The sequence below is a fragment of the Cebidichthys violaceus genome, unplaced genomic scaffold, assembly GCF_023349555.1.
Source record: "Cebidichthys violaceus isolate CVI_PGR_0920_01 unplaced genomic scaffold, fCebVio1.0.p SCAF_37, whole genome shotgun sequence".
Classification (NCBI taxonomy): domain Eukaryota; kingdom Metazoa; phylum Chordata; class Actinopteri; order Perciformes; family Stichaeidae; genus Cebidichthys; species Cebidichthys violaceus.
The window spans coordinates 2024913-2087913 of NW_027176561.1; the positions used below are offsets into that span (position 1 = coordinate 2024913).

At 42.1% G+C, this 63001-nt stretch overlaps 5 protein-coding genes and 1 long non-coding RNA gene across 11 annotated transcripts in view; 3 read left to right on the forward strand and 3 right to left on the reverse strand.

The window, feature by feature from the left end:
* ssbp3b (single stranded DNA binding protein 3b) overlaps nucleotides 1-13066 on the reverse strand; it is a 15518-nt gene extending 2452 nt beyond the window's left edge. Inside the window, exons 1-14 of one of the 2 annotated variants that reach the window (XM_068725920.1) lie at nucleotides 12891-13066; nucleotides 12086-12158; nucleotides 11883-11944; nucleotides 11702-11786; nucleotides 4052-4141; nucleotides 2841-2915; nucleotides 2479-2541; nucleotides 2250-2313; nucleotides 1632-1705; nucleotides 1369-1433; nucleotides 1168-1216; nucleotides 823-858; nucleotides 648-702; nucleotides 491-555 (exon numbers count right to left, since the gene is read on the reverse strand). In XM_068725920.1, the coding sequence (XP_068582021.1) occupies nucleotides 491-555; nucleotides 648-702; nucleotides 823-858; nucleotides 1168-1216; nucleotides 1369-1433; nucleotides 1632-1705; nucleotides 2250-2313; nucleotides 2479-2541; nucleotides 2841-2915; nucleotides 4052-4141; nucleotides 11702-11786; nucleotides 11883-11944; nucleotides 12086-12158; nucleotides 12891-12946 (912 nt within the window). In that variant the 5' untranslated portion in view covers nucleotides 12947-13066. The remainder of the gene's footprint in view (nucleotides 1-490; nucleotides 556-647; nucleotides 703-822; nucleotides 859-1167; nucleotides 1217-1368; nucleotides 1434-1631; nucleotides 1706-2249; nucleotides 2314-2478; nucleotides 2542-2840; nucleotides 2916-4051; nucleotides 4142-11701; nucleotides 11787-11882; nucleotides 11945-12085; nucleotides 12159-12890) is intronic. The other variant, XM_068725921.1, reaches the window with a different exon arrangement.
* Nucleotides 13067-14053: 987 nt separating this feature from the next.
* On the forward strand, nucleotides 14054-22582 carry acot11b (acyl-CoA thioesterase 11b). Of its 5 annotated transcripts, none has more exons than XM_068725997.1 (16): nucleotides 14054-14470; nucleotides 14988-15189; nucleotides 16882-16951; nucleotides 17101-17161; nucleotides 17248-17349; nucleotides 17426-17561; nucleotides 17668-17821; nucleotides 19000-19119; nucleotides 19252-19390; nucleotides 19522-19577; nucleotides 20148-20214; nucleotides 20313-20396; nucleotides 20787-20920; nucleotides 21120-21251; nucleotides 21434-21560; nucleotides 21713-22582. In XM_068725997.1, exons 2-16 carry the CDS (start codon nucleotides 15000-15002, stop codon nucleotides 21869-21871), a joined length of 1731 nt encoding a protein of 576 aa, XP_068582098.1. In that variant the 5' UTR covers nucleotides 14054-14470; nucleotides 14988-14999; the 3' UTR covers nucleotides 21872-22582. The 5 variants fall into 5 exon arrangements, with proteins under 5 accessions (XP_068582098.1, XP_068582099.1, XP_068582095.1 ...); XM_068725998.1 differs by having other exon boundaries at nucleotides 14054-14399; XM_068725994.1 differs by having other exon boundaries at nucleotides 14054-14248; nucleotides 14323-15189.
* A 2088-nt stretch (nucleotides 22583-24670) lies between these two features.
* fpgt (fucose-1-phosphate guanylyltransferase) lies at nucleotides 24671-27728 on the forward strand. Its single transcript, XM_068725873.1, has 4 exons — nucleotides 24671-24827; nucleotides 24946-25113; nucleotides 25227-25319; nucleotides 26199-27728. The coding sequence occupies exons 1-4, from the start codon at nucleotides 24746-24748 to the stop codon at nucleotides 27605-27607; spliced, it is 1752 nt and encodes a 583-aa protein (XP_068581974.1). The 5' UTR covers nucleotides 24671-24745; the 3' UTR covers nucleotides 27608-27728.
* Nucleotides 27729-28318: 590 nt separating this feature from the next.
* On the forward strand, nucleotides 28319-42824 carry tnni3k (TNNI3 interacting kinase). Its single transcript, XM_068725872.1, has 25 exons — nucleotides 28319-28452; nucleotides 28764-28872; nucleotides 29047-29132; nucleotides 29373-29470; nucleotides 29835-29945; nucleotides 30052-30150; nucleotides 30250-30388; nucleotides 30471-30615; nucleotides 30707-30811; nucleotides 30996-31090; nucleotides 31187-31336; nucleotides 31451-31534; nucleotides 31627-31683; nucleotides 33013-33105; nucleotides 33191-33248; nucleotides 33338-33532; nucleotides 34424-34528; nucleotides 34600-34652; nucleotides 37078-37130; nucleotides 37704-37836; nucleotides 38494-38603; nucleotides 40062-40121; nucleotides 40195-40364; nucleotides 41887-41966; nucleotides 42232-42824. The coding sequence occupies exons 1-25, from the start codon at nucleotides 28413-28415 to the stop codon at nucleotides 42309-42311; spliced, it is 2508 nt and encodes an 835-aa protein (XP_068581973.1). The 5' UTR covers nucleotides 28319-28412; the 3' UTR covers nucleotides 42312-42824.
* On the reverse strand, nucleotides 30466-36291 carry LOC137884180 (uncharacterized). The gene is made up of 4 exons (XR_011104712.1): nucleotides 36208-36291; nucleotides 35623-35713; nucleotides 32328-32419; nucleotides 30466-30591 (listed from the first exon to the last, which is right to left on the reverse strand). It is a non-coding gene; the product is annotated as an uncharacterized lncRNA (long non-coding RNA).
* Nucleotides 42825-42839: 15 nt separating the features above from the next.
* On the reverse strand, nucleotides 42840-58635 carry erich3 (glutamate-rich 3). Its single transcript, XM_068725871.1, has 14 exons — nucleotides 58584-58635; nucleotides 56407-56500; nucleotides 55324-55449; nucleotides 55139-55210; nucleotides 54821-54949; nucleotides 51754-51912; nucleotides 51125-51334; nucleotides 50383-50563; nucleotides 49766-49952; nucleotides 48979-49208; nucleotides 48724-48870; nucleotides 48233-48586; nucleotides 47104-47238; nucleotides 42840-47011 (listed from the first exon to the last, which is right to left on the reverse strand). The coding sequence occupies exons 1-14, from the start codon at nucleotides 58601-58603 to the stop codon at nucleotides 43581-43583; spliced, it is 5475 nt and encodes a 1824-aa protein (XP_068581972.1). The 5' UTR covers nucleotides 58604-58635; the 3' UTR covers nucleotides 42840-43580.
* Nucleotides 58636-63001: the final 4366 nt, after the last annotated feature.

Genomic DNA, 63001 nt, shown 5'->3' on the forward strand with positions numbered 1-63001 from the left:
TTTTCATGCAGGCCAGCTCTGTTTATGTGTTATCAAGGAAGTGGAATTTGCTTAAGTAACCATAAAAATGAAATACTTTAAATAAGTAAAAAAAAAAAAGATTCCAGTATTTCCCAGTAGTAGTTTCTTTTCCTTCAACAGAGGTATGCAGGGGCTCAGGTTGATGCGTGTATTGATCCGTCTGAAAGCTGCTAGATCTAACATCCTTCATATAACTGTGACAAAGATACAAGATAAACTAAAATGAAATATGCTGATGTGGAACATTACCGAGTGATTCAAACCAGGTTCAGCAACTCATCATCTTTAGGAGAATGTTAGTAATTTAGCATGAAGACTGTCTGTAAGCCCTTTGCTACTTCAGTGATGACATGAATGTAGAATAGTTAGTGGGATACAACAATGATTGTCTAGAAAGTCTTTACATTTAAGCTAATTGTATAATCCTCACTTAGTGCAGAACGAAGACAAACGATGAAACAGAACTTACATTATTTCGGTTGCCGGGTCCAGTGTTGATCATGGTGTACAAATTGTCACCAGAGTTGTTTGAGTCTGTAAAAGGTGCATTGATACATATAAGTGGTACTGGACAGTTCATGGAAAAAAGGGGAATGAGTAATAGCTCAGGTCAACGAAGCACTAACCTGCAGGGCTGGGCATGATGGGAGTTCCTGGGGGCCCCCCACCTCCAGATGCACCCTACGGAGAAAAGGTCAAAAGATAGAAATGAAGAAAAGGAAGGACATTTACATGTAAAAACATTTTAAATGATATTTTCATATAGCATGTGTAAGTTAAGATGGCAGCATGTGTTCTCACCCCGTATGCACCAGGAGAGGGTGATGAGTAAGGCATCTGAAACCAAAAACACAAACATTACAGACCAGAAATGGGTGAGTGCAAACCCTTTCAATACCTCAAAATGTCATCATTCATCATTTGATCGTCCTAACACCATTACGGCGGTCTGTCCAACTGTCTGCTGAAACCGTGACACATAATACTACAATTACATCCCAGGCTGGAACCGTGGAGCGCATTAAACCTCTGCAGCCATGAGCGGAAATCTGACTGCAATCTGAACCAGCATTGTTCTCTCTCTCTCTCTGTGTGTGTGTGTGTGTGTGTGTGTGTGTGTGTGTGTGTGTGTGTGTGTGTACTCACAGAGTTGGCATTGTTGGGATTGGGCCATGGCCGACCAGTCCCTGGGCCCCTACATGGTAAATGAATAAATATATCTCAGTTAGATAATGTATTAAGGTTAAAATACATATATCTATATAGATATAGATAGATAGATAGATAGATAGATAGATAGATAGATAGATAGACATATAGATGTATACACATAAAAGAAAGGCTCACATGTTCACTCCTGGCATACCGGGACCCATGGTGTTGTGTGGAGGCCTCATCCCGCCACCAAAGTTCTGAGAGACAAACAAACAAAAAAAAGATTTTAAAACAGGATGAAGTATGAGAAGAAAATCCGTGCAAACCACCAATATCACCAAAATAACTTTGGTTTGGATTTACAAAATGAGTCTACAAACCAGTCTGGTAAAGACTACTGACTGGTGTGATCAAGGCAGTGGTGATATTATTCTATGTTTAGTACAACAGCTTACCTGAGGGCCGGGCCCCATAGGTCCCATGCCTCGAGGGCCGCTCATTCTCTGCATTGGCCCCAAGTTAGGATGGCCTGGAGGGAAATAGTACATTTATATAAGAAGCGATAAGCCAGGAGATAATGTCTCTACTGCAGGTGCAGTAAGTAGTTTAATGAATGATAATACCAATAATAACAACTATCTTTATAGCAATTTTCTACACAATATTAGACAAGTGCCTCATAATATACCTGAGAATAAAACAACAAAAACATAAAGAACCATACACAATATAGTTACAATGATAAAAACAAACAACAAAAAGGTTAAAAATCAGGCATCAAAAAGGCTTTCTTAGAAAAATAAGTTTTAAGCAATAATTTAAAAGCCGGTCATGTGTTGGCAGTCTAATCTCCTCAGGAAGATGATTCCAGAGCCGAGGGGTTCTGATGACAAAAGCCCGATCACCCTCAGGCACCAGCCTTCTGGGGCAACTAGCGACGGTAGGCTTGAGGATCTGAAGTTAGGACTTGGAGCCCAGTGGGTCAAGAGCTCGGTAATATAACTGGGGGCCAGACAAGCATTGGGGTGATATGGGATCTACGTTCGGTCTTAGTTGAAATGCTAACGCAGTACCTTGTGGCCGTGTTGGGTCCATGTTGGGCAGCATGGGATGAGGACCTGGTCCTCCGCCTGGTGGCTGCCGGGGATGAAGAAACACAAAGGGTCAATGAAACTTTTAAATATGTGCTATGTATTCTGCATCCATGGTGTGTGTGTGTGTGTGTGTGTGTGTGTGTGTGTGTGTGTGTGTGTGTGTGTGTGTGTGTGTGTGTGTGTGTGTGTGTGTGTGTGAAAGCTCTACCTGGTTGGACATCCTGATGGGGGGACCTCTTGGGCCTCCAGCGAAGCGAGGCGACATGAAGGACTACAACAGAAACAACAATGCTCCTTGAGATGTAAATAAAGAAATGACAAACATCTCTCAAAATGTACTGTAGGACTAAATCATTTATCTGTTTATCTGTGTGTGTGTGTGTGTGTGTGTGTGTGTGTGTGTGTGTGTGTGTGTGTGTGTGTGTGTGTGTGAATATTGAAAAGCAGCATAAAGCATTGAGCTGAGACGGATGCCAAAGCATGAAGCGTCAGCACTGAGAACCCGCGTTCCCAAATGACCGCAGACAGCAAAAAAACAGAAAAGAGAGAAAGAGGGCGAGGGAGTGTTACCTGACTGTGAGGTCCCATCATACTGTTAGGGGGAGGAGCCTGAGGGTGAGGAGAGCCCTGGGGACCAGCAGGACCCTGTGGCGTTGCACAAATTAAGAGAGGCAAGAAGGAAGACAAAAGGAGGGGAGAGAAGGGAGGATGAGACGAAGAGAGAAAGAAGGGAGCGAGAAACAGAAGTGACAGAAGAGGGGCAGAGAGAGGAGCAGGATTACCGTGGGGCAGTGGACAGTTGGAGCGCAAGAACCAAAGTGTGGCGCAAAAAAAAAAAAAAAAAGTACAGAAATAAGATGCCCATTTCCATGTACCACACACAGTAAAAGAGAGACTGAGCAGAGCAGAGCAAGCAAATGGTTTCGCCTTCAATGAGGGAAAAGAGACAGCGAGATGGAGTGGATGTGTGCTCTTTTGCCCGTCAGTCAAGTCATCAAGAAGCCTGCTGCATGCAGCATGTCATCAGTGCTAATTTCCCTGAATTAACAGTGTCAATTAAGCTCTGTGCAATTAGCTCTATAACAACACAAAACACCGGCACTGTGTCACTAATGTTGCTGATCTGACAGAGAGAGAGAGAGGTCTAATTGAGCCCCCTCCGATGGATTCTGATATGGAAAGTATGAGAGTGTGTGTGTGCGTGTGTGTGCGCGTTCATGCTTCAATGTCAAAAACGTCTTTCCTGATATTAACGTGATCACATCATTGAGTCACGCCTTTGCGGCTTCTAGTACATAATATGCTGGTGGATATCAGAGTTTTGAGGCAGAGCAACATTGCAATTTCATGTCACCTCTTAGAACCGGTTCCTTGCAGTTGCCTGCCAAATCCTCATAAAATATTGATTTTTCAGGGAGGTGCTGCACCTTTCGATTTCTCCATTAGGGAAAATGGCCAGGCCACGCCTGCCCGTTTACAGGCACTGGAGGAGCCCAGGCAGACAGGACGTCTATGATGTTTACTACGAGTTCACCGAGCACAGTGGAGCAAAACGAAAAGACTAAAAGCGGCACCGCTGTGGAGACCTACAGCTTCATGAGACGAACAAAAACCCTGACAGCATTCTACAATGCGGGAGCCTGCAGATGTGCAGCCAGGAAAACGATCAGTTCATTAAATGATTTGTCCGTCCACAGGATACCAATTTATGACAATTTTGCAGTCGATTTAGGAGAGTTCCTAACAGTGACAGACGGTATCAGTGTGGTAAATTCGCTGACCTGGAAAAAGCCGGGTGGCATGGGTCCTCCTGGCATGCCTTCACCAGGGGGCATCCCTCCCATCACAGGACTGGGGGCTGCTGCTGCACTCTAAGGAAAGGAAAGAAAAGAGGAAGATACAAAATATTGTCAGTACACGCATAGAACTCGAAATGTTATTGTTGGAAATCTATTTAATCCCTTCATGACCGAGGTTCTTGGCACAGCTGGCCACAGGAAGCGCACATCTGAGAAATCGACTATTCTAAAAAGGTCCCTTTCACACACGCAGTCCATCACTGAAATGTGCATTCCTACACGGGGTCATGTGCCGGTGGGAGCAGAGGATCGCCGTTCAGGGAAATCTGTAACGCCAATTTCATATCTCAAGACCTAGTAACACTTCTGTGGAAGTGCTGGTGCAGCTGTGTTGTGAATGAAAGTAGAAACATTGCAGCGACCAGCAATTAAACGGTCACGTCCGTCTGACTCACACGGGACGACAAAACCGATCACAAGACTCTGCTGACGATCTATTTACATCCACAACTGATTTTACAGTTCAGCATGGATGTCAGTGTTTTCCCGTAAAGTCCGTGAGGGTTTAGTTCTGTCCCACTGTCAAAACCGCAGAGTGTTTGAGGGCTCTCTGGCAGACATCTTGAGTCCTTTATGAACACTTTACAGAAGTCAGCATTAGATGCAGACTTTGCCCAAGGGAATTACCCACAATTCATTGCAATGGGGCGTTAAACACGGGGTAACCAGTGGACGCGTGGAGACGTAAAAAAAAAAAAAAAAAGTAAACAAAGAGGACGACACAGGTGTGATTTTTATCATTGAAGCGGAGTAAATCTATTATATGAAATGACCTCTCACCTTGTGAGGAAAGAGCATGGAAGACGCTCAAACCAGTGAGTACAAAGTATAAAATAACTAAAATAAAAATGATGTGACCCTTGTCCAGACTTGGGAATTAAACAAAGATTAAATGTTGTTTCTGTTGAAACATAATGTAAACGCACTGTCAACAAATCCAAAAAAGAGAAAGCGATGGATTCAACATCCTGTAGCCCAGCATCATTTGTGGGTCGACTGTATGGAAGCGGTGTTAATGGGTTAATGAGGCCTTTGTACTCGGTTGATCCAGGATATCAGTGGGATTCAATGAGTCAGTGGCTCCAAAGTGCTGCTACACAGCAGGAGCTCACTGGGCCGATATCCTGCTCAAACCGCAGCCTCTAATTCGCTAATGTGCCATTTGCTTCGGTCACACGCTGCTAATTGACTGAGTTGTTCTTCCCTCGTAGCCGAGGCAATCCGAGACGGGCTAATGTCTCCAGGCTGCAGAGGGTTTAGCTTCCAAAGAAGCGCTTAAGAACGAGAGAAGCTCCTTCAGTCCCATTTCTTAATGCGTAGCTCACTCTTGATATAGTGTAAGTGTACGCAAACAAGCAATGAACATTACAACGATGGATGTACCAGCACACACACACACACACACACAGTCCAGAGCCACAGACATCACTGGTCAATAGCCAACACACTCCCTGGTATTGACTGCTCCTTCCCTAATTATATCTGCTCAGGCTGCCACTGCAGGGTCACTGTGAAATACCTCAGCAGGGAGAGAAGTGAGGCCACAGAGAGAAGTCACATCTCATCAGGTCACCAGCACCAGTGGGACACAGACACACAGACACAGCCCGTCAATACCGGTTCTTTACTGAAACACACTCCATGTTCTGGAGATTTATTAGTTGATCCGCAGAACCAAATTTGCACTCTCATTTTGTCATTCCTTCAGTGTATGAAAACATTTGAATTAAGATTCAAAATGCACAACAAAAACGTAAAGACTCACTCAAATTCTGTTGAAAAAAAACCCTTTAAAAATAGCTTAAATACCTAGAAAACCACAACACTTCTCACTCAGGTGTGAGCAGCATGTGTATGTTTTTTTTTTTTACCAAAGACACAAGAAGTAGTGCTACCTCAGAGAGTTTGTACTTTTTACAGTTTTTCCTTTGTCACCTCAAAAGGCCCACAGTCCACACAAGACTTGTGTTTTTGGTGTATCTGCAGGTTTACACTTGTAACTGTAATTGATAACTGACAAAACAAACTGTATTTCAGATAAAAGATGCAAACACATGGATTAAAATAAATGTGCATACATACACATATATATATGTATATATAGTATCTCAATCATCCACTAAATCACCTGACCAAGACATTTAAAAGCATTTCCACCCTCTTAACCTCAAATTATCATTGAATATATACATTTTTGCATTCAATCTTATGTCAAAGTCAGCACCATATTCAAAGTATACTTAACAACTGTTAAGACCAGCAGTGCATGCAGTAAAATATTACCAAATCATCCGCTTACATAAAACATGACCTGTTTTGCAAGAATTGAACTGCCAAGACAAGTCATCCACATGTAAGACAAACAAGACTGAAGCTAAGCTCCCATCCTGCCCGACACTGTTACCGACTTGGAAGGGTTCACCCAGCAATTACTGCATCTAACCTGCATGGCCCGACAGGTTCACCAACACAAAGGGCTCTCTGTAAATAGAGGACGTTTCTTCACGATTCATTAAATCAAAACGGCAGCAAAAGCATCTTAGTAATAATTACACTCCATGCGCTTCTATGATAACTGGAAATTATATATTTAACAGCAGTGATGGGCATACTCGCACGCTTTGAAGTCAAAGGAAAGTAGCGTTTGTGAGGATAACCGATCAGAACTCTACGAAACACGTTGGGAGGGAGACCAGCTAGAGCTATAGGCTCATTGTTAGGATGTTATATTATATGTTATGATTCCATACTGCTTTATGGTTTCTGACACGAAAAGCACTGAGATCATATAGGGACAATGCAATAAGACCAGGGGTAAATATTATGAATCCAACAATGACCTGGTGATATTACAAAGAGAGGAGGAAAGACAAAGAGGTCGGACACATATTCTCCAAAACTTAAATATTAGGCAACTGGAGAAATTGAAGAGTCTTTCGCTGGTTATTACCAATTTACATTTACCGTTACTTGTGCAGACTGGCTATCAATAATATCAAATAGATGAAGTACTAAATAAACGTAAGCATATACATATAGGAAAACAACTATCAGCATGTGAAAAGGCTCCTCACAAGCACGCCAGCATAATCCTGAGAGGATTCAATTCATGTTTTAAGTAAAGTACCGTGTGTATCCTCGATATTTGAATGATTTAAAATAATGGGGCCTGTAACTAACTGTCACTATTCTATGTTCCAAATAAATTCCCCGTGACATTAAGGTTGAGTTATTATTCTCAATGAATGCATTAATTACAGCTCATCTCTAAAGATATTCATCCTCCTACTGATTGCATTTGAATAGCCTATAAATTGCCACTCCTACGGGAGATCAGTAGTAAATTCTTCTTCTGAAGGAAAAGTGCGTTGTGTTCAACCAAAGAAAACATTCTCGGTGCAACTGGAGGAAGGAGTTCATTATAGATAACGGTTGATCTACGGCGTCTATTGTTTCATAGTAGAGTGTTACATGGTCATAGAGCCAAATTGTCTGGTTCCTTTACGGTGAAACAGTGACTCGTTTCGTTCCGCTAGCCTTAAGTAGCCCATTCCTGGAATGAGGCCTTCAAAGAAACATAGTAAAACAAAGCTGTATTTAAGGTAATGAGTCATAAAATAATGTAAACATAGCTTTGTAGGAGTCAGAAACTGAAAAGCAACGTGCACTGTTATGTTAAACCTTCATCAAGTCTAACTAAAGCCCACAGCTGGGCCTGCTTGACTGTCCCAGATAGACCGATGCTGCTTTTCCCTTTTCGAAGCGAGCCCCGTCTGTCCGCAGACGATCTGCTACAGGAAAGGGGCAGATGTCTCAGCCCTGCCCCAGGCTATGAGGCTCTTGTCTGGGGGCCTTCCATATGACTTCCCAGGGGACCTCTTTTAAAAGGCAGACCCCCCCCCCCACACACACACACACACACACACACACACACACATACACACTAACATGATTCAGCGTGTACATGTGTGTGTAGTTCACAAGCAATCCCAGCCAAACAAATTTCCCCTTGAATTCTCGAATCACTTGAAGGAGGTTACAAAAGGCCAGAGCGACGGCGGATGTGCTTGTGCACTCTTTACAAAAACAAAAGAGAGAGAGGGGGGGGGGGGGAGAGAGAGAGAGAGAGAGTAATACAGAGGGGGAGAGAAAGAAAGGAAAGGCAGCGCAGGGTGAGGATGACCGAGAGGTTGACTGAGGCAACCATGAAAAAAAAACAAAAATACAATGGTACACTCAAAGAGACACAAGAAGAGGAGAAAACGTTAAAAAGGGACGAAGAAGAATTGATTTGGGTTCTGGCTGGTTGGGCTGCAGCACAGACCACCCAAATGTCGCCTCCTGGCCGTGCGAGCTCTTAACAGCCTCACTTCTTCCACTGGAACCGACGCTCAAAAGAAACCAGCCCCTATGTTTAGCTTGTAAATGTTTAACCATCAATCAACATCATAAAACCCTCTCTGAATCCTGACTGGATGCTCTCTCTCTCTCTCTCTCTCTCTCTCTCTCTCTCTCTCTCTCTCTCTCTCTCTCTCTCTCTCTCTCTCTCTCTCTCTCTCTGGTTACTTCTAGCAGGTTTCCTTCCACTTCTCATCTCTCCCTCCTCCTTTCATTCCATCAGCTCCTTGGTGGAGGTGGATGCAGGGCATATGCCCCCCCCCCAGCTCCGTGACAGCCATCAATCAGCCTGGGGGTCCTCGGGGAGCGTCCATCAGGCCCCTGTGTGAATACGCCGGGGGTTTTACGAGCCCCGCCGGCTAGAAAGAGCAGCCATCACCTCCCCCACACCTAGACAAAGGCACAGGGTCCAACAACTAGTACTGTCCACACACACACACACACACACACACACGCACACACGCGCACACACGCGCACACACACGCGCACACACACACACGCACACGCCTGACTCCTAACATCCACACATGAGCACGAGAAGAACGAACATCAGAGCGAAGGGCAACCACAAGATGTCGGGGAGAGCCGACCGCACACAAAACTCCCAGAGCGCACTGCTCCAGACTGACGATTCACCGCTCCCTCTCATTTGCTTAATGTTTTCCATGTTATGAAAATTGTCTCCGTGGAACCACAAGCTGCAATCTTGACATCCTATTATGAGCTGTTGAAAATCTTTTTTCGAAACCCGGTCTGAGGAGAAACTGCAAAAATAATACAGGAAGAATTAGTTTGGTTGTTAATTAATATTATTATACGTTTATCTTCCCCAAAAGAGATCTCCAAATTTAAGGTTGCTCACGCAATACAAGACCACGCAACCCAGGAAGATGATGCAATCGATGACTGTGAAGTAGGCTTTGTGAATTAAGGCTGGTTTCAAACAAAAGGTATCTGTACGTGTTAGAATAATAAGGAATGTGGTTATTATAAAGGAGCGACGCTGTAGCCTCTCTCTGCTCCCAGGTCACCTGCCAGATCAGGAGGCCTGTTACCCTGACAACCCTATCTACCAGCGCAGGACCAACGTCTCCACTTTAACCCCTTCCTGTCTTCATACATCACCAACCCCACCTACAAACTGAGCTCATCCGGAGAGGACTCCTTAACCCCCTGATGTCTTTCCTTGGCCGTGCTGATATAGCACTTTTTTTAAATCTAATTTACGTCAGCTACATGATGAAACACAAGGAACAGCAGCAGCAGCAGCAGCAGCCACTGACCAGCAGTTCCCACTGTCTCTGATTTTTTTTGAATGCTGACTCAAAGCTGGAAACAATGCAGCACTTTCTCTAAAACGGCATAATTATGAAGATGCAAAAAAACACCCATACCGTGCAAATGTGGAAGCGCTGTCATAAGCGGAGCAATGCGCTACCGAGTGATGTACTTGTCCTGAGCGATACTGAGACAGTCTTTACAGTTCTTCAGTTTTAAATTCAGTATGTTTTTTTTCTCTCCCTGCAGATAATATGTTGCATACGTACTTAAAGCTACCACGCATCGGGGCTCCTATTCATTTTTTAGGTCAGGAATCATGACAAATCCCTGTTTTCTTATGAATTATAACAACCAATGCTGCCTGAACACCAATAGTCAGAGCACCAAAAACACAAACAGTAGCCTAATATTTTGTCTACTGCCACTGACTCTTACCACAGCATACTTTACCCGCTTTACTATTAAAGTTAAATGGAGTCCTCACATCCACTGTGAGCTACCGCTACAAAGCCTAAACAGCAGTATTGCTTTTGAAGAGACAAAGCTAACAAAGTAAAAATAAAGTACCGTTAGCCAGTATTTGACTCGTTCCCACTCATTGTTGTGACCCCAGCTTCCCATTCAGTATCAACCAACTCTCTCCCAACGGCCAACACGCTGCTGAAACCATTGCTACATGCTAACTAATGTAACATTGTTTAAAAACAAGTTGGGAAGAAAGCGACGTTATGTAATGTCCTGGATGTGCTACCATGTGACGTGACTTCACAGCGTTTCTACAACATAACCGAGAGGAGCCCGTTCAAAACACTCTCCTCCATTAACTACCATTTGAACGTTAACATGATCCTGAACATAACTTAACCCGTTCAGTTGGCCATGTTTTCCGCTTTGTTTGAGCCCTGATTTATTCTCAGATAAAGATTTTCCAGGACATTTTACTTTTACTGTCGTTCGTGTTTTCAATGACTGGAAAATTTGTCAACTGTTTTTCTATTTTTTTACCCCAGGGTGCATGGGAACCCTGTGTGTGTGTGTGTGTGTGTGTGTGTGTGTGTGTGTGTGTGTGTGTGTGTGTGTGTGTGTGTGTGTGTGTGTGTGTGCAGAGCTCTCAGAAGTTGTGCAGAACACACAGAAATGTCTCTCTGGTCTTCACAGCTGAGACAGGGAGCTTGAACTCGGCGTGGATAAGAAGCTCGACAGGTCTGCCTCAGGACATGCTGACATAAGCATCATTTTCCCAGAAGCCTATAAAAGCTCACTGTTGGACGCATCGTTCGACCCACCGACAGGGCAAGATGACCGTGGCTAAGTGGAGAGCAGGGCCGCCTTTCAATCAGAGGGTCGACGGTTCTATCCCCGGCTCCTGCTCTACTACTCTCATGTCAATGTGTCCTTGAGCAAGACACTTAACCCCCCCAAAAAAATTGCTTCCGTATATACAGTATACGGTGTATAGATACTGAATTGTAAGTCGCTTTGGATAAAAGCGTCTGCTAAATGACTGTAATGTAATGACCGATCATAAATTCAGGAGCAGAAAAAAAGAAAAGAAGATACTTTCCCCAAATTGCATTAAGTAGCTAAATACAGCTAGAAAAAGGTGCAGTGGGCACACGACTTTTGGGTGAATCATAATCATTCTTCTAAAGCTAAAAAGGAATCACAATAACCTGAAGAAGTATCACTCTTGAAGGGGACTATGGGAGATTTAGTCAGTGTTGACAAACAGAGATTGTGAGCACTTTGCTCCGATAGCTCTGACTCATTGCAAAACCCAGATCAGAGGCACATTATTTACACCACTTCTCACCCTTGAGAGCAGACTTGCTGTCTTCTTATCAGAAGACAGAGGCAATGTGTGCAACAGTTCCCGTGTAAGAACTACTCACGTAATCATGGAAGGCTTTCGCTTCGCTGGAGTGGTCACATGTCTCCCTCCTCTCCGGTGCAGCACAATACAAGTCCCAGAATACACTGTGGACGAGACGGGTCATGAAGCAAACAAAAAAACAACAACACACAAACAACCTCTGGACGTGTTAACAGGGAGACGGGAATATTATCACTTACCACCACCAGGAATGTAGGAATCCTGGGGGTTCTCCAAGTGTTATGTTTTTCTCCCATCGGATCTAGCACAAGAGGGATTTCAATAATTATCCACGTGTCACTTCATTTTAATATATTGTGCAAAACATTTGCATAAAAGTGTTTAAATATATTTTAAAAAGTACATATAGTATAGTTGAACTTTCCCCCAAAATGTCACATACCTCTGATAAAAAGGTCTGTGCAGACTTCTGTGCTCCTATGTGCAACAAATACTCGTAGACGTACAAAGCCAACCTGTGTGGGGAAAAAAACAAAACAAAACTAATGTTAGGTTTCATTCAACAAAATATCACCAGCTGGCAAAAATAAAAAATAAACGTCAAAACAGGAGATTCAATCTTCTTCAACGGCCACAGTGAGTGACTAGAGTCGGGCACAGGCCCTCTGAACAATGGCTGCCAAATAGCCTATGCCCAAAAAATGAAATGGGGGACTGTGTAACCAAGCCGAAACCTGGGGACGATTCACTACAAAGAGAAGATTAAAAGAAAGTGATAAGGCAAGCAGTGTAATTTAACATCGTGTTAACGTTAAAAAACACACACACACACACACACACACACACACACACACCACCAGCCTGCAGTGTATTAGCTATGGTACAGTATCCTGGGGCTGATGGGAAATAAAACGGAGCCTATCCGAAGCGCAACAGAGAAAACAATGTACTGTGTAGCAAGACGATGTTATTGTTTTCTCGCGACTGAATAGCCGCAAAAAAAATTATGAGACAACCGACCGGTTAAAACACAACCAAACTGAACTCGGAATCGTTAAGTAGAGGTGCGAAAATTCAGAATAATATAAAAAAGAGAGCTCAGAGGAGGAATGGCGAGCAGACAAGGCGGTTCATTCAATTCATTTCTCGGTTAGGAGGAAATCGCCTCTTTGCTAGTCCGTCCAGCGAACAACAGAGAGCAACTTACGAGACACAAAACACACAATATTAAACGTTTCGGAGCTTACTTTTCTCGTGCTTGGCCGTCCGACGGCACCGGGGTGCCTTTGCCTTTAGGGAACATTGTTTTGTGTGGGAGGACGACCGCCTTCTCTGTCTTTTTTTGTCGCTATTTCATCTGTCAGATCATCGCGGCCGCGACCCTCTCACACTCCAACCGCACTCCTCCTCAACCCGACAATTCAACCGAGCCTGGTCCGTGTGGGGGAAGAGGCGGGGCCAGCGATGACTGACGCAGCCGACAACCAATGAGAGCTCGGTCTCCTCTTAAGGTCTGCCTCGACGTGCTTTCAATTTGCTGTTTCGACGTTGATGTCGAGCTTTTACAGTTTTATGATATCGAGGTAATTTAATGAAGATTATTTAATAGTTCCATTGTTGATTTCTTACCCATTCATTGTTAATTAACTATTATGATCATTTACCAAAATTACATTTTACAATAAAATAAATTGATGCATAGGAGAGTACATAATCTAATAAACATTTATAATTTAAAGTTATAATATATCATGTCCAAAATCTGGAACTCTGTAAAAGTTTTCAGTTTTTTTACCAGCTGATTTGAGGTGAAACACAGAGTTTATATTTATTTAGTAATTAGTAAACCAACAGTATTAATTGTTTTAGATAAATTCAGTCAATAGCTCCACATCAAAAAGGGGCTGTATGTTTCTTTATTTTATAGGCTTTTAAGTGTATTAACTAACAGCAACAAGTAGGAAAGACAATTTGGTTTGCGTCTTTATAACCAAAAAATGTGATGTATTGGAATAGAATAATTGTTTTTGTCTTACATAACAAAGTGCATTTAAGATATTCATTTTGCAAGATATCATTGTTGGTTCGCCTTATAAAGAAAATCTCAAGTGTTTCACTTTTGAAAAGGTCACTTGAGTATGAAAAACATTAAAACAATTCATACTTAAGCCCATTGAAGCCAGTTTTAAAAACAACAACGAGAAAACACGGTTTACAGTGTTTCTAGTATCCATAAAAGTTTGTATCGTTGTTTTATTAGAATAAGTTCTTGGACAATATGGCCCACACAAGTGTTTCCTAAGCGATCCCTAAATATGAGGTAACTACAGTTCCACCTTAAAAATATGGACATAACAGTTGCCACTGCAGGGGATGGTCCCTCTCTCTCTCTCCCTCTCTCTCCCTCCAGTGGTGACACCGTTGGGTAAAGCTGTGTCGTGTGCGTGCATGTGTTTATAAAGTTTTGGAGCAATTAGTGAAATGGAAAGAGGTCTGTGTTGCAGGCTGCTGCCTTCACCCAGCGTTAATGTGTAGTAGCCGACGGCCCATTGACACGTGAAGGTCTTTATCTCGACTTCACCACCAGCAGTAACTATAAAACTAGGTAAGCCATTTTATTTACTTTGTTTACTGTTTATTTACTGCCATGACTTGTATGTTTTTTGTTTTTTTTTCCAGAATGAAGAGCAGGCTTTTATAGGCCGCCACATACTTGCGTATTCTTTTTGTCACAGAAGTTCATGGTGAATGTTGCGGTATGTCTCATTTCTCTTGAAGTCAACGTAAAGGTCACTGCAGCTTCTGTCAGCGTGAACAGGAAAGACAGGTGACCGACCACTGCACGCGCCCCATTGGAGCAGCAGCAGCAGCAGCAGCAGCAGCAGTGTGTGGGCAAACACTTCAATCCCGGCAAATAGTTTCCATGAATACCTCATTTAGCTGCATGCCTTAAAATAGTTTGTATATGTGTCTTGAAATAGTATGAGACTCCAATTAAACATGCTCTAAAAAGACAAGTCCCAGCATGCAGTTGCAAAAAGGGACTGCGTGTAGAATGGCATTCATTCCTTGAGAGGCCTACCATTTAAATGCTGCAAGGTTGTAATCACACACATAGGCATTTCAGGTTGTTTCTGATCCTTGAGTTAGAGGGCAAATGTTGGGCAATTCCTCAGACGACAATATGATGCAGATTATCGAAAGCGTCTTATGTTGCAGCACTGGTTCCAAACTGACTGCAGGTTTTCACATTTTAGTAAATGTCTCGGTGTGGTAAACATGAACGTCTTGTCTTTTGGATGAAGTGGTTTCACTGCAATTTCCTGCGTTTTCTGTCTGTGTAGTTGTGAGTTATTATGACGTCAAACGGGAAACATGCAGACGCCGTGCAGGACCCTCTGTTCATCCAGGAGGGTGAGGAAGTGTACAGAAACCCCACCGAGTTGAAGATGAGTCAGATCGTGCTGCCGTGCCACGCCAATCACTGTGGAGAGCTGAGCGCTGGACAGCTGCTGAAGTGGATGGACTCCACCGCCTGCTTGTCCGGTAGGAAAACATGTCAGAAAACGTCTCGCTTGTCCTGTTTTAAACTCTCAGGAGTTCCTCTTGCATCTCCGCTTCACAGCATGTAAGTGACAATGTGTCTAAGATAAGATAAGAAAAGATAATCCTTTTATTAGCACAGGAGTAGATCAGTACTAGAGGGGCACTCGGAGACCACAGACCACCACCAAGACCAAGAGTCCACTCGTTTGTGATGTGCAAATCTTCAAGTGTGTGTGTGTGTGTGTGTGTGTGTGTGTGTGTGTGTGTGTGTGTGTGTGTGTGTGTGTGTGTGTGTGTGTGTGTGCGTGTGTGTGCGCGTGCGCGTAAACATACAACATTCCATCAAGTTTTGTTCCATGAAAATTGGGCTCATAGTTTCTCCTTAATCCTGCTGACAAACAAACTAGAGGAGCACACATCAGCAAAGGTCGTATATCTTTCTTGCAATGTTGACAAAAGTGAAAACTCAACTGTGTATTGAGTACACAAGTACACTTCCACCCATTCACTTGAAAATCGGGCCAGTAGTTTTTCCGTAATCCTGCTAACAACCGAACCGAATACATAATAATAACCGCTCTCATGGGGATCATAAAGCCTTAAACATGCTACTCTGATCCTGCACCATGGTTATCCAAGAATATCCCAAAATGGCCACTGAAGTAGTGGACACACACAGTGCCGATTTTTAAATCCTCATGACTCAAAAAGTATTTTTTTTGCCAGAGGTTCCAGAACCAAGATTTGAAACTCAGGTCGCCAAAAGCGGTGGGACATTTGTGTTCGAGGCTTTTAGAGAGGTACATGTCGGTACTTGGACAGGACCAAAGCATCTAATGTCATTTTGTCAAGTCATGATAGCTGCTTACCGGGTTCAGTGTTGCACAAGGCGATGATTTGCTCTGGTCTCAGTCTCGACCTCATTGAGAGGTCTTCTAAAAACAGACTTACGCTCAACTATGACAGTCTTCTCTACATACCTCAAAATGATGAAGTACTTTGTTACAGTTTGACAAATTGTTGGTAAGATTTTTTTTTTTTTTTTTTGGTTGAACTGCCGTTTCCCCCGGTGAAGAACATTTGTTACAGATTATGTTTCATACTAGGATGGGGGCGATACGGACGCCATCTTCCATCATGTGAAATGTTATATTTTGTTACATCACAATACAGCATCATTTTCAGGTTTAACAGTTTAAAGATAAAACAGCCAGTCAGGAAGGTCAGTTTCTGGTTACTTTACCAAAAAATAAAAAATAAAAGGCCTGAGAATTGAAGGCACTTCATCACATTAATTACCAATATTTCAATATATTTGTCCGCTATTACCTTTTTAAAACAGTCCTGCTTATTTATTTGCAACATTACCTAATTAATCCAGACATATTAAAGAGAGTGCTACCACAGCATAAATAACAGAAATATGTTTTAATTATGGGCCGCTGCCAAACATTTAAGTATATCTGAACAGACTCATAGATAACACTTGGGCATCAACATATTGTGGTGCTTTAAATGAAATGCATTTAAATTATAAACCGGGTTGAAGTCTGTCTGTGTGATGGATTATTTCTGTATGGCCTTTTATAGATGCACATATTTACAGCTCACAAGCTCATTTCACTTTGCCACGTTGCTTTGTGGCTTGATGCTGGATTACTTGACCTAACTATGATCTCTCTCTCCTCCCAGCTGAGAGACACGCAGGGTGTTCCTGTATCACTGCGTCTGTGGACGACATCCATTTTGAACACACCATAGGGTAATGTATTAACCTGACTGCTGCTCCGCCGAGGCGCAGCTCCAACTAAACATGCCGTTTCACAGTAGAGAGGTCCAGATTGTGTTGATACTTTAATCACGGCTCCGTGTTGATAGTAAAGAGAAGCGTCTCTGTCTTTTCTGCTCCAGGGTGGGAAAGGTCGTCAACATCATAGCAAAAGTCAACCGAGCCTTCACGTCCAGTATGGAGGTTAGTGGACGTTTGATTTCAGCGTGGTGAACGTTTTTACTTCAGAAAAACGACTAATGCATGTGGGGATTATTTTGTCATTTCAGGTGGGCATATTGGTGAATTGTGAAGATCTTTACACTGACAGGCAGTGGAAGGTTTGCCACGCTTTTGCTACCTTCGTCGCCCGACGAACTGAAGCGGGGAAGGTAAGGGACAAAAGACCGAAATATGCATTTTTCACTAAAGCTGGTTCGACATCCCCCATGTGCTCTGTGTACACAGGTACAGCTGAAGCAGGTGCTTCCTCGCACACAATTGGAGCAGATGGAGTACAGCCTGGCAGCAGAGCGGAGGAGGATGAGGCTCATCCATGCTGAGATCATTACAGACCTACTGAGCAGCAGCACGGCTCAGCTGGGTACAGACTGTAGACGCAGGGCTTTAAAACGCGGCACAGTTGCACACACACGCAGCATTTAAAAATCGGACTGATTGTAGCTCCTCGTTGTTCGCGCTCTCACCAGGAGAATGCCAGGAGTACCAGGACGCTGTGCCGGCCGAGCGGACGCGGGTGGAGAGCGTGGAGCTGGTGCTGCCGCCACATGCCAACCATCAAGTCAGCACCTTTGGGGGCCAGATTATGGCCTGGATGGAGAATGTGGCTACAATTGCAGCAAGGTGTGTCCCTAGTTTTATTTTAAACAAGACTTAAACCAGCTTTAAAGGAATAGTTTGACATTGTGAACAACTTTATTGCTGAGTTGGATGAGAAGATCAAAATCACTGTCATATCTGAATGTTGAATATGAAACTGCAGCCAGCAGTCGGTTGACTTAGCTTAGCTTAAAGACTGGAGACAGAATCCGACTCCTCTTCGGTGGCCAAGTGTGCGTGTGCACATGCAAAGAAATAGAGTAGGTTTTTGTGCATCTCTCTCGATGTAGAACTAACAGTTGGGAACATTTAAAGCTGGACAAATAAAGGTAAAGAATAGACAGGACTATTATGTACACAACAAAGAGAAATAGGTGTATATTAATATTATATAAAAAGCTACAACGACCCACATTAAAGTAAAATGTCTATAAACAAATGTTCTGTAAGTTGTAAAGTATACAAATGGTGCCAAAAAAAGTAAATACTGAATGGATAGATTTACATGGATTGGACTATTGTACAGTATTTAAATTGACAGTGACAGAGTATTTATACATATAAAAAATGTGGGCATTAAAAACTGTAAAATGATTATCTATAATGGCAGCAGTGGATATTTTGTGAGTGACGGCTTGAAGGGGAAAGGGCGAGCCGGGTTACAAAATCCTCCTACCATCACTTCTAAAGCGCTCTAATTAATAAATGATATCTCTATTGTTTGACAAAGACGAGTTGTGGTTTTACAGGGAGTTCTGGTCGGGACTATTTCTTAGCCGAGCGAAGTGATTTCTTGGAGTTTTGGGCTTCTCTATCAGACTCCAGGAAATCACTGCATCCAGACCAAGAAATAGTCCCACACAATCACCCCTATAAAACCATTAATAGTCTTTATTATACGTAAGTATTTGTTCAGATAATACCAACAATATAAAAGATGGTGGTTGGTGAGCTTTAGAGATGCAGGTAGGTGGGTTTTGTCGCCTTTGGACTGAGCCTGGATAGTTGTTTCTCCCCATTTCCAGTATTTATGCCGCGCTAAGATACCGGGCTGTAGCTTCATATTTAACGCGAAGATATGAAAATGGTATCGATCTTCTCATCAAACTCACGATAAGAAAACAAATGAGCATAATCCTAACAAACCCTAGTCAGCTGAGACTATTTGTAATGAGACAAACGTCTTTCTCTTTTTGATCTAGTCGCTTGTGTAATGCTCACCCAACCTTGAGGAGCATCGACATGTTCCATTTTCGGGGCCCGTCTCACATTGGTGACCGACTGGTACTGAAAGCCATTGTTAACAACACCTTCAAGCACAGGTGAGTCGTCACATAAAGAAGCGAATGAAAGCACAAAGCTATCAAACTATCAACTCCTCTAATAAAGTGTGTGTTTTACTGTGCGTCTGTGCGTATGCACTTCTCTTTCTGAACCTACACGGTGTGCTCCAGCATGGAGGTGGGAGTGTGTGCGGAGGCCTACCAGGGTGGAGAACCTCTGCGCCATATAAATAGTGCTTTCATGACCTTTGAGGTGCTGGACGGTGACGGGAAGCCGTGCACGCTGCCGCGGATACGACCTGAGCCGGTGGTGAGTTTTCTTTGTGTCCTGTTGCTGCCCGAGAGCCCATGATGTACAGTACAGTCATTTTCAGTACCATGGTATCACAAAATAAGCATCTTTATGTGAGGATTTCAACATTAGGTTTCCCTGTTTTACAGGATGGGAAAAGACGTTATCAAGAAGCTGTTGCCAGAAAGAAGATTCGTCTCGATAGGTTAGTATTTTACCTTAAAACACCAGATTTTGTTCTTATTACTGATACTGTGCTGGCATGGTTTATTGCAGATATGTCGATTTTTATTTTTTGTATTTTTTATTTTTTTTGTAAAAGTTGCTTAATGTGCATTTTCTTTCTCCCTATCTCTTTGTTGGGTGTGATTCAACATGAATCATAAAACATTAAAAGCAGCGGCAAATACATTGAAAACAAACACTTATAGTGCATGATTGCCGTTTAAAGGACAGGAAGTAATACAGAAACGGTGTCATCCTTGCTTCGTTTGTCCAGTGTTGTGCTACAGAGGCCATTATTTACAGTAGACTGCAGCAGCACATGACTTGGCAGAGCAGCGTTTCACAGCTGAGCAGACTTTGGTGCTGAGTCTGTCGAGCATAATAACTTCATTGTTCAACTGTGAAATACCCAGCCTCCAGTATAATCTTTATTCCACTATTTGTTAACCAAACGTGTTGGCTCATTGCTAGAACGAAAAGCTTCTTATTATGATCCTCTGATCTTCCTTTTGTCCCTGAATGTAAATCCTTGTGTCCTACATGTTTACAGGAAATACATTATCTCCTGCAAGCAAACTGAAGTGCCCGTCTCTGTACCCTGGGATCCAAGCAACCAGGTATTGCAATTTCTGGCAAACAGTCACACGTGCTTAGTGAGGCTTATTGCCACTGTATTCAAGAATGGAGACAGTCCTTTGTTGTTGTTTTTTTCTAGATGTACCTGAGCTACAATAATGTATCGGCACTGAAACTAATGGATACCAGAAACAACTGGGTATTAACGTCTGAGAAAAACAAGGTCAGTATTATTGTACAGGATATAGCTTGTTAAATAGACCCAGCTGTTTGTCATTCCGACATGCATTCTGATCTGTATTGTTGTGCACAGTCACAGTGGCTTTCCTGGAAGTTGGCCCATATTGCTTCAAAGTAAATTGTGGAATAATGCAGAATAAAAAGACTAAAAACTTTAAACTTTAGTTCTGCTCTAACCCCTCTCCAAAAGGCATGGTCAAAGATTCTGAATGTAGTCATCCTAAAAATATGTATAATCTCTCATGCACTCACCAGTTAATGTGGCGGTTTTGACAGCAGTCAAACTCGATGTGTGCGCATTAGAATAACTGGAACATATCCTATTTATAGACGTCGAGCCCACCTCCTCTTTGTGGATTTGCTCCACTCTTAGGTCAGACTGTACACACTGGAGGAAAACCACGTGCTGTGTTTCAAGGTGGAGATGCACGTCAGCGTGCCGGCAGAGCAGACGTTCCACCTTCTGTCAGACCTGAGGAGGAGAAAGGAGTGGGACCGGCACTATGAGTCAGTATGAGATGTTATTTCTGCATGAAATTGGCCCATATTGAAAGCTCACATTGTGAGGCTGCAGTAGTTATATGGAGTGAACACGGAAAAAAAACAATTTATTCAAGAAGTTTGTCTCGGCAGCATGAGATGTGAATTCTACTTCTTTTTAATATTCGCATTTTCTCACACGCTCATTACTCTGTGGCCTCTGCAGGGAGTGTGAGGTGATCAACCAAGCAGATGAGGAAGACACCCTTTACCGCGTGGCGACACCGTCTGTGAGTAAAGGGGGCAAAGGCCAGGACTTCATCTTGCTGGCATCCAGGAGGAAGCCATGTGACGACCGGTAACATACTACATAAACAACCTGCTCACGTCATTTCATATTGTTTGCTACTTCCCTGCTGTATTTTCATCATTTTGACTGTTTGCTTGATTTCCTTTTCCCCAACTTATATTGTATTTCTGTATGCAACCACTTATTGCATCACTGCCTCCCGTGATGCTATCCTTGTTTGTCCCTCATAGGGACCCGTATCTGATCGCTCTGCGTTCTGTCACTTTGCCCACTCACCTCCCCACTGAGGACTACACCAGGGGAGAGGTGCTGTGTGCTGGCTTCACGATCTGGGAAGAGTCCAGCACCGTCACCAAGGTGGGTCAAATGAGACGGGCCCGCAGTTCAGCACGGGCGCTCGCTATATGAGCACATTACTGCACCCTCACGCTGACAATTCACGTTCAAAGTGATAACAAGACGCAGTGGTTTACTGCACCACATGTGACCCGGTGTGTTTTTGTTTTCAGATCACCTACTACAACCAGGCCACACCGGGCGTCCTCCCCTACATCTCCACAGACATCGCCGGCCTGTCCTCCAGCTTTTCGAGCACCTTTTCTGCCTGCAGTCACTTCCTGGAGGCCAACAAGGACAGCCTGGCTGCTCTGCCGCCCTCTGCACTGTGACACAACACCGCTGCCTTCGTCTCCCTTACAAGAGGAGCAGTAGGATCAGTAGGATCATCTCACGGTCTTTGTCCCATTTCACCTCTGTTGAGGTTGTGGAATGTAAGAGTCCCACCCTTGTAGTTTCTTTCAGGTCTTTAAACCTCAGTTCTCACTGTGTGACTCTGTTCATTCTTAAAATGAGAGAAATTGTAAAGAAATAGTGTTTACACTTTCTTTAAAGAACTTGCTACTTGTTTTCAGATAGATTAATACGTATGAAGCAATGTGCACACTATTTCTGAGCCTCTCTTGGATTTTAAGCCTTTTAAGTTTTATTAGAGCTAATATATTATGGAGCACTCTCTGCTATATAAATTTATAGATCAATTAATTACTATGGTATAAGTATTTAGCACAATCTCAGCAATCTGTTATCATGCTTTTAATGGTATTCCCAGTCGTTTAGTCTAAATTGAGATGTTTCAACCAGCCTCTTGTTAGTTTATTTTCTACCTCCTAAATGTTTTTAAATTATTTGATTGAGACTTTGACGAGTAATACAAGATGTACATTTAGTGTGTTATGATGCTGTTTTCAGACAATGATGTATAGTTTTAGAGGACAACCTTTGCACTGATTGTAATGTATGTTGACATTCAATGGCCAAGTATCTCACATGTCAAGCTGTCTTGATTCTAACTGAAACAATAAACACAATAGACAAGTGGATTATGCTCGCTTGAGCTGTTGTGTTGGTGTTCACCTCCCTCACCTCTGCATTCCTACCATTCCTCAACCATTTCTTATGGAGAAAAACACAGCTGGCAGCTGTATCCCACTGTAACCAGTGTTGTAATAGGTGCACAGGCCGGCGACCAGCATGATGGAGTCTTAAGTGAAACAAAGCTTCTGACTGAGCTTTAAAGGAGTTGATTGCTCTGCTTGTTTTCCAGATTTAGTTTTTGTTCCGTGATCCTCCTGCTATGCTCACACTGCTTCTCGGACGGCAAAACGGAGAAGAAAGCGTCATGCATCTGTAATGAAACATTTTGTGAAATTTCAGGTACAACGATGAAATACCGTCACACAAGCCAGTCACTAATCCTGTAAAATAAAACCGCCCAAAGCATCCCTGGATGACGTTATCATGTGTGTTGGCCTGCAGGTTCACACCACTCTGCAGGTCCCTGAACAGCGTCTGATCTGATGTGTGCTATTCTCGTTAAAGGCCTTGTTCAGTAAGGGAGCTGTTATCAGTGCCCCTTCCCAAGCCGCCCTCCTTGTCCTCTATGTTTTAGGAATGCAGTCTCCATCTTGAACGAGCTCTTTGTGCCTCTGCCAGGGTGCTTTCTATCTTTAGTTTTTGACGTTTCAGCTCCACAGACTGGTTTATCAACTTTTGCTCGTGGTCCCGCTGCTACCTGTTGGCTGTCATCTGGGAGGCCGCCTCGTCTGAGATCAAAACTTAGTGTTCAAATCCGATCACTACGGAAGGACTCTAAAAGTTTCCTGTTATTTGTTGACATCGTCAGACCTCTTCCTCCAAATGTATGAACAAATTTCACCCAGCTCGCTCCTCGAGTATCTGTAATGTCCTCCTCCTCCTCAGCTCCAGTGAAATATCAACAACTGATCCTTGGACTTTTACACATATTGTCATGGATATTCTCTGTGTGACATGTGAGTGAGAATACATTCTGTAACAATATGCAATTTAATGTCATGAAAATAAAGCCTCAGGATGGTGTTGAGCGTCTGTTGCCACCACAATGTGTGAACAGGGACAGCTGGCACCTTGTTAAAAATGGTTATTTTTGATCCAAATAGCTCATATCTTAAGTTAATGAATTTGACAGGCTACATTCAAGGAGCAAAGTGCACTTTCTAATGATTGCGTTTGTCATCAATGGATTAGCTGATGTATACAGCACCTTATGGACCCGATCAGGAAATGATTGATTTTAGTCATTTCCTGACTAGACCTGATTTGTTGACCTCAGGATGTCGGCCTGATTGTGAGGTAAGATCAGTTGGCTGCAAACAATGAAGTAAAAACATAAAACATAATTGATTCCATCAAAACAGTTAAATCTTAAATCAATGTCCACTTACTGTCTTTTGTCGTTGTTTGGAAGGTCATGAACTTACTTACTACATTTGAAGCCCTACACAGTCCTGATTAACTTACAGAGGTGTTTTTACTTAGAATAATTCATTTACAGAAAATATCTTTACACCATTAAATGAATAAAGAAAATATACTTTTAAGTTAAAATATGAACATGCTACATAGTTTCTAAATCTTGTTTCTTCGGTTGAACAATTATGGAGGTGAAGAACTATAAAAATAAGACTTTGCATCAGTGGTATGTCAATATCACTAATGCATATACCAGTATGTAAATAAATAAGGTATGTAATAGTACAAGTATAAATAATGAAAATAAATAACATTCAATACCAAAACAGACTGTCCTTTTGTTATTTTCTTTCTGTGAACTACAGAAATAACTTCACTGACTCACAGGGTGACGGAAGTCCACTTAAAGATTCTTAATATTTATTCCAAGAACCCCCTTTAACAAATTGTATCTAGTTTGTGTATTCTGTTTATAAGAGAAACTACTCATATGGCAATAGTTTAGTCAAATTTGATCAACTCTATATGATAAGTTTCATTAAAAAACGCTAAAACATTGACTGAATTATTAGTCATAATCTATAAAATCATGACTACAGCCCTGATCCCTCACCGCGTGCTCCCTCTTATCCCCGTTTACGTTGTAACCACTAACCACGTGACCCGGAAGTCAGATACGGAAATGTTTCCTTACTACCTGCTAAAACTTAAACCGTAGACGGAACCAGCGACTTTATCTAAATAATGTTAGAATGGGCAGTATGAGCCAGGAAAGTGTCTTAAAGTTACAAGTGGCGACAAGAGAAAAGATCCGAACATTTAACTGTCTGCGCGGTGAGTTTTGTGCTCTCTTTAGCTGAAAAATACGTCTGTTTCTTATTCTTTATGCTTCATATTTAGTCTTATGTGAAGAAGCCATGACATAACCGGGCGGTGTTTTCTCCGCCTGAAGCTCGAGAGCTGCAGCCCGGAGAGTTTTGGGATGTGGTGGTTGTGACCGCAGTGGATGAGAGCCAGAGAGAAGCGTACGAGCTGCAGCTCAGAGAGAAAGTGGACAGGAGAGAGCTTCCCCTCGGACTGCACTACGAGGTCTTCTCGGACCCGCCTGGATCTAAAATAGGTGAGTGAGTCATGCAGCATCGAGTCTCCGGTTTCATTTCACTGTGGATGGGGATCAACAAAGCGCTGCATTATTATTATATTTATTACTAATATGACCTTGTGTTTTTAAAGGGAATGGGGGCTCAACTCTGTATGCACTGCAGCAGCTGGAGGACATCTATGGGAAGGCTCTGTGCCGGATGAGAGTCATCCTCATCCATGCAGGTTTGAGATCTTTTTGTTGCTGTTAGACATTTAAACAAACTACAAACACATGATTTGTTCCACTGCTTTTTATCCAAAGCATGCTGGTAGACACTAGTGACACTATTTAAAAACCAAAGCAATTGAATTTACCATCATATAGGCCTGAATTAAGTAACCAGAATGTTTTATTAAACCTCAAAAATAACTGAAACGATTAATTGATTACCAAAAGCCTGAGACAAATGAATTAAATTCATTACTTGACTAATGATTTCAGCTCTACAGACGCATCCATCTCCCTTCAACACAAATAAGGGACTGCAGAAAAAAGACAGACAGTCACATGTTTATATACTATTAAGTTTCTGCTGCATGAAATGAGAAAAATGTAAATCCATTAATGGCCATGAATTGTTAAAGTCAGTCTCAGATATAGTATTACACATTTAATAGAATAAACAGATGTGCTTTGACATGTTCACACCTTTTAAACTTCATCACCGCTTCTTGCGTGTGAATTAGTCAAAATCACAACGCGGTTACTGTTGCATCCATGTGAGCTAAGAATCAATTATAATAAATGTATAAGAAATAATCAATGAAATATGGCAACACACAAGCAGGGGATCATTATATGTAATTAACAGATTAAAACATGAATTATCTCATATGTGAAATGTACATTCTTTCAATAATGTTTCAATAAATGCCAACATGTGAGTTGTTAATTTGTTCATAATTATGTTATTATACCAAATGTTTTGGGCTTTAAAAGAAAGTGTCTCAAACTGATTTTTCCTTTCGTTGTTCCAAAGTTGAGGGGTTGATTGCTAATAATTAGACATTTGAGATACTGCATGTATCGTGTGTGACGTTTCCCACTTCTCCTCCTTCCAGGTGGGCTGAGTCAGCGTCTGCCCAGTGCCAGCGCCTTGGGGAAGATCTTCACCGCCGTGCCGCTGGGCGACCCTCTCTACCAGATGCTGGAGCTCAAACTGGCCTTGTATGTGGATTTCCCGTCCCACATGAAGCCTGGCGTGCTGGTGACCTGTGCGGACGACATAGAGCTCTACAGTACGGGAGACGACGAGAGCGTTAGGTTTGACAAACCGGGCTTCACGGCTTTGGCCCACCCGTCCTCGCTGTCTATCGGGACGACCCACGGAGTGTTTGTGTTGGATTCAAACGAAGAGTCGACCGACTCTGAAATGGAGAACGTCTCCTGCCTGCGCTTCCTGCACAAGCCGAGCATCGACGAGATGCGAGACGGCGGAGCAGTTCGTAAAAGGCCGAGCGGCTGTTCTTCTCTCTCCGACACGGAATTCGTCTACACAGACAGCACGTATTATGTCGACTTCGATACGGCAAAGTCTCTTCTCGGTCTGCTGAAGGAGCTGGGGCCTTTGGACTGTGAGGTGGACGCATACGGGGACTTCCTCCAAGCCCTGGGGCCGAGAGCCACGATAGATTACACCAGCAACACCGCGAATGTCACCAAAGAGGAGAGCAGCCTGGTGGAAGTCCGTCAAAAGATCTTCCATCTTCTGAAAGGGACTCCCTTGAATGTCGTTCTCCTGAACAACTCCAAGTTTTATCACATTGGAACCACGTCAGAGTACCTCTTTCACCTCGCTGAAGATGCGGCGCTGAGGAGTGAGCTGGGTCTCCTGTCATCTGCCTTCAGCGTTGATGCCAATGAAAGCTCGGGATGCTGCGTTATGTACAGCGTCTTGGATCCCGGTTGCTCTGTGGGAGCTGGATCGGTGGTGGAGTTCTCCAGACTGGGAGCAGGAGCGTCCGTAGGGCGGGGCTCCATCGTCAGCAGCTGCTGGGTCAGCGCGGGCCTCTCGGTGCCTGAAGGAGTCTTCATGCATTCTCTGTGTGTGAATTACAAGCAACAAACCAGGTTTGTAACCGTCGTCTTTGGGATTGAGGACAACTTGAAGCGCAGAGTGGAAGCCCCTGCATACATGGAAGAGCTGAAGCTTTTTGGCTTCAGCCTGCCAGAGTGTCTGTCCCGCTGGGGGCTGAAAAAGGAATTGCTGAGGTTCTCCGGCGATGCGTCCGGCTGTAGTTTGTGGAACACTTGTTTGTTTCCCGTCTGCCCCGATCAACGAAGCTCATTCTCTCTGTCTCTGGAGATGCTGCAGGCCGCCCTGAGCGGCTCCACATTCGCCGTACCCAAAGACACGCCGCTGATGTCTATGCAAGAGTCCTTAAAGTGGAAGAACCTGGAGGAGATGTTGAAGTTCAGGAAGGGACTGCATGAAGACATCACACAGAGAAAACCAGGCAGTCAAAGTTAATAATCCAGATTATGTGTCAGTTTAAGTGTGGGATAAAGTTGAAGTTGTAACATAAAAGTTCATCTTTACATTTACAGGTTTGTAAGTTCTACTAATAAAAAGTATAACTGGTGCGTTTTAATGGATTTTACTCATTGCCTCATCCACAGCACTGCTCTACATAGACGTGTCCATTGTCTCATAACTGTTAGAGACAAAGGGGATTTACATACTCGTAGTTCCTTTTATATATTTATATATATATATATATATATATATATATAAACTTTTGTTAAAAAAAAAAATATATATATATATATATATATAATCAATATAAATTGATACTGTGCATGCACACAATCACACTGAAACACGCCTGTATATATTTAACAAAAATTAATATATATATATATATATATATATATCTATATATATATATATATATATCTATATCTATATCTATATCTATATATCTATCTATCTATCTATATATTATAATATATATTATAATATATATATATATATATTGTAATATATAATATATATTTATTTTGAGAAATATATATTAAAAATATATATTAAAAAAAAATATATATATATATATATATATATAAAATCACAATCACACTGAAACACGCCTGCTGTCATTTAGAGGGAGATCAGTTGTCGTAGTTGTTCGGCATTCCACTCAAAGGTGTTTATTTTTAGCGCACAGCCATGATCCCCCCCTTTATCTGGACCTGTGCAATTGTGGCAGAGTGAGCGATTGTATTACTGCCTCACCAAACTATACAGCAGATATTCCACGAGAAGAGAGACCTCATCAATGGGAAATTACAAATCAAGACCATCTCAGACGTGCACAGGTAATGACTCGGTGTGTTTCTCATTGTGGGGATATTATTTATCTCAGATGTATCCAAGGGACTGAGAACGAGGTTTGAATTGAAGAAGACAAAGAAAGACTGGAGGGTTGTGTGTTAATGTTGGCTGCCATCACAGTCACACACTGACAAGCTGCACAATCCTTTTCAAAACTTTGTGTCTGACAATTAAATATAGAAGGGTTCAAATACAGTGGTTTAAACTCCAGTCTATTTAGGGCATATGGGCTTGGGATGGAAATAAAATGTTCAAATTGTTATTCTTTTCTAACTCTGACGATGGGGATGTGAAGATGAGTGGAAGAAGAAGGTGGGCGAGTCGTACGCTGTGATCGTTGAGAAGTTGGAAGACGATCTCCATCTCAAAGAAAATGAGATCGTGGAGCTCAAACTGGCTTTCAGGTTGACAAAAAACAATTTCTGTTTTTAAAAAAACTGGCATTCAGTCATTGTATAAAGTCCATTTTAATGTATCAAGTGTTGCTAATTGTGTACTGTACTCTCCTCAGTCGGCTCTTCTGTGTCAGTCGGGTGTCATTTCTCACAAGCAGGTGATGTTTATTTTCTCTGGCTCAGCTCTGATGAAGCTTTTCAGAAGGTGAACTTGAGCTACCGAACAGAGAAGGGGCTGTCGCTGCTGCATCTCTGCTGCGTATGTGGAGGTATGCATGACTACTAGAGTCTATTAATAACTCCTCCACAAACTGTGGCAATGTGAGGAAGGATTACTATGAACTGACTGACACTGTTGTCTGTAGATGACCTCCCTGACCTTAGTCACATAAATGAATACAGTCCATATGAAATACATTGTACATAAAGTTTAAACACAAAAGTGGAGAAATAAATGTGAACTTTTGAGTGTATTAATTTACCAGCACATATCACGTATTTGTGACCAGGTAACAAGACCCACATCCGCACCCTGATGCTCAAAGGCCTGCGTCCTTCCAGACTGTCCAGGAATGGATTCACTGCGCTCCACCTGGCTGCATACAAGGTGTGACAATTAAGGAGCAACAAATACAGAATTTAAATATTTTCATCATAGGTGCAACCTATGTCTTTTGTCTTGCTTGTGTTATTTTGTGGTGAAGAGCCTTCCTACCACATGGTGGAGTGCAAGTACCAGTGGTGGAAGAAGTACTCAGATCTTTTACTTAAGTATAAGTAGCAATACCACAGTGTAGAAATACTCTGTTACGAGTAAAACTCCTGCATTTAAACTCTTACTAAAGTACAAAAACATTAGCATGCAGAATGGCCAATTTCATAATAACATACATGACTGAGCATCACTTTCATGTCGCAGCCGGTAGAGTTGGAGCTGATTTGAATTACTTCATGAATCCCCTGAACCACAGGACAACGCTGAGCTCTTGACCGCACTTCTCCACGGCGGGTCGGACGTGCAGCAGGTGGGCTACGGCGCCCTCACTGCCCTGCATGTCGCCACGTTGGCTGGACACCACGAGGTGAGACATGGGCCAATTTTACTTTGCCTTCAAGTACCATGAGGTAAATTTCCTACAGCTCCAGACTCTTCATACGCATGATATCGTGCTAATTTCTCTCCACCAGGCAGCAGATATACTCCTGCAGCACGGAGCGAATGTGAATGTTCAGGACGCTGTGTTTTTCACCCCACTGCACATTGCTTCTTATAACAGCCATGAGCAGGTAAAAGTGCTCATATCGACCACAGCCGCATTCCTAACTGTGATGAATAAAACCCTCTGGATGTATATGCGGCCTCTCACCTCTCCGTCCGCCCTTCAGGTGGCGAAGCTGCTGCTCAAGTTTGGGGCAGATGTGAATGCTAGCGGTGAGGTAGGTGACCAGCCTCTGCACCTGGCTGCAGCCAAGGGTGTCCTCAGCATCATCAAGCTCCTGATGGGGGAAGGGACCAAAGCTAATGGTGAGCCTCCGGTAGTGCATACTCCATACATTTAGTTAAGTGTCAGTGTGGAAATGATTAGCTCTCCTTAACTTGTCTCCAGTAAATGCTCAGGACAACGAAGATCACGTCCCTCTCCACTTCTGCGCCCGCTTCGGTCACCATGAGATTGTGCGTTTCCTCCTGCAGGGCAACTTTGACGCGCAGCCTCACTCTGTCAACATCTACGGAGACACGCCATTACACTTGTAAAACGGTTTACAGTGTCGGTATCCTTCGTCAAGTTTTTCGGAAGATGACAAGTGGAGATGAAGTCTTGTTTTTAATGTGTCTCACCAGGGCCTGCTATAATGGAAAGTTTGAGGCAGCGAAGGAGATTATACAGCTTTCTGGCACAGACAGTCTGTCGAAGGAGAACATATTCAGCGAGACTGCACTTCACAGGTGTCGTCTCCCATGCTGTATTTATTCATAGTCTGAAAAACAGAATTATTGATGCAAACACATACTGTGCTTAGACACAGAATGCATGCTTTTTTTTTAAACACAGTTTAATTTATGAGCATCACCTTTAACGTGTGATTCATGTTGCTCCGGGGTGATAACGAGTACTTGTCTTGCGTCACAGTGCGTGCACCTACGGCAAAGACCTGGACATGGTCAAGTTCTTGTTGAGTCAGAACGCTATGAGCATCAACAATCAGGGCAGAGACGGACACACAGGTGACTCTCCTTTAAAACTCCTCTAAACACGGGCAGTGTAGTGCAGGACCAGTTGTGTTTTTCCACTATAAATTGTACAATAAATACTCTATCTAGCTCTACACAGTGCCTGTTTTCACGGCCACATCCGCCTGGTGCAGTTCTTGCTGGACAGCGGGGCGGACATGAACCTGGTGGCCTGCGACCCCAGCAGGTCCAGTGGGGAGAAGGACGAGCAGACCTGCCTGATGTGGGCCTATGAAAAAGGTCCGTCAGTATGGTGACGAGCTGTGGAGAAAAAAAAAACTCCTGCTTCTCCGAACTTCATGCAACCCCACCTTAAAAGACCAGAACTATCGCTGTAACATACTTCTTCCTCAGGTCATGATGCCATTGTCACATTACTGAAACACTACAAACGTCCAGATGACTCCCCCTGCAACGAGTACTCACAGCCGGGAGGGGGTGAGTTACCCCCTTTTAGAGATTATTATCTGGCCTAAAAATCACGCCAAGTCCTCCCATTACTCTGCCTGAGAATGTCGTCTCTCTTCTAGATGGGTCCTACGTTTCTGTCCCGTCTCCGCTGGGAAAGATCAAAAGCATGACTAAAGGTAGCGAGGTGGAGTGAAGCACAGCAGGTTCTCCCACATTTCACATCATTCGTCAGCTGACATGACAGCAGGCACTGTCTGTTGCCAAGGGAGGGGACTTAGCTGCTGGTGACGACACCTGATGTCCTTAACACTGGAACTACAAATCTACAGTGTGATATTCATACTTAATATCTTAGAATCTATTGGTCTGGATTTGATGAACCCCATGTTTGAAGCCTAAAGAGGTTTCAGTTACTGAAACTAACAAGGATATGCTTTATTAAAGGAGAATCATGAGGGGCAACTGACAGTATTTTCACAAGGGCTGTAGTCAACAACAAAAAAATCTTGGACGACATAAATTCTACCTATTCAACCAATCAATTGGTCGATGGGGGGGAAAGGTTCTGCATGCCACAGTGCACTGTGCACTCTACCTGGTAGCCTAAGTTAATTACAAATAAACATAAAAAACAATTTGCAGCATATTCAATTATTTCTAGCCTAACTATTTTATCCTAAAATAATAACCGACTCAAAGCAGACCAGTGTGCACCTGCCCATATTCCTATGATTTAAAGAAATAGAAAAGGCTGCCGTAGCGGCCGCAGATACATTTTAAACAAAACAATAAGCTATTTTTAAACATATAGAACTCTGACCTGTTATTCTCTGCTCCACCCGACACCTGCATTAATCAACCGATCCCGACCCGCAAACCTCCAACTCTATGCATTTTAGTAGTTAGTGAGGTCTGAAAGACAAGGACAGATAGAGGGAAGTTTTAGTCTAAACAATTGTTAAAATCAAGTTGTTCTTCATTGTTGAATAGCAGCAAAATCGATAACCCTTTATTAAAGAAATAAACTCTGTCTCTCTCATTTTCACACACACACACACACACACACACACACACACACACACACACACACACACACACACACACACACACACACACACACACACACACTCCTGCCCCCAAAAATAATGGATAAAGTGACACCAGCTATTATGAGACCAATGAGAATTTGTTTGGACTGGAGAATATCGACCAACCAATCGACCAGAAGGTGTCATCCCTAATTTTCACTGTAGCTGTAGTTATTTAAATGTGGCGCACACGTCCTACTTGTAATTGTTTACATACCCATGAGAAAATGTGCATTATGATGTAACTGCTAACAGCTTTAAATATATTGTTTAAATATATGAATTATGGGCATATTTCTACCCCGTTTTATAAACCCTGATCTTAGTATTAACCAAGTAAAAAACTCAACTTTCTCAACTCGTCCGAGTCCATTGATGAGATAAACGTTTTCTAAAAATGTTGCGTTGTGTTTTCAGAGAAGGCAGAAGTTCTGCTGCTCAGGGCCAGCCTCCCATCTCATTTCCATCTTCAGCTGTCAGAGCTGGAGTTCAAGGAAATCATTGGATCAGGTAACTTCATACGTTTTCTGTTCTCTTTGCTACATGCTTCAGATAATCATGACATTACTGACGATTAAATCTGCTTCACACTCAGGCTCCTTTGGAAAAGTCTACAGAGGCAAATGCAGAAACAAAATTGTTGCCATAAAACGGTACTTTTCCACTTCTGAAGATGACATTTAACGTCCCATCGGGGGGGGGGGGGACTAATGAGTTCTTCACTATCCACTGTTGATTGCAGCTATCGAGCCAACACATACTGCTCCAAGTCAGACGTGGACATGTTCTGCAGAGAGGTCTCCATCCTCTGTCGCCTCAACCACCCCTGTATCATCCAGTTTATGGGGGCGTGTCTGGACGACCCCAGCCAGTTCGCCATCGTAACCCAGTACGTCTCTGGAGGCTCTCTGTTCTCTCTGCTGCACGAGCAGAAGAGGTGAGCACACTGGAGCTGACAGTACATCATACTGACTGTAATAGGCCTCACATGTTGTCCCTTTGACACACATAAGATACTAAACTTCTACTTCTAACCATTTTAAACACAAACACAGAAAGAGCAGCAATATCGAGCACTTTGAACGATTAAGGTCACAGCAGGATTTAAACCAGAACATTTAAAAACAACTGCACACGGTCATACAATCGAACACAGCAGTCTTTTCATGTGTTGGTGCTGAAAGAGCAGATTAATCGAGTCGTCAACGGACAGAGAATGTAATCAAGTAAATCAACAATAATTTTTTGATAATCATTTAAGTGATTTATCAAGCATAAATGTAAAAGAATATTGGTTTACGTCTTCTCAAATATGCTACTTTTGCTCTTTTATAAGATTAAAACTTGGATTTTAGATTGTTGATCAGAAAAAAAACAAGCAATTTAAAAACATCAGGGCCCTTGTATCGCAATGCATTCCATCTTAAAAGGTGTTTCTGTTAAATTCAACAAATTAAGCTTCAAAAAAAAAAAAGTTCTGGTAAGTCCCATGCAGTCAGGTGTGTCAACATATTGATTACTTACACACTTTGACAGTGACTACATCCTGATGTTGACACCTAAAAAGAGCTCAAACTACCTTAAGAAATGACTCCGTGTTTTACAAGGACATGTTTGCACAGCACAGCCAACTATTTCAGGTCTCATTATCCTCCCTGGAAGCAGCGAGGATCACCATTGATCCAGATGAAGTGTTCCGCTAACTGTGTGGCCAGGTGCCGTCTTTATAGACCGTCCTATCGATCTGTGTAAAGTGCTGCGTGTGATTGGCAGGGCCCATTGATCCGGCACTAAGTGGCTGCTGCTTTAATGATGTGTCAATGGACAGGCTTATCGACCTGCAGTCAAAGCTCGTCATTGCCATCGACGTGGCCAAGGGCATGGAGTACCTGCACAACCTCACCCAGCCCATCATCCACAGGGACCTCAACAGGTGGGTGCCACAGTAGCAGTAGCAGAACGGAAAACTGTTGTCTTTACTCATGATACCTGTGATCCTTCCAGCCACAACATTCTGCTGTACGAGGACGGACATGCTGTGGTGGCTGATTTTGGGGGTAAGAGACATTTTGCAGGGTACAAGAAAATGAAAGCTGCATTAACCATTATTTTCAAAAAAGGCAAGAGAGAGACTATGTTGATATCATCAGCAATAAAACTCACCCTCACACACTTTACTACAGTCCCACTTGGTCTGGTCTGACCAGTAGTTTGTGGTGGTTAATGTTCTTTCGACCAATATTAGTAACTAATTGACATTATGAGTCAGTTTACTTGCTTTAAGAGTCTTTGGCCAGTTGTGCCTCTGTTCTGTTTTGGGGATTTACCATTGTCCCCTGCTTACTTGTCAACTGTGACCACAGTGGCCGCTGTTCAACTATAGTTTATATAGCCTCACTTGAATGCAGCTTTAAAGTCATGGCCCAATATTGTTTATAGCACAACCAAACAAAGAAAAAATAGGAAACAGAAACGTTGTTCTTTATAGTAGACAAAAACAAATCAAAGTAAACAGCATCAGCTAGTTCAGCATCTCACTTTCTGTTGTCAATATTGTGATATAGTTTTTAAAAACTGATTGTGGTTATATGTAATATCTTTGCTATCACCCAGCCCTACTTTAACCCACTCCTTGGCAAGTAAACCTCACTCTAGGTTTGGAACGAGTTAAGTTTGAGTGCAATAACCATGAACACGACAACACAAGTGAATTCAATTAACTGCAACCTTAGTTTGCCTATGAATAGCAAAACAAATGCAACATTTACATAGATATGAAAAATAAAAGAAACTGGATTAAATGAAAGGAAATTGTCCTACAAATAAGATCGGTTTGGTAATTATCTTAAGTCATTATGTGTGGGATTTCTCCACAATTTGAAGTAACTTCTAAGTCAGTGTCTGATGGCCATAAAGAATATTGGTCAAAAGTCTTTTATTTTTTAAGTTCAGCTCAGATGTGTCGGAGTCTGATGAGTCAAAGTGTACTTTAAGTATATTGTTCAAGCTGGTGACTGGTGATCTTACCACAAAGCAGATAGTTCATCCGGTTGAAACCTACTGGGAGGCTCGCCATCTACTGGAGTTGATCTTCTTTACACTCAGTGAAATATTTTACCTGCATGTACAAACAGAGATTAACAGTCAGTTCATATTTCTAATGTTGTACAACATCATACTAGGTCACAATGACATCAAAGTAAAAGCTGACTGATTGCAAAAACTTAACATATTGAGAAGTATTTACTCTCTAGCTCAAATTCCAAATTGACATATTAGAATTATTTTGTTCAACAAAATACGCAAAGCATAAACACAATACAAATATTAAAAAATAGAAGCCAATATTTGAGTAAGCAATACAACATATAACTCTACACATTAAACCTACAAACCTCACTCTCTCAAAGGAGCAACATTTTCTTTTCTGTAGAAACACAGTGCCTGTTTCACCAATTGAGTAAACACAATCATTTTGACAAATACTCTTAGCAGTGACAGTAAAACTACATTTTGTTGTTCACCTTTTCTTATCAAAAACGCTGCTTGGTAAGAATCACTTAATGACCTCGAGCAATATGAGGAAGAAGTGATTAAGAAATCCCAACTTACACTTTAATCATCAAATACTCTGCTCTGATAGCTGCTCCAGTTCAACAACAGTTTTTACTTTTGTGAAGCTCAACGCTGTTAAGCGGAGAATCTACTTCTAGCTCAACATTGAATCTTCACCTCGCGCTCACAAACAGCACTGCCGCAATTCCGGTTAATTTGAGTAACTACACTGCCGCACTTTCGGTTAATTTCAGTAACTACACTGCCGCACTTTCGGTTAATTTGAGTAACTACACTGCCGCACTTTCGGTTAATTTGAGTAACTACACTGCCGCACTTTCGGTTAATTTGAGTAACTACACTGCCGCACTTTCGGTTAATTTGAGTAACTACACTGCCGCACTTCCGGTTAATTTTAGTCACTACACTGCCACACTTCTGGATAATTTGAGTAACTACACTGCCGCACTTCCGGTTAATTTTAGTCACTACACTGCCACACTTCTGGATAATTTGAGTAACTACACTGCCGCACTTCCGGTTAATTTTAGTCACTACACTGCAGCACTTTCGGTTAATTTAAGCGTCTGCACTGAAAGACTTCCGGTTCATTTTAGTATGTGATGGGAACTTGTGAAACAAAAGATTTGACTTAGTTATGACAACTGTACTGTCTAATAACAGATATGAAATAATAAAGTTAAAACTTAAGTCAAAAGTTCAATTGTTTAAAACGTATTTATTCCTATTTCAACCCGTTTTGTTCAGCTAGTTAACTACACACTCAAGGAATTACATTTTTATTCTGGCAGCAATGTTTCTGTTGGATTCAGTTCTCTTAGCTTCTTAAATTTTTTGAAAGAGTCTCGATGAAAAGTACAGCTAAATCCTCCATCCATCATTGCAATGTATTCTCTTCCGTTTCAGAATCTAGATTCCTACAATCTGTGGATGAGGACAACATGACCAAGCAGCCGGGGGTCAGTGCCGATTCCCTCTCCTTGATTTATTTTATGACACACACAAAACCTTTTGGAATAAGTTTTTCCTCTCTCTTTGGCCAAATACACTCACACCATCTGCAGCATCCATGGAAGAATAAGGCAGGAGATCAAGCCAGAGCTTCTGCTGGCACCTGCCATCAATTACCCACCAGCAAAAAAAAAAAAAAAAAAAAAAAAACTGCCATCATGCAGATTTTGTGTTGATGTGCTGACTCATCACTACCTAGAGTGCTTGGCCTGCAGTTTGGTGTTAAGTGTGTTACATCTCTTGAGGACTGCCTGTTGTGTGGAACTACTCGCCCTTGCTGGGACGCAGTATTTATGTCAGTAATTGGGCCTCATTCTGTGTATGTGTGTGTGTGTGTGTGTGTGTGTGTGTGTGTGTGTGTGTGTGTGTGTGTGTGTGTGTGTGTGTGTGTGTGTGATGGCCTAAAACATGAAAAATCTCTCTGAGGGAATAAAGATTCACTTATATTGAGAGCCTAACTGCCTTTACCGTGCGTGTTTGTGCATATATGTGTGTGTGTGTGTGTGTGTGTGTTTGTACAGAACCTGCGTTGGATGGCTCCCGAGGTGTTCACCCAGTGCACTCGCTACTCTGTGAAGGCAGACATGTTCAGCTACGCCCTCTGTCTGTGGGAGCTGCTTACTGGAGAAATTCCCTTCGCTCACTTGAAACCAGGTATTTTGGCCTAAATGGTGATAGTTTATGTGCACAATAAAAGTAAAACCGAGAGAAGACCCCACAAGGGACATCTTACATTACACACCTTATTCACAGCAGATGTTTTTTGTATCCAACCCTCTATTGATGCTTATATAATGCAAAAAGGGCACCATGGGATTTTTAGAATGACAAATAAAGAGAAATAGCCCAAAAACAACATTTGCAATAAAGAACAAAGATTTCAAAAAAGGAATAGATAAAATTATATGAGACATTTTAACATGTCATAACAGGTGTAGGTAATAAAACAATGCTACCTGATGCTTACATTTAATTAGACTCAATTTTAGTTTCAGTGAATCCACCCAACATCATTTAAAACCACAAATGTCAACCTCATCTGTCTGTCCACCATGGATGTCTCTGCAAAATCTCTGGCGATCAAAGTCAAACTTTTTGAGATATTTCAGTCTGGACCAAAGTGGTGGAACGACAGTCTGGCATTTCTGTCCAGAGAGCCTATCATGGCTACAAATGTTTTGATTTTACAATGGCAAAATATTGGAAAACACAGACAAACTAATACAAGAAAAATAAAATAGAACACAAGCACAGAACAGAAAGGCTGTCTTACTAAACTCAACTAGATTTAAGACGTTCTTCTGTCCACAGCTGCTGCAGCAGCAGACATGGCCTACCATCACATCCGGCCTCCTGTTGGCTACTCCATCCCCAAACCCATCTCTGCTCTTCTGATGAGAGGCTGGAACGCCTGCCCAGAGGTAAATGACGCGATTTCACCTCGGTCTTCAATTTCACCTGAGCTCTGATCAAATAATTGTTCTCAATTAATTTACAGAACATTTTGTACACAAAAGAAAATCCACTGTGAGCTGTACTGTCCGGCTTATACTCAACCAGGTGTTGTGTGGTAGTTTCAATCTGCAAGATAATCTCACCATTAGCATCGTTTCATGTCATTAGCTATTCAGACACACTGAGGCTCAGAGAGACAACTGATGCTGAGTAAGCTGCTTCTGCAAACATGTCCCCAGACGATGCATTATTGCACGGCTGTTCACATTTATGAGCACACATGGCCTGTATGATCCTCCCCTCAGTGCTGCGATGTTCATAATTAGCCAGGCGTGTTTTTGTTCTCGGCCTCATTAAGACACATCATAACACGGCCGAGCATGCTGGTACATTGCTCCCTCTGTGGTACGTCTCCTTCCTGTTTGCCAGTTATAAGGTTGCCAACCGGTTGCTTGCTCCCTGCTGTGATCGCCTTGTCCCAGTGCAACTTCTGTAAGAGTGTGATCCTAATAGGACGTCACAAAGTTTCAAGTGCGCGCCTCTTTCATGGCGCCTCACCTGTACGGTGCGCCAGCTGCCATGGGGTTTAAAAGTGGGGACATGCTGTTCTGTGTTTACAGTAACATGTATTTGTCAAAGCCTGAGAAAAACTCTCAGATGTGTGACACAAATATAATCTGGAATTGCAAAACGTTCATAATAGGCTTATGTAAATCACCACATGCATGATCATAATAACTTTTTAAGACCATTAAATTGCAGTGGAAGTGCTGCAGGAATCTTAGAGTCTTTGAGCTGAACACTAGTCCGCCTTTAGTTTAGTGGTGGTGACATGGAGTGATGCATGGTGTGGTTCGCTTATAGCCTAACGTTGTGTTCATTTGTGACGATTAGCTCACTGAACAAAAAGTGCAAGTATCATATTTGCCACAGAGCTTATTTTACTGCAATAATCCAAAATCAAATGGAATACATCATCACTGCAGCACTCTATAGAGCAGTAAGTACTTGATTACTGACAGGTAATATGTGAACAAAACAGTATAGGAGAAACGTATTTATTAAAATCATAAGTAAAGAACTTTAAAAGTCATGTGTTTTCATCTTTACTTTGTTGTTTTTTGTGTGGTGTATTAAAGCAGCATGCACCGACAGACCTTGGCCTCTATCTGAGGATGTATAATTGAACAGCTCCGGTGTGGCAGTGTTTGTTCTTTTACAGTGAGGCAGGAGATCTGAGGACTGCTTTTGAAGCAGAGTTCACCTTTGCTTCATGTGTGGGTGGACTGAAAATGAGTACAACATACTGGACAGTGTCTGTGAGAACACAAGTGTGTCTGTCTGTTGTGGGGAAACAAATGATGCGTTTGATTGTTCAGAATTGAAGCGGAAATAAATTATAGTCAGCTTTTTCCCAATTTCAGGACAGGCCCGAGTTCTCTGAAGTGGTTTCCAACCTGGAGGAATGCTTGTGCAATGTTGAGGTATATCTTATCCCACACATTCTTAAATGTCTAACCCCGCAGTGCATGGTTTATAATGTTGTTTGTGCGTCAGCTGATGTCTCCAGCCTCCAGTAACAGCAGCGGCTCCCTGTCGCCCTCCTCCTCCTCTGACTGTCTGCTCGGGCGAGGAGGACCCGGTCGCAGCCACGTGGCCGCCCTGCGCTCCCGCTTCGAGCTGGAGTACGCTCTCAACTCCCGCGCCTACGCCTTCTGGACTCAGAGGTTAGAGAGCTCAAGGCTCACACTGAAGGTGGAGAGGGCGAGAAGCCACTTTCCCTTTAACCCACCCAGTCTCAGCCGAACCAAGGTCAGGTTTTAATCAGCTGAAGTTGTTTGCGTGACGCTTTGGTTACCCTGCTGTTGTGTCTTTCTAGTTTAGTGACTTTTGTGGGGCAAAAGAACAAAATTACTTTATGTTTTTTTTTATTGTCACACAATTGAATAACAGCTGAGGCCTCTCACTTAGGCTAGTAGCAAGACTTAATTTCTTTAAATAGTCAAAATTCATATAAAACACAACCGACATATTGCATGTGTCACACACTGTTCAAACATTCAATCAAATCAGGAGATATAGAGTCTTAATATGAATATTTGTTATTTGTCTGCGCCGACCAGTGCTGTAAAGAGTCACCAAACCGACTTCATTCAAACTCCAAAACAAACTCCAATATAACGTTGTACAAGCAATGGGCTTAAAGTCGTTGTATAATACACTTTATACAATTCTGCCTAAACTAAGAGAGTGAGTCACCGCAACCTCGAGAGGTCCTTGAGCATGCAGCCATAACTGTCCACCCAAAACCTCTGCAGCCCCAAAAACTCAGATTAAACTAAATGTATAGTTATTATTGTCATCATTTTAGAGGGAACACAGATGTTGAAATGTCTTCAATTGATGATCTTTACAATAAATGGCCTCAAAGATTTGTTGAAAAAGCTATAGCCAAGAAATCTGAAGTTGTTTTCCACCAGGGGGAGTTCAATTAATTGTTTTGGCTTAAAACTCCGCTAACAGGAATTCCACAAAACATTGTGTCTGGGCTAGCTCTAACTCGGACAGGCTTTGTAGAAACGGCTCCGTCTGAACAATTGTTTTACCAGTAACATGCAGACCAGTCAAGAGCCTTACTGCAACAGTGAGGATTTGGAGTTGCTGGGATACTGAGCAGGAAACAAAAGGAAAGCAAATGCAATAAAACATGCATGGCATCCTGACCGAGGATAAGACGCCTGGCTTTCAGGCTCTGTACTGTGTGTGTGTGTGTCGGAGCCTGGTAACAGTCGCTATGAACCCAGAAACAAGAGGTGGGGTTATTGTGGTGGGGCAACGTCTCTTCTCTAATTCCCTGGTGCTCCATCAAAAGTTAGACACAACCATTCTGGGTGTTTACCTCCCCAATGAAGTGTAAATTCATCCACATGGAGTTTAAATGTTACAGATTGTGAACACATTGTACAAAATGTTCAAATATCAAATGCTAAGCAACACGAACGGTGTGCAGATTGTGTGCGCGGTCGCCCCGTCAAACCTGTCATCAATTTTGTATACTGACCTCCTGAAGAGAAAGTGAGAGCAGCCTGCTATTAGGTCGGACATTACATATTGAATTTCTCCTGCTTCTATCTGGCTCCATCTCATCTGTCTCTCTCCATGTAAACGAAGCTGTATATATTTCTGGGCTGGTGTAGTTTCGCGGTAGATTAATGAGTAAGAGTTGATTTTATGTGTTGTGTTTTTCAGTGAGCGGCGTCGTGCATCCGGAGGCCTTTCACTGGAGGAACTCAGAAGGAACATGCAGTTTTCTCCCATTGATCGAAATGGTTTGTTTGCAGAATACATGTATTCTAATGTTGCCTTCAAATGTGCTTTTAAAGACATCTTATGCAATGTTGATATTTATAATTACTGTTTATTTTATTCTCTATTCAATTTCTGTTTCATTTCAATATCATATATTGTACTTTTTAAACCTTTTTGCAAAGTGTTAAAGTGTAGAATAGTACTAATGTTATGTCAATATTATCATTCATAAATGTATGGGGCTATAAATGGTGAGTCACAGTTGTTGGTTTGTCTCTTTTTCAGGGTACGTGTCTGATCCCATGAGCACCATGAGAGTCTGCTCTTCTTACAGCAGCAGTGGCAGCTTTGAGGACAGCAACTAATATTACTATATGACCATATTAATGCAGACATTCATACCTGTTATTGACAGTTCAACTGTATGAATAGATTGTAGAAGTAGTAGATATTGCTAACTAACTAGTTTGTTGTAGCATACTGTATTTGTATGACTTGTTTATGAATTTATAATACATTCTTAGTTCCCAATATCTCTAGGCGTGTGTTATATGAGGTTTGTTTATACATTATGTAAACATTTAAAAAAATATTTTGTTGATGCTTTTGTTTTGTAAATACTGTATGTGTGACAAGCAAAATCAGTTTGTGTGCACATGGTTTGCATACATTTTACATCCAAGTTCCCAGTCAATGTGTGCATTTGTTCAAAGTACACACATCTTCATTCTAGTGAAAAAAGAAGAAGAAGAAAGTCTATTCATCTCACTTGTTTTATTATTTTGAGTGGCCAAATCACACAAATGTTCAGTCACTGACAGATGAAATGATGAAGCCTCACAAACCCACACTAGCCATTAAAATCAATTACAAATAAATACTAAGTCTTTTTTTTTTTTTTTTAAATAAGAGGTAGTGTTAGCAGCAATAATGACACAACTCAGTGCCTAGATTTGACATTTCACAAAGTCTCATTTGACTCATTAGCAACACAATAACGGATGAATTATCCCCTCGATGTCATATAAACAGATGTAAAAGCGCTAAAACTGTCATTAACACAGACACAGTGCAATTAAAGATCTCTGATCAAAGCTGAGGTACCGTAACATCAGTGGAAACGTAAAGTGTACTTGGGACAAACTAAGCTGTGGGAGTCCAACAAATATGAATTATTCAACAGTGTGTCTGTGTGAGTGGAAGAGTATCCGTTTACAGGTAATAGGTGATAGCAGCTGCACTTGATACCTCTCACACACTACGTCTCTTTGTTACCAACAATAGGAAGAGATGGTCTATTGTAAACATTTTATACCGCGGTCAAAACTCATCATGCAGCTTCTTCTTTTTGGTGATTGAAGGGTGAAGTCTATTTAAGAAGCCATTGTAATGTAAACACAGAAACCACAAGACACTTGAGGGCCTCTGTCCAAACTAGAATCATCTTGTATTCACTTTGTATTTTTCTGATCACTACGAATGTTTCATTTTCTAAATGTAGCCATCTGATTGTCTAACTGCTCATTTTCTAAATGTTCACTTATATAATTGAACTTCTTATGTATATTTTTCCTTGAACACTAAAGTAAAGTAAAGCATCACTGTACCTTAGTGCCACTCTGAAGCGCGCAGCCCTAATGTCCACTCTCCGTCCTCGCAGCGGTCAGCAAAGGATACGAACTTCGACCGAACAGCGTTTCATCCACTGAGAAAGTGCTGAGCCGGTCTTTACTGAGAGTGTGTTTGATGTCCTGGATCAGCTGCACATCTCGTTTGTCTCCGTTGACGCTGCCGTCTGACGATTTAGGTTGCGTGTCTCTATGCTGGGACTCCTCCTGGCTTCCATCGTCGGACTTGGACGTCATTAAATCAGTTATTTCCGTAACTTCTCGACTTTGTTCATCATTTTTTCCCCACGTTTCTTCGCTATCGTTCGGTTCATTCGCTTTCGAATATTCGCGATGCTCTTCTGTTGTGGATGATGAAAGAAGATCTTTCGCCTCTTCAATTGTGGTTTGTGTTTCTGGACCATTATCAGTAGTGTTCTCCTCAGTTTGGTTCTCAGAGACACTCTCGGCTCTCCCGCTGGTTACTGAACGATGAGTACCTCCAATGCTTTCCACGTCAGTCTTAGAAATGTCAGTTTGCTCAGAGCTCTCATGCATTAAACCTTCTTGCGCTTTGTCTTCTTCCAGAGATCCCCTGGTTCCTCTGTGCTCCTCTGACCTCATGTCTTGCCTGCTCACAGACTCCTGATCATTTTGTTCACTCTCTGTTTTTGAGATCAAGTCTGTCACCTCAGTCTCGTCCTCCACTTTCAGGGCGTCTCTCTCACGTGGTTCACCGTCTTCGGAGTGATTGCTCTCAAGGTTTGACACCACAGTTTCCTCTTTGCTTTTGTCCCTTGACTCATTTACATCTTTTGCCGTGTGCTCTTGTTCTGCATTTTCAGACACCTTCGCCATCTTAAGTGGACTCGCTGATCTCGGCAGCTCTGCAGATTGTGCCGCTTCCTCTTTAGAGTTGGACACTTGAGCGTCTGAAGTCGATTCCTTCAAGTCTTCTAGAGGCTCAACAAACGTCTCAAAATACTTTGAGGTTTGATGCATGGTTACCCAGTTTGTGACCAGATCTGTGTTGTCTTCCCTCGCCAGGGCCTCTGGAGGGTTATTACCTACTGCTCCGCTCTCTTCTGCGTTGTCGTTGTTTTGCGTGAGCTGTGACGACTGCGCTTGAGGTTTGAGCAGCACACTTGCTCCTTCCTCCGAGGCCTTGCTCGCCTCCTCTGTGTCTGCTCCGTTGTTTCCGTCGGCAGCGGAGAGGTCAGCGGCAGCCGCATTTTTGTCAGCGAGTGGGTGTTTGTCGGTCATGGAGTCAGACGGTGCAGTGGACTCGTCTAACTGGTGAGGCGTGTCGCCTGCATCCACAGCGGTGGGTGTTGAAGATTGTGCCTGATCAACTGCAGAAGCAGCTATGACCTCGCAGACATCACTCTGGACGTTATCACTCTTTTTCATCAAATCTGAATCTGTGTTATCGTTTTTAGGGTCAGAAAAGTTGCCATCCTCATCTTGTTTTGTTTCACCGTCCTCTCTGTCATCTGATTTAGATTCCTCTTTTAATTTTGTGCCGGATGTCCCCGGCTCCAAGTCATTTTTAGTGGATTCATCTTGCTTCTCCACACCATCATTCCCGTCCTCTGCCTCACTTTGTACGACATCGGCGTCAGGAGCCTCATTAACTTTGTCGTCTTCATGTTTCTCAGCATCATCTTCAGACTCCACAGTTACTTCTTTAGCCTCTGTGGTCTCACCTTCTGTGGGTTCCTCTGTTTTTCTCCCTTCTTCGGTATTCACTGCTGTTTTCACGTCATCCTTGCCCTCGGTTTGAGCCTCTCCCTCATCCTCATGAGAGATTTCACCATTTTCAACATCAACGTCTCCCTTTTCCCTGATGTCACTCTCTCCTTCAGTTTCCTTCATAACATCTTCAGCCTCCATTGCATTATTTGGCGTCTCTTCAGCCGTTTTAGTCCCCTGTGCTACATTTGCTGCTTCCCTGTCACTGACATCCTCTGACTCAACAATATTTTCCTCAGATATGTTCACATTATCCTTATCCGAGTTTGCCTCTCCGCTTTTCTCAGATTCCTCTGGAATCTCAGATACGTCTTCTCCTTCTGCAGTCTTATCAGTTACAACTTTTTTCTCTTCACATTCTTCATCATCTCTATTCTCCGCTTTGTCCTCGTTCTGATCTTTCTCTTCCTTTTCTGCTTCATCATCCTTTTCTTCATCAGCAGCCGAGTTCATCTCTCCACACTCATTAGTTTTTTCAGTGGCGGCTCCCTTTTCTTCAGAGTCCTCCTCGTCATTCTTATTCTCGACACATTCGCCATCTTCGTCTCCCTCTGTCTTTTCTGATTTATCTGCCTTCTCTTCATTTGCAACCTTCACTTCTTCTTCACTGCGGTGCTCCTCAGCTTGTTCTTCATTTGCATTTCCTTCAGTGTGTGAGTCACTTTTAGTCCACTCTGAAATGTGTTCCTTGTTTTCTATCCTTCCTTCTGTCTTACTCTCATTATTCTTTTCTTCATCCGTCTCATCTTTATCCTCCTTTTCACTCTCCTCTCTATTTTCACCTTCTGTTTTCTCATCTGGATTTGTTTGCTTTTCTTCCTCTTCACATTTCTCCTCTACCTCATCATCTATTACCCCAGATGATTTTTCTGTCTGCTCTTCTCCCAGATCACTGTGTTGTTGATTGTCATCTTTACAATCCTCTACTGCTGACACTTCCTCCTCTTTAATATCATCTTTGCTGACCACATCTTTTGCACTTGAATCTGCTGTTTTATGAACTGCGGTGTCTCCGCTCTCCTCCGCTGTGACTTCCGTCTCTGATGCTGCGTCTCTGTCCTCGCTGTCTCCCGGCGGCCTCTTCTCTGTGTCGGTTACAGGTGCCTCTTCATAGTTGAGGGCCTCTCGCTCCTCTGAGGGCTCTGCTTTCATCTCCATTGTCTCGCTCGCTGTCATCGCCTCCGCATTATCAGGCGCTGCTGTCTCATCAGTCTTTTTATTCGGCTCTGACACCGATGACTCATCCTCCTCGCCTCTTTTTGTTCCTTGCCCCGTGTCGTCAGCCTCCGCTGCAGTTTTCTCCTCCTTTTCTTCGTCTCTCTCTGCAGCCTCGCCATCGGTGGATTTAGCTGCAGCTTCTTCCTGAGGTTCTGAAGTCTTGTCATCCTCAATAATTTCCTCTTCAGAGACAGGATGCAGAGCTATATCTTCTGTGTGCTCTGGTTTATCATTCTCTGCTGTGTTTTTGTCTTCTCCTGATGAAGCCGTTTCATCTGCCTCCTCTATTTTGACCGTCTCATCTTTAGTGCCATTACTGCTCTCCTGGGGCTCTTGTTCGGTTCCGTTCTCCCGATCTTTTGGTTCAGAAGGTTCGTCGTAATCGTTCACCTCTTCGGTTTCACCAACAACACCTTCCTCACATTTTGTCTCCTCTTCAAGGGTCGGTTGCTGTTCTGTAAATGTCACAGATTTCACTGCAACTGCATCTGCAAAAACAATGGAGAGAATGTTTAGGAAAGTCAGTTTTTTACTGCAATAGTTGTCTTCATTCATTTGAACGATGATGAAAGTCTAGTACCCTTGCTGTCTATTTCAGGGCCTTTTTCTATGGACTCCTCCTCCTCCTCGGTGCTAGTGTCGCTCAGTTCGGGCTCCGAGCTGCAGTGAGACTCCTTCAGTATGGCTTCTGCCAGCTTCTCCTGCACAGATTTGGCTTGGGAGAGAAAGAGACAGCGATATAAATTAAACCAAAGCCCAGGGTGAACTTTTGTGAGTCACTTACGGTGACAAACGATGTCAGATTGTTTTAAGGCAATGAATGAGGCAGTATTTGAACAACGCAAGTGCAATGGGAGAACTGAGCCAATGAAGAAACATACAGCCATGAACAAAAGAATGTCTTTAATCTTTCCAGGTGCAAACAGAACATGCAAAATGATAATTAACATGCACAGAAAGAAAAGAAACAACACATAAACAAGCATGATTCAGTATACAACCAAAATGGAAACACAATGCAAAACATCTTAAAAAAACTATTTTATGTAATTTTAGGATGTGAATTTGAAACTCCCGATGATAAAAGATTAAAATAAAGAAAGAAAATCACTAAACTTTGGCACTTAAATGTTTTGTGCAAACCGATCCCTGGAAGACCTACAATCCTGGTTTCATCTGGTTAGATAATACAGACATTAATAAAAAGAAGAACGCTCATAATGCAAATTTCACATCATTATTCCATTAACCAAAACTACAAAGTGCAACTTTAAGACAAATAAATTGAGTAAAAAGCAAAGTGATACAAATACAATTAAAATATTGTTACAGGTGAGAATTTCTTATTAACATCCAAACATCTCAAAATGAATTTGAATAAAAAATAACTTTGACATTAAAAAGGGATCAGATAGAAAATCATCACACACAAACAAATGAAAAATAAGCGAAAAAAACAGAACACACAAGTCATTTTTCCACTATCAAATTTGACAAAGTCACAATCTTACTTTATCACAAACTGACAACACAGTACTGTGATAGTTATTTAGTTGTTGTCAGATCTGAATTGCTGTCTTTACATATACACACAACATGGACGACAGCCCTTGATGTGATAATAGTGGAAAAACCTCCATAAAAGATGGACTGATCCATTTCTCACTCAGGTGAAAGCTCCACAGTTGTATTTGTTGATCTGTACTCACCTCTCTCCTGTTCCTCCTCCTGTTGGTTCTCGTCTACCTCTTTGTCTCCTGAGGTGTCGCCACTCTGTTTATTCTCGTTCCCTGAGGGGACGCCGGTGTCGTAGACCTCTAGCTCTGTGCTGTCCCACGCGCTGTCCTGTATGTCTGAGTCTTTAGGCACAGCAGGCTCGGCCTCAGTGGCAGCGGCTTCTTCTGGATTTGGTTCGTCTTTTATTTCATCTGGAGGAACAACAGTCTCCTCCTGATCGACCTCTTTTGGTTTCTCGTCCTCTCTGGAGTCTTTGGTGGATTCAGCATCACTCTCCTCCCGGTCGCTGCCTGAGGAGCTGGAGCCTGAATGAGACTTAATGTCCTCTGTGCAAGAAAAAAAAAAAAATCTGTTTCTGTTTTGCTGTAAAAGCGGTTGTCAAATGAATAAATAGTGTGTGATTGAATGGCACTTTACTCTCAGTAATTTATACTCGTGTGTTCAAACAAGTGATTTAACCCACCATCCTTCTCGTCGTCTTCGGTCTCAGACGCGTCTCTCTCTTTAACCCGCCTTTCAGTTTCACCAGATGGAGACGAGGATTTCTTTTCTTTTGCCTCGACGTCTTCTGGAGGGCCCTCATCGTCTACTTCAAAGTCTTCCTCGTAATCTGAGGAGGGAGACATGCGGAAAATTCATTGCGGTACACTGTAGAGTAAAGATCTGCAAAGTCACAAGTATTTATTTCTTATTGGCGCATTCGTGCTTTTTCGTATACCATCTCTGACTTTGTCCTCAGCTGCTGTTTCTTCTGTGACTTGAGTCTTGGTGTCCTGTGGTTGGCTGGTTTCACACTCTGAATGGGATGCAGCGTCGTCTCCGGTCCTCTCTTTCTCCATCTCAGCAGCATCCTTATGGCTGGTGACTGACTCCTCTCTGCCTTCATCTTCTTTCACCCTCTTTGGTGGAGGACTGGGCTTCTTGTCCAATCCCATGGCTATAATGCACCTGAAGAAAATAGCACAATATACTGTCAGAACTTAGTTTAGAAGAATAGTTCAACATTTGGATAGATTCTCGTCAAGTTAACATTGCGAGGTTGTTATCAAACCAATAAAAAAAATGGTAGACAAGGAGCAACATTAGTAATCATTTGGAGGCGTGTTTCTTGCCCGCTGACTTTCTTGTACTCACTCTTCTGTTAACAACATCTAACTCTTGGCAAGAACGTGAATAAGAGTATTTCATAACATTGTTGGACTCAATGGACAGTTTTTTGAAAAAGGCCGTCTTTTTTATTCCACACATTCTCCTTCTATGACAAAACCCTAGCGCCTACACTACCCACAGTGCAACTTGACCGCTGGCTTCAAGCAGAGATGAGCAGCAGACTACAGACGTCACTTCTTTCATTTTCTTTTTTTCATTTTCAAACTTTTCAAGCCACAAAAGGCTTTTAAGCAACTTCTTTTACATAAGCAGTAGTACTGCCCTATACATATAAACAGACTTTGATGTGTAAAATCAGTGGATTTACCCTTTAGAGACACAGCAGGAGACCTTACTTGTAACAGGGAGAGGCTCCCTCTACGCTGCAGAAACCAAAGTGTCCGTGCCTGCCACCGAGTCGGGGGCCCTTCCTGTGTTTGAACTCGCAGCAGGAGCTCAGCCGCTCCACCTGCAGCCCGTTCAGGAAGAAAGTCAAGCTGAAGGGGAAACCTCGGTGTCGCCTTGAAGTGAACTGGAAAGTCTCTGAAGGAAAGATTGAGGATGTAGACGAGAGGTAGGAACACTTTCAAGATCAAGATCATCAAATCTGTGACCATGGTGTCGCAGAACAACCCTAAACCATCCATAACCTGTGAGGCATCTTTACATATCCCTACAAACTATATTAAAAATGCAGAAATAACTCAATTTAAAGTTAATTTATAGACTGGTTGACGTCTTAACTGTCCTGAGCCACTTTTCTGAAGAAAATCTCTGAAACTATGTTTACTTTCAAAAAATCCATGTTTGGCCCCTTCCCAGTCTGAAACTTCTTTTAATAGAGTTAGTTTGTTTGCTCAAAGGCTGTTGTGCACACTTACATTATCTAAATGACTTTCCTCCCGAGATTTGCCCTTATTCATTTTAAACAAACACAAGTCTAACAGACACAATCACAGACCCTCACACTGACCTCCCTCGCGGAGCTTTCCCTTGAACACACACAGATTCTCTCCTCCACAGTGTTGCTGAAACACTTTGACCTCATCCCTCATGTCGGTCAGGTCGTGAGAGAGATGCACCGTTTTACCGAAGTACATCATGTTCACACACACTCTGCTCTGGTGCACAGAGCTCCTCAGCATGGGGGGGTCCTGGATGGGGAAAAAGACGACAGGTTGGGGTCAGTATGATATCGATTTAATCCAGTTTTAGGGAATCATTTTAATTTCCTAATCCCGAATTTGATGTGACTGATCTTCACAAGTGGGTGTTATCTAGGTCAGGATGGAATTTACATAATGCAATTTATTCTAATATCACTGACTTGTGTTTTCTTTTTAATGTTATCTCACCTCTGATATCTTTCTCCTGATTAATTACAATATGACCAGTTAAAATTGACTACAATGGATACATTTAGGTCAGTTATAGATTTGATTTTTAGTTTATTTATTTTCCTAATTGTCCCGCCATAGGGTTACCACTGAGTTAAATACATGTTTAACAATAATCTGTGACTACAGATTACAATTGCTGTTTTGTATTTGCATTTTGGCAAAGACACACACACAAAGACTTGCAGAAATCAATGAATCTCCTAGAATTTTTAATTGTTTTGTATTTCATTTTTAACTTAACCAATCTAAAGGGGCTGCAGCTTGTAAGTTTGGTGTGGAATTGTTGCCAGGGAAAACATAAAGAGAGATCAAGACCTCATTGAGGTCCGCTCCACTGGAGGCCGTGGTAGGACGCAGTCTGCGGCCTCTGAGCGTGCCGCTCGGGGTGACCTTAACCCCCCTCTCTTTCCTCTTCGTGGATGGAGGCACTGGGGTGACGAAGTTGTTGATGACTGGGAGGCAGTAAGGTGAGATGCCACGGGAGACCTCCGTTGTGGTCAAACGTCTCCGGGACGCCTTGTCCATCTTTGAGAGAGGTTAACAAGCAAACTGTGAAAAGACTACGGTGTGTTTGTTGTTGTTGTTGTTGTTGCAGGATAATGACAATGTCTGTGAATGTGCTTGTTAAAACTTGAGTGTTTCTCTACAAGTCATGAGGAAACACTGATGTAATGTAATTTTGTTTTCTAGTATTAACACAAAATATTTTGATGAGCTTGTATGCATCTGTAAAATATAATGTATGATAGAGTTTAATATTTTTACACTCCCTTTACAACTGCAAAGTTTCTGCATAGTTTTCAAACAACAAAGGAAGATAATATTGACTCACTCAAGATCAAAACCAAAAATGAATATGCTTCTGTCTGTATAGGCACTGTGTCCTATGCGTAGGCACATGAATGGGTGAATGAATGAATGATTCTCATGTGTCACGGTCTCACAGTGCAGTTGAACGGCAGGTCGTTCTCATTGGAGGACTCAAGGAGTCTGTGAGGCGAGCTGCGTCTGAGCGAAGCTGTGGTGCTGTTGCTGTGGATCGGCTTCAGGCGCACCGGCCTCTGCATCTTCCCCGGAGCTGTGTTGGGTCGAGACGAGCCCGGCTGCAGCACCAGTAACACACACACAGTCAGCGCTCTGCTCATTACAAACACTGTGTATGTATCGCTAAGGAAACCAATAGAGTACAGTGTAACATTAGTTTTAATGCTGCGAATACAAGACATTTTCTGAGACTGATAAATCAATAATGTGCCTTGACATTTCTCCCCCTCAACAAATCATTGTTGATGTATTTCAAACAAGTCTGTACCTGCTGAAGTGTGAGATGTTTGCAGACATAAAACGAGAGATTTCACCGGGTAAACACAGAAATCAAGGGCAGGATTATCGGCTCTATTTTCTCTCTGTGACTTTTTAAAAAGACATTCTGAAAGAAAGTCTTGTACGTATTAAACTAACAAGATGAAAAGTGTTAATTAATTATGTTTAAAGGTGCTGGAGGACTGATTTTGTTACCTTTGGCAAGCGCTAGGTTAACTGTGCTAACAGCTGTCAGGATTTAACCAAATTTGGAGTGATGGGAAAAATCTTATTAATGAGGACATTACAATTAAAGTGAAGCCTCATATTTTTTATCTTGAAAGACATAGATCTGATTGATCTATATTAAACTGATTGGGCTAATAAAGGTCTTTAACTAAAGGTCAACGTTTTAAGCTCACAGGCCATGCTGTGGCATTTAAAAACCTTCTTTGCATGACAGAGATACTGTAATTAAAGGTCACATTTCAACAGCACTTGATTAAGAACTTGGATCAGATTATTAAATGTGATGTTACAGCGATATGACGACTCTCTCTATTCACAGGCTCAGAGACGTCAACAGGTTGTTTAAAAGTCAGAACCCCCGCAAAGCAGCCGGCCCAGACTGTGTCGCTCCCTCCACCCTGAAGCACTGTGGTGATCCACTGTCTCCGGTGTTCACACACACTTTCAACAACTCACTGGAGACATGCCGTGTACCAGCATGCTTCAAGGCCTCCACCATCATCCCCGCCCCCCCAAAAAAAAACAAGGATCACAGGATTTAATGACTACAGGCCCGTCGCCCTGACGTCTGTGGTAATGAAGCTCTAGCGTAAGTTCAGACAGAAAGACTATACTAGACTATATGCATGCCTAAGCCCGTAGCTTATTTACCATACATCTGCCATCACTCCTCAAGCATGCACACATTATTTCCTTGTTATTATTGTTTGGGGCTGTCAATCATGATATCAGCTGTCTAGATCAGCTGGTCTCTAGCCAATAGCACAACGACACAAGGACATCATTAGCCTATCATCTTGCTGCTGTCTGTCTTTAAATATGACCGTCTCTCTACCTTCAGTAGTTCATGCTGCTGTTACGCAACCCTCCACCTCCCCATCTCCGCCCAATCTTCGCAGATTCATCAGCCTCATCAACTCATCATCCTATCAACCTCATCAGCCACCATCGCCACCAGTGTCTGGACTCCACGGGGGGATTTATATTGTTGCCGCTCAGGGTAATCACAACTCGATCACAAATCTCCTCGTCGAGTTCAAGTGCCAAAGAATTTCTGTGTAACTCATTTACGCATCATCTGTCATAAGAAATGTTAACTACTAATCATTCACTTGTCTCTCCTGATTGAAATGAAGTCTTTTGAGCGCCTTGTCCTGTCCCACCTCAAAACCCTCACCGACCCACTCCTGGACCCCCTGCAGTTCGCCTACAGAGCCAACAGGTCTGTAGACGACATAGTCAACATGGCCCTTCACTTCAACCTCCAGCATCTGGACTCCTCAGGAACCTACACTCGGATCCTGTTTGTGGACTTCAGCTCTGCCTTAAACACCATCATCTCGTGCTGCATGACAAGCTCTCCCAACGGCATGTGCCCGTCTCCACCTGCAAGTGGATCACAGACTTCCTGTCTGACAAGAAGCAGCATGTCAACATGTCTCAGTCTCTCGGACCATCAGCACCGGTTCCCCTCAAGGCTGCGTTCTTTCCCCTCTGCTCTTCTCCTTGTACACCAACAGCTGCTCCTCCAGTCACCAGTCCGTCAAGCTCCTGAAGTTCGAGGTTGACACCACCAACCTCATTGGACTCTTTGGTGGGGATGAGTCTGCCTACAGATGGGAGATTGACCATCTGGTGACCTGGTGCGGACTGAACAACTTGGAGCTCAATGCCCTAAAGACAGTGGAGATGGTTCTGGATTTCCTGTCTCTATCACCCTGTGTGACTCCACCGTCGACGCTGTGGAGTCCTTCCGCTTCCTACCCTTTACCTCAAGTGGGAGTTTAACACCAGCTCCATCACCAATAAGGCTCAGCAGAGGATGCCCTTCCTGAGGCAGCTGAAGAAGTTCAACCTGCCAAAGACAATGGTGGTGCACTTCTACACTGCCGTCATTGAGTCCATCCTCTGCTTCAGCGTCTGGTACGATGCAGCCACTGCCAAGGGCAGACTGCAACGTATCATACACTCTGCTGAGAGGGTGATTGGCTGCAACCTGCTGTCCCTGGACACAAACTGGACACAAACTGTTCAAGTTCCTTCCATCCGGCAGGAGGCTGCGGTCCATCAGGACTAAGACCTCACGCCACAAAAACTGTTTCTTCTCGTCTGCTGTTGGGTTCATCAATAAAGCCCGGGACTGCCACTGCCACTTACATCCCCAGGACAATTTCTTACAGTTACACACCCTTGCAAAACTTTTCTGTATTAATATGCACTTGACACTTTAATAACATACTTTTTTTAACATATTCTTATTTGTTTGTTTACCATATTTTCTTGTACATTTTCATATTTTCTAATTTTAAATTGTGTCTCATACTATTGCACGGTGTTTATTGCCATGCATCATTCACCTAGCCAAATTCCTTCTATGTGTAACGCACTTGGCAATAAACCGTTTCTGATTTTAATATCCACTCAATCTACTGGTGCACCAGGACGGATGTTTTGACTCACGGACTCGGAGGATTCGGAGTGTTCCCCTTCTGGCCCAGAGTGTTGTTTTCGGATGCACCTGGCACCCGTTGGTGGCCGTGGAGACAGGATGCGGATGATGTCTTCTTCATACCTTTTAGAGCGCTCCACCTTCCAAACAAGACCATTCATTTATGTTGTTGCCATTCTTTGTGTAGCTATATATCAAAATGATTTATTAAAAATGGCACTGTACATAATGGTAAATGCTAATAATGTCTTTTTTTGTTTCATATTATGCAAGAGTCATTAGTTTACAAAATAGGGCAACAAAGCAGTGTTTAAATGCAAATGATGTACTTTGATCTTGTGCACTCTTTCCCTCCTTGCAAACTCCTCCAGTTTCCTTTTGATCTCTATTTGATGGACACGCTGTATGAGAGGGGCACAGAAGTACATTTGCATAATTTATTATTCAAGGAGAAGCACAGATAAGCTGACAGTGTTTTGACTTTTTTGTCTCTGGTACAGCATGTTCCTCCCACCTCCATCTCCAGCACCTTGTGGAAAATGGCCTGGGCCAGGCATTCTCGAACGTGTCTCTGGTGGGCTCTCTGGACCAGCTTGTGTCTGTACTCCTTGTCTGGAACAATACGTCCACTCCTGGTGATCTGAGCACAACAAGAGTCTCAGCAGGGTTCAAGCTACGATATGGGTCTTTGAAGACAATGACCTTTCAAACTGAAGTCATCAACAGCTGATTGATCAGGAAGACAAACGTTTTCAGGGCTTATCTAGAAAATAGATGATATATGCTATATATGCACTTAAGGCAGAGGTGGGACCAAGTTTTGCCATTGTTTTGCTTGTCTCAAGTCTTTATACTAAAGTCCCAAATTCTAAAAGTCATAAAAAAAAATCTGAATTCGTTGTTCACCAAATGTAATGCAATTTGCGTCCTCATCTCTCTTTTTCAACTCGCATGTTTTGCATACTGGAATTCATTTTTTGTTGACCTCCGTATAGCTTTTGTATGTAGATCAAATTATTTTTAGTATAATTTTTCCCAGCTGGCGCTCGGTAACGTAACGTTAGTTCTTCTTGGTTCTGCGCTTCAACTTAATTGGATGATTGTCGGATCGGTTCAAACAAAGTGGTTCTGGGGAAATAAGTATCGACTTTCAGGAAGTGAATTGATTTGTGGCACACCGTTTAAGTAACATGCATTTCATCTTTGGGCTTGGGGGAAGTTATCAAGTAATTTTAAGACAAAATGCTCAAGTCTAAGTGATGTCATGAGTCATTAGTCTTTTTGGATTTAGTCAAGTCTAAAGTTTCCTTCTGACTCGAGTCCAAGTCATGTGACTGGAGTCCGAACCTCTACCTTCAGGATTTAGCGACATTTGAATCATAAACTGACGACAGTTGGTTATCTCAGAAGGTAGAAAAGGCCACTTTTGTGGCCTGTTTTCACTGTATCGCCATCATCATCAAAGATTTTATGAATACAAAAATAAGCTCATACAACCATATTCGCCAAGCACCAACCATGTTTTCCCCATCCATTTAACTGCTGTTGTATTTCTGTACATTTTGTCCCCCTTGATATCGTGAACCTGTAAACGTACCAGTCCTGCTCTCTGCAGGTGTCTCCTGATCCGAGTGTTGCTGAAGTATCCAGCCAGATGTCTGTCTGTGAGACTGTTGTAGGCAGAAAGAAGTCTACAGAAACAAGGCCAATAAAAACAAAAAAAGAGACGCTCAATTAATCCCAGCCAAAGAAACGTAATTAAAAGAAGCTTAACTTAATGGCACCCAGACTTTAAATGTTGTCTTCCTCTAGTGTAACTCGAGAGTTCTTGATTACAGTTAAGAGAAAAACAGAATCCCAATAAAATGGCTCCGTGAGGCACAACACCATGTTTGTGTGTTGGTTGTTGTTTCTTGTCCTCATTAATGAGACATCAGGTCGTCAGCAGCCCGGCTAGCCTGAAAGTGTTTTTCCAACACAGATTTGATTTCCTCCAGCATTTGTGTACGAGACAACAGGATCCTACAACTATAGGGTTTGTTACCGGTGTCTGATTACAGGAGTTCGAGGGGATGGCACACTTGACCCTGTCCACCTCCTCTTTGTGCACCTGGCTCTCGTTTGTCTCTGGCGCTCTTCAGCTTTGGCTGCACATTTCTCTTTGAACCACAACATGGTGGTTGAAGTCTCACGTAGGCCATTTTCTTTTACAAGACTTTCTCTGACCCATTGATGCCTTGAGGAGACACATGGCATAACACTATATATTGTGCTAATGTGCCACAGCATTGACCTATTAGTTGATCTATTGGTACACTAGCCTAAGAGTGGCATTGGCTTATGTTGAGTCTCTGTTATTATGCCTCTGTTGTGACTATAATGCTGTTTATTGCATCACATATCTGGAGCAAACTCCAGAAAACTGCATTTCTAATCCAACCCAGTTCTTTTAAACCAAGGCTGAAGACTTTCCTTATAATAGTTAAAAAAACTATTCATTTGTTGCACTGCACTGTAACTTTTAGTCTTGTATTGTATACGTCTTATTCTATTCTAGCTTGTTTAATGACCTCTTCTTGACTTGACTCTTTAATGGCTGTTTTTAAGTTGTATTTGAATGTCCTTTTAGAATATGTTTCTTTTGCACTTTGTCTCGAGGATTTTGATGTTTTATGTAAAGCACTTTGAATTACCTTGATGATGAAATGTGCTTTATGAAAAACCTTGCCTTGCCTAATTTGTTCATTCTAGGGTTTCAAAAGTAATCAAAAAAAAAACACAACTGAGCCTGGATAAAAATCTTAAAACAGTAAAACAAGTCTGACTTGGTTACAGGTCAAAGGAAAAAATAGTCAAAGTAGTTAAAAATTTTACACAAGTAGTGTTGTATTATTAGTATAAAACAAATATAGAAGTAAAAGTACTAATAATGAATGAGAATGACCCCCATCAATGTGTTGTATTACTTTAATGTTGCAGTTTGAGGAGAGGGGGAGCTAATTTTAACTACCTCATAAAGTTTAATCCATAACAATGCATCATATTTCATAGAGTGTTTCGAATGTAAAATCTTAATCTGTAATGCTGTCAGAAATATGTGTTGGAGTACAAAGTATAGTATCTGTTTGTAGTAGCACTTCATTGAAATACTAAACATTAAGTAGTTCAAATGTTTACTCAAGTACTTGAGTACATGTAGTTGTCTGTATCCCACTAGTGGTAACAGAGTACATTTTCCTTTTAAAGGATCCAAATACCTCTTTGGCAAAAAGAGTGTTTCCATCACTCTCCATCTTTGTTTCTGCTGTTTCTTCTCGTCTTTGGTTGTGTTAAATGTCACGTGTTGTTCACCTTGAAGCACTTTTTTTTGTCACAAAACTATTGTTTAAAACGTTACAAATCATTTCTTAGTTTCTGGTTGACGTATTATTACAGTAGGGCCTAGCCTAAAAGTAGCCTTGAAGTAGTCAATGACTCCTCAGTGGTGACTATATATATAGACTTTGTTCTCTCATACTGCTTCTTCTCGTTTTGTGACACGTTGTTTAACAGTATCATTAGCATAATTGAAGAGTCAATTAAAAGTAGTTCATTTTGCCTCTGTAGTGACTATAATGCTTGACATTTTACTCCAAAGATATACTTGTATCAATGAGTTTATTTAACTGTTTTCCAGTAATTACAGAAATGAGAACGTCATGATTAAGTAAAAAAAAGAAAGTGGACAATATCACCTCACAATCTCCTAAATATTAAAGATTAAATTGAACCTACCCTGGGTTGAGGTGACTCATGGTTTTCAGCTCGAACTCTCTGTGAACAAACAAAGAAGATCTCAGGTGAGAATGACCGTGGGATTCTCCGGAAGACACCTGTGTGGACGTAAAGTCAAAAGGACCCCGGCAGAGTTGGTATAAAGTGTGTGGGTTAGTTGTCAGCTGAGAGGGACTGAAGCTGCACTTCTCTCAGAGCGGAACTGATGACACTCTCCGGTTGCCATGGAAGAGCACGTGACGATGCTGCCAATGGGGCTGGTTTCCACTTACAGAGAGTCCCACTAACATCCAAACCAGGATAACACCAGATTACACCACAGTACACTCACTCACACACTCTGAAGCACGTGTTTTTAGACAGATTAATACTACGGTTACTTCAATTTATTTGTGATTTATTTACTTCTTCTAAATTCCCTGGAGTAGTAAAAATGCTGTAACGCTTTAATCAGTGGTGGAAGAAATACTCAGAGCCTTTACTTTGGTGAAAGTGACCTTAGGGTAAAAATAATTACAAGTAAAAGTCCTACATTCAAAATCCTACTTAAGCAAAGTACATAAGTATTGTTATCCAAATGTACTCAAAGCATCAAAGTACAAGTTCTTGATCTGCAGAAAAGTGGTCCCTGTCTCTGATATATTACTATAAATGTCATTATTGTTAATACTGATGCAGCATCGTACTGTGATAGTTGAGGTGGAGCTAGCTACTGTAGATTAAGTTTAGTAACCTGCTGTGGTAACTAGTTACTGCAGCTGTCAGACAGATTTAGTGGAGTAAAAATGTAAATATTTCACTCTGAAATAAGGTGGAGTAGAAGTGTAAAGTATCGCAGAAAATGGAAATACTATATATATATATATATATATATATATATAAAAAAAAATATATATATATATATATATAAATATATATATATATATATATTTATATATATTTATATATATATATATAAATATATATATTCAGTTTACCAGGATGAGCTTGAACCGCTGGTCCTCTGTGGCCCTCTTGTGGAAATGTGGAGAACTGTTTTTAACAGGACACACCACCGTATTCACATTTTCTTTTAGTGTATGGACAATACACAAGCCACGTCTGTCATGAAACTCATTAGAACTACATTAACTCTATACAATAGATCATCATGAATGATGTTTAATCTGATCGCATTTTTTGTTTTAATATGTTTCTGAAACATAAGTGTGGCGGCTTTGCTTCCTGCTGTCCATCGTGTCTCAACTGTCTTGATATTATGTTGGAAGTATCACACAATACGTCAAATATAGTCTTTGAATTGTTTTTGGCATAATGTGCTCATTCTCATAATCAATTGAAGTGTTGCGTTCTAGAGTCTCAGCATGCGTCAAAGCTTGGGAGTCTTTTTACTCGAGGATCACTGATGAGTACACTGGGAAGGAAGAGGACAGGATTGCTCTGTGCTTCTGTCTTTTGGTGGACATCCTGTTCAAAATATGCAACAGCAGTGATATATATATATATATATATATATATATATATATTACAGTCTTTTTCAAGTCATGACCATCTGCATCTGAGACACAGGTTTGAGGTTTTTCTTACAAAAGACGATGAACAAGAAACACAGCAGAGTCAGACGCATTGACCTGTATGTGTCACTGTGAAGGGACACACACAGCACATGAATGGTTGACATGTTTAGTGCCTTAAAGACAAAAGCTTTGTGATTCAGTTAAACTTTTACTGAACTTTTGGGAACTTTTATTGATTCTAATTGGGATACATCAAGTAGTACAGCATGTGAACAGCAATATGAATGACTGCTGTGCTAATAATCATCCTCATCCTCAATCATCACAATAAAGAACATTTATTAATGTTACCCTGCTTCAAGGTTACATCCATCTTCTATACTTTTATTTCCTCAGAATATCTTGACAATATAAACAAATAAGGAACGGATACAGTAAAGTAAGAGCTAATTGAATTAAATCAGCTTCATTTGATTTATCATAATTACCATTAATACTTTCCCCCAATTTCTCTATTCTCTGTTGACTGGCTGAGCTTTGCATGGTGGACTCAGACTGAGGTTGGTGCTCATTTCCACTCACCAGCATCGTCGCATCGCTCTCTTTTTCCTCTAGTTTCACACCAGGACGCCGACACACACACCTGTGGATGTTTGAGACGACCAGGCTGCCCGAACCCAGAAGAAGAGAGAAGCAGAGAGTGGGATGAGAGGGCAGAGGAACAAAAGAAATGTTATTTTACTGTTAAATTAGTGGTAAAATAAGTATCTGTTTTGATAAAGAGTCTCGTTTGTGTAGCCACAAAGGTTTCAGTTATAAGACATTTCACTAAAGAACTATCAGAGCAGTTATTATTCTGATAAAATAGAATAAGAGTACAAATTACACACAATTAGAATACGTTAATGTAGTTTCCTTATAAGAAAAATGGAGGAATATCCATACGACTACTACTGACTACTACTGTTGTTATTGGTATTCTGAAGTGTAACAAAGAGTAGTTGACAGCAGGTTGATGTGTCCACTGCCAACTCAAGATACACATGAGGTAGCGTGTGAATGATAAATGTGTGCTGTGAAATGTAATAAGACTCTTAGACCACAGTAATCTAAGATCTTATCAAAGTAGAGCTAAAAACACCTATTGCATGTCAGAGCATTTCATCAATCATCAGAGCTGCGTAGAACGTGCTTTGCGGAGATGAATCCCTTCTAACCTTCCTTCTGTACAGATGTGCACTACAGCAGGTCTCTCTCCCACCAAGCAGTGGACATGAACGAGGACAAACAGCCAGGTAGATAAACATTCACTACCTGTCAAGCAGGTGGAATTGAGATGGATATGCCGCAATAAACACAGCAATCAAGGCAGACATATTCACCGGCACTGAATGCCTAATACACAACCTAAGTCTTAAAATAACAATTAACGTAGAAATGGAAGTGGGGTGATTATAAATTCCATTCAGGAAAGGGGTCTTAGCTGTAAGCTGGGAGGTGGCAGGGAGATGTCGGGGAGTCATGCGGCTCTGAGATGGGGGGGCAGCAGTTTTTGCAATCAGCGTTAAATAGAGCAGTTTTGTGCCTGTGTGATTGTCAAGTGGGCCATTACTCGTTGATAAGAGCACTTTTTCCTTATGTGGCTCTGATTGGGCTGAGCATGCTGCTCCCTCTCGCATGCTGTCCCAATGCAATCAGGCCCCTCTTTCACCGCACTGCCATTTTCACTGCTGTGATTTCCACCCAATCCCCCATCGGCCCCCAGCCAATGCAACTCCCCCCCCCCCCCCCCCCCCCCGCCGCCGCCCAACACCCCCCTGCACCGCCGCCCCCGTCCCTCCCTCCAGCACCCCAGCCTCCCCCTACAGATTCGATGAGTACCCATTTACAGCAAGGAGAAAAGGTCATGCCAAACTCGTTGTGTCAATTGTAAACCACCCCAATTCGGACTGATTTCAATGAAATAAATGAGTAGGTGCAGCCCCGGAGAAAGCAAAGGTCCATGTGGAAGTAGCAAATTAGGAGATTCTGTCAGAGGCTCACCGGGGCCAAACGCTCAACGCTTCTCTCCCACATTCCTTGTTCTGTCTGTATTTTAGCAACCTGTGTGTCTTTTTTAAATGTGACTTTTACAAACAATTCCTCACTTTAGATATAGAAACATGCTCAACGGTGACAATTTTGGATCCGGTAAGAATGAAAAATGTGCTGATGCAATGAACCTTAAAAGTGATCTTAAATAGATATATTTCACCATTATGTATTTGTGAGAGTGTTTCTGATTATCATAGAAACAGTACTGTGCTCTACTTCTTAATTTGATAATCGCCGTCTTTCATGTTCTTTGTTTCAGCACTTATGGTACTTTGTTAAGTGTTTTGTTGATATTAGCTTTACTTCCTCTTTGTTTGGGGCCTCAGAGGCTCCACTGATAAGAACAATTATTTTATTTTTATTTTTTTACATTTTTAAATCGCTAAATGTTGAAAGTTATCTAAGTGATTACTTTTCCATTTGCCACAAACAGGACTTGCACGTTTGATGAAGATGACGAAATACAGAAATGTCCAAATAAGGAACTATTACACGTTTTATAATAAATATACAGGTTTGCCAAAGAGTACTTCAGAGACAAATAAATGTTTGGGGTCAATTAGACGTCTAACCAGTCTTTTTCTGTATAGCATGATTCTGATGTCAGTTCAAAATAATGTTTATATGCAATTCTCATAAAATCAGGGAAAGCCATGAACTGATTAACAATTATGAAGTATGTTTTGGATGTGTTAAAGGATTTCCAGGACCCCAAAATTAACATTAGGATTAAGACCAGTGCTTTAAAAAGTTATGTTCATCACAATATCATTCTTTAGTTCCCTATCTCTCTCACAAGACTTCAAA

Bases quoted from the DNA above. Each gene is read 5' to 3' on its own strand.
- acot11b (XM_068725997.1), top strand. From the start codon at position 15,000: ATGACGTCAAACGGGAAACATGCAGACGCCGTGCAGGACCCTCTGTTC. The intron at 17,350-17,425 runs GTAAGGGACAAA...CTGTGTACACAG, and splicing joins GACGAACTGAAGCGGGGAAG to GTACAGCTGAAGCAGGTGCT. The intron at 17,562-17,667 runs GTACAGACTGTA...CGCTCTCACCAG, and splicing joins CAGCAGCACGGCTCAGCTGG to GAGAATGCCAGGAGTACCAG.
- erich3 (XM_068725871.1), bottom strand. From the start codon at position 58,603: ATGAGTCACCTCAACCCAGG. The intron at 56,501-58,583 runs GTAGGTTCAATT...TTGTTTCTGTAG, and splicing joins ATGAGTCACCTCAACCCAGG to ACTTCTTTCTGCCTACAACA. The intron at 51,335-51,753 runs GTGAGACCGTGA...CCTCTCTCAAAG, and splicing joins ACCTGCCGTTCAACTGCACT to ATGGACAAGGCGTCCCGGAG.
- fpgt (XM_068725873.1), top strand. From the start codon at position 24,746: ATGGGCAGTATGAGCCAGGAAAGTGTCTTAAAGTTACAAGTGGCGACA. The intron at 24,828-24,945 runs GTGAGTTTTGTG...CTCCGCCTGAAG, and splicing joins AACATTTAACTGTCTGCGCG to CTCGAGAGCTGCAGCCCGGA. The intron at 25,320-26,198 runs GTTTGAGATCTT...TCCTCCTTCCAG, and splicing joins AGTCATCCTCATCCATGCAG to GTGGGCTGAGTCAGCGTCTG.
- tnni3k (XM_068725872.1), top strand. From the start codon at position 28,413: ATGGGAAATTACAAATCAAGACCATCTCAGACGTGCACAG. The intron at 31,091-31,186 runs GTGACTCTCCTT...TACTCTATCTAG, and splicing joins GGGCAGAGACGGACACACAG to CTCTACACAGTGCCTGTTTT. The intron at 31,535-31,626 runs GTGAGTTACCCC...TCTCTCTTCTAG, and splicing joins GTACTCACAGCCGGGAGGGG to ATGGGTCCTACGTTTCTGTC.